The sequence below is a fragment of the Pyrus communis genome, chromosome 1 (genome assembly GCF_963583255.1).
Source record: "Pyrus communis chromosome 1, drPyrComm1.1, whole genome shotgun sequence".
Taxonomy (NCBI): domain Eukaryota; kingdom Viridiplantae; phylum Streptophyta; class Magnoliopsida; order Rosales; family Rosaceae; genus Pyrus; species Pyrus communis.
The window spans coordinates 18,744,364-18,816,088 of NC_084803.1; the positions used below are offsets into that span (position 1 = coordinate 18,744,364).

Sequence of the window (71,725 nt, forward strand, 5' to 3'; positions counted from 1 at the left end):
AGCAGCGTTCACACTTTTATACTAACTCCTTAGCGTCTTGATGCATGATAGGCTAGTAGTAGCCTGCGTTAAGATTATTTTATGCTAAGGATCGACCTCCGGAGTTATTTCCACAAACACTTCATGGATTGAACTTAGAACCTTTGGGTCATTGGGAAACGCTAAGCAGTGGAAATGTGGTCCAGTGTAGAATCTTTAAACGAGAATGTCGTTCTACATGTAGTAACGTGCTATCTTTGTTTGGAGCTTTCTAGACTCCAATATTTCCATATGGAGTGTGCCATTGACCAGGTAATCTATAATGGAATATTGCCAGTTTGGAGTTGTACTAACCTGTGACACCTCGACTACTTGCTCCACCTTTATGCTCGACTTGTCTAGATATGCCACTGGAATAAAGTGTTTGAATTGATGTTCGAGGGCGAAGCCTAGGCCGGTTAATGTGTCCGCATATGCATTTTCTGCCCGCGGAACTTGAGTGAGGGTGTAAGTCTAAAACGCCTCAAGTTGCTTTCATACCTTCTCTAGGTATTGCGCCATCTTCAGATGTTTTATCGTGTACTCACCAGTAGTCTGGTTGGTGATTAGCTGGGAATCATAATGAATTGCAAGCTTTTTCACCACCAAGTCTTTTGCCATTCTGAGGCCTGCTAGTAGAGTTTATTTGCTTCGTTGTTAGATGCTTTGAAGCTTAGAGTGATTGCCTGTTAGAACATCAAATCATCTGAGGTGACAAGGAGCACGCTTGCTCTCGAGCCTTGTGTAGTTGGATGCATCGTATACGTGCAAATGCTAGAAGTCTTCATCGAGTGAAATAGGCATGTTTAAGGCGTGCTCGGTTGCCTATAGGGCATTGTTGGGTCACTTTGTTGCATCGTCTTGGGCGTTCATCGTCATGCAGGGTCAGAAAACTAAGCCGTATTGGCCAAGTTCTAACGCCCATTTCATTACTCGTTGAGAAGCATTTAGACCATGTATGATTCATCGTAGAGGATATTGAGTCATGACGATGACTGTATGAGCTTGAAAATATGGTATAAGCTTCCGAACCTAAAAAACTAGCGCTAAAATTAATTTTTCGATCTTCAGATATCTAGTTTTTGTATCGATAAAAGCTTCAGAAGTGTAGAATACCAGCAGTTGGGCCCTTAGCTCTTCTCGTATGAGGGTAGAGCTCACAGCTACTTCTAAGACTACCAAGTAGATGTTCAGGCTCAGACGCGAGTCGATTATGGTAGTTTTATCTGGCTGCTGAGGATAAAAAATGATGTGCTCAGATTTCTGTTCGGGTTTTCATCCCGTGTCGTTAGCTACCGCGTTAATTTGGACACCATCTTCTTGATCCAATTGCTATAATTGCTATTTGGTAGCTTTATCGTCCCTTTGGATCTTAATAGCCTCTACGGGGTAAAGGCCTTCTTTTTTTACTCTTTCAATACTTGCACAGTGCATCATCGAGATGTGGCATGGTCAGACGTGATTTTTCTAATTCTTTCTCCCAAGATGGGGAATCAAATTTTTTGATACTTGACAAAGGTTACGGTGTCTAGCTTTATCAACCAAGGTTGCCTTAGAATCCCATTGTAGGAAAACAGGTTGCTTACTATTGTGAACATCTGCTTTGAGACAACTAGCGGTGTTTTCACATCAAGTGTAATGTTGCCGATAACAGTTGAGGTACGTTCGTTGAATCCAGTGAGTACTTCCGCTTGGCATATGATTGTGCTTTCCATGCTCATCTTCTGAATTACTAAGAGTCAAAGTGGGTTGACCGTACTTCCATCGTCAACCATTATTCTATCGATTATAACGTAAGCTAGTTGGATAGATACCATTAATGTGTCATCGTGTAGAAAGTCGACACCTTCGGCATATGATGGGTCCCGGTTGGTGTTGACTACCTGGACCTGTGAGACTGGTAGAGCCTGTTGGGTCTTCTTTTTCTTGAAGTTGTTGGTGGCCCCCAAGTGCATGGATTCGACGAAGATGCTAATGATTCAAATTGTCTAGGTCGACAGCTCTTTGTTGACGTCTACATTCCTTCTAGGATACGCAGCTAGCTTGTCCAAGTATTTGTCGACCTTGCCTTCTTTCACCAGCTTTTCTAGGTAGTTCCTCCAAGTGTAGCAATCATCAATTATGTGACCGGTACCTCGATGGAAGGCGCAGTACTTAGTGTGGTCCTTAGAGGTATCTTCCTTTAAATGCCTCGGCAACTTGAACCATGGCTCATTCTTGATGTATCAAAGGATTTGGTAGATCAAGATCGAGAACTTAGAGTAGTTCTTGGGTGTCGGGCCTTTTTAGTCAAGGATTGGTCCCTACGCTTAGCCCTCTACCTGCTACTGTTGTTGTACTGCTTACCGTCCTCATTTTTTGAGCTACTGCCGATTCTTTTCAAGGCTGCTCGGGTGCCTTGTCTGCTAGTCGAGCCTCATCCCAAAGTGTATGCTTCTCTACCAAAGCAAAAGAGTCTAGCAGAGTTAGTTTATTTTTCATGATTAATTATCTGAACAACGGGTGATCTGTTGGGAGTCCTTTTTGGAAGGCTGGACTAGCTATTGAGTCGTTGTATCCGACTATATTTGCCTTCTCTGCTTTAGACCTCTTCAAATAGTTGCAAATCGACTCCTTTGGGTTCTTCTTCACGTTGAACAAGTGGTCGGACTTCTTCTTGATCGAGCGGTAGGATGAATACTCCTTAGTGAAAACCAAAGAAAGCTTATTGAAACTACAGACGGATTATTGCGGTAAGATATGGAACCAATCTTGCGCCTTACCTTGTAAAATGGTGGTGAATATCTTGCACATGAGAGTGTCGTTGTTCCGATAGAGGATTATTACGGTTCGGCAGTGCTTTAAGTGTTTCTCAGGTTCTTCATCCCCTTTAAATGATGTGAAATGCGGCATGCTAAACTTGCATAAAGGTTTTACCTGCTCGATCTCATCCGTGAAGGGTGACTTACTTATGTTGGTCATATCTCATTCTCGTCAATGACCTTGTTACGTTGGAAATCGCACAATTACTCGATCAGGAGCCTTTCCACTTCTTCCTGAATTTGTCTTTGTTGAGGTAGCAGAGCTCTTGGCTGCCTTCGATCATGACCTACTAGTATAGGTTGCTCTTTCATGTGTTCGGCTTGTCTATGCCGTGGCTGCGGTGTATGTAGTATGCCTTAGTAGGCGAGTCAGTTTCTCGTAGGCTACCGATTGAACTTGAGTCGATTAAGTGACTGTTTCTCTCTGCCTGTTATGCTACCTACTCCAATGTGAGGTGAATGATGCTGCTTACAGGCCTAGTTGCGAATGAACTCTTCTCATGGAAGGTTGCTTATGTTGATTATCGAAGTATGGCCCTAACCATAAATGTATGCTCATCCGTGGGTGTAACTGAAAGTGCACACTCCTCCCCGTGGTAAAACGAGAGTATATGCTATCTCGGGGGCCTAGTCAAGAGTGTACACTGCCAAAATGCTAGGTTTGTGATTGGTCAAGTGGCTGTTTGCCAGGACGCTGTTGAAGAGGTCTGTCATCTGCCTTTGTCCTACTTTAGGACACCTCGTTTGGGGTACGCTGCATCTCGGTATGCTACAAGAGCTGATTCACCAAGGGTATTTGTTGCGCGAAGGTGCTTATCAACTCTATGACTTGTCGAGACACGTGTTGTTCGCCATGTGGGTTGGAAGAGCTTAGATGGTATGCATCTCCTTGAGTAGTGGAAGTGTAATAGACTTTGGGCGCTAGATTTGAGTTGGGATATGTCAAATCTGCAGATAAATGGGGTGAAAATACCCCCGGTTTAATCGTTGGTCTAGAAATCTGAAACCGAGACGGTTGACCCAACCTTGGACCTGTTTGAGCTAGTAGGAGGGCCAAGGGACTGAGCCAGACTTGGGTTGGACTATAAGAGTGGGTCGGGTCGCCAACATGAGTCAGACTGTAGGTGTGGCCTGGGCCACTGGAACACATAGACACTGGGCTCCTCTTGGTGCACCTCGGTCCTGCATTGTGCCTTGGGCTTGCAAGTATTGGGCTTGGCTTTGGAGCTCACTTGGCTCGCACTAACGTTGGGCCTATGAGTGCTGGGCTGCTCTAATTGCTGCAGCTATGTAGGCCTCAGCTGCTATTGCAACGTCGTGGGCTTACTAGATATGGGATGTTTCGCATTAAGCTAGCTGCCTTGTGGCACGGGCCTGGGTCTGCTGCTGCAAGGTGGTTTGCTCACAATGGGCAGTGGGTTCACCAAGGGTTGTTATGATGGTTGCTGCCATGGTGGATGCCACAGTGGTGCCATGTGAGGGTGGTGCCACTTCACTTGCCATTACGTTAAACCTCGTGGATCGTCGTAGTAGGGCTACGTCACGATCTCCTTCACTTGGTCCAAATTCTTGAACGTAGGAAGTTCCGTTTGTTATGGTTTCTGAATTTCTAGTCATTGTACTTTTCCTTTACATTTATTCAAAGAACTTTATAAATAAATAAATAAATAATCTAGGAATAAGAACATACGAAAAATCTACAAATGAACAAGAAATGAGAAACTTTGAATGTGAGAGTCTTCTTCGAGTGTGTGAATCAAGACTCTCAATGAAAGCACCAATTTGTGGATGCAAATTTCTGCCGTCTTCTACTTTGACGAAAATGTATCTGCAAAATAATAACACCTAAGATTAAGGCCAAAAGCTTCATGTGCCCACGATGAATGTGGGGACTTTGGCGAAGAATCTCTGATGCCAAAGTTAGAATTCTAAAAAGAATATGTTTAGGAGTTTGTGGGTAGCAAATGGCTTCGCTTTTTGGTGGGAAAATAGAGCTATTTATAGTGGAGGGACATGCCCTATTTAGAGAATAGTGGCTGACCATATATGGTATATTTGTGTGAATAATTGTAAGATATTATGTGAAATAATATCTTGCAATTAAGATGGCAATTGATTCTAAATTAAACAGAAAAATTGGAAGTTACTTTTTGAATAAGGATTTGATGAGAAACGATGAGAGGGATTTGAATAAATACCGTTTTAATCACCTGTGACTCTTCTTTGATTGAACCGTTATTGTCTGTTGCATGCGCGTGGGAATCCCGGTGTGTCTAGAAGGTAATTTTGTCATTTTTACCCAAAAGTTCATGTGTCACCTCTATAATTTTCTTGATTTTTTTTTTGTCTCCTCATGCGTGAGTTAGCATGATTAAATAGTAATGTAATTGTGTGTCCTAGTTTGGTTAGGATTCCTAGTTTTTAATGTTGCTTAGATTACAAGATATGGATGTACATTTATATTGACCTCCCAACAAGAGAAGAATATAAAAAAAGATGAATTGAACCTTAACGTTAAAATCGCAAAATTGTTGTCTCAATAGCATACGGCAAAGTGGTAAAAGTATGCATTGAACTGTGGCGGTTATCCTCCAGTATGAACAAAAATTGGGCTTGTCGAGTTTGGGGCCCAAATTGCAAATGGATAGTGGGCATGCATTGAAGACTATAGTAGATTAGGCATAAGCCCATGTTGTCTACCAGAAATGATCAACCCATTTGCTGAAGATTACATCAGATTGGGCAAGGGCCTGTGTTGTATACCAGAATGAAGCAACCAAAAATTGGACTCGAACCCAAATTTGTTGGACCTATAGCTCTCACTTTTAAATTTGATTATTTCCCAAGAGTAATTCGATGTTCTAGGTAACACAGGCAAAGCCTTAGTCACATCAGTTGATCTTGATACAGGCGATGCTTATCTATTCCCATACTTTCTAGTCATTTATCATTAGTGGGACATGTTAATGAGCAATTAGATTGTGTTGTGCAAATGCTTACGTCTTTCTATTTACTTCAAGATATATGGACTCAGGCGATCATTGGGCGTTGTACTAAGTGGAGAGGTTGTACTAGTTTGATGATGTTGCACAGGGCCGTGTTCATCAAGTTCAAGGTTATGTTAATCGAAAGTTGAAGACTGTTTAGTTGTGGCATCGTCAGCTTGTTCATGTATGTTTTCATTATTTACGGAAATTACTTTCAGCATTATTTAGTAATATTTTAGACTCTTCTCTAAAGTGTAATGTTTACACATTAGCTAAAAGTCATCAAGCTTTGTATTCTTTGAATTTTACTAAAATAATAGTTCATTTTGAGTTAATTTATTTGGATGTGGTGGGGCCATCTAAAGTTACTACTCAACATGGAATGCGTTGGTTTTTAACATTTGTTGATGGTTGCACAAGAATGACTTGGTTATATCTCATGAAAATAAAAGTGATGTGGATGGAATCTTCAAAATGTTTTATCGCATGGTCTGCACTCAATATTCACCTCCAGTTAAAGTACTTTGGTCCAAGAATGGTGCCGAATATCTTGGTCAACATCTTTCTTAGTCTTTTTAGAAAAAAGGTATCCTTCGCAAGACTACTTACTCTCAAACCCTGAACCAAAATGGAGTAGCTGGGCGGAAAAACTGACATATACTTAAGGTTACTCAGCTGTGCCCTTCTCATTGGTGATTGTGCACCCCATACATATTGGGTTGACGCGATGACCTATGCCATTTATCTAATGAATCGAATGTCATCGTTGGTTCTTTTGTTTCGTACTCGTTTGGTCATGCTTGTTGGCCATGTTTTGTTCTCTTCCACCCTTCATCTCAAACCATAGATTTTTAGGTGTGTGTGGCATATGTCCATCTTCAAAAAATCAATGAAGTAAACTTGAACTGTATGCGGTGCTGTGTGTTTTTATTGGGTTTAGTTCTCAACAAAAGGGTTATCGATGTTATCATCCTCTTACCTGACATACGTACATTATTATGGACGTTACCTTGTCTGAAGAAGAATTGTTTTTCCTTCCCAGCCATACTCCTCAAGGGAGACAACTTCAATTGACAACTATGGCTGGTTGGTTGATATGGCTACTATTGATTGCTCAAATAACCCAAATAGGGTTGGTTGCTTAAAGAGCCCAAATGGGGCTGACTACCAAAATAGCCCAAATGGGTCGTCTGATCACGTTGGCCTAAGTAGGAGCATTGACATGGCTGCTGACTGCCCAGATAGGCATGTGACTGATGTGGCTGACCACATGAATGTGACCAAAGACAATGGGCCTCAGGACTGCAGTAACAATGATGTTGATGTATGCCCAGGTGGACCAAATTTGAATATTAGTGGTGATGGCCCGAATGGGCTCTCCGAGTTCAGTGCTGCTCCAAATCTGAGCAACAACCCCAACTTCAATGAATTAAACAATGATAACCTTCCTCATACTCCTCAAGTACTTGTCCATGATCCAACATATATCCCCGAGGTAAGTACTCACTCATAAGTTATTAATTATGTGTTGCCTCCTAGACAGAATCGATAAACAGATACTCTCCAGAAGGGAAAAAAACGTTACTTCATCGCAAACTATGTCTCTATTCATTGACTCTTACTAAAATATTGTGCACTAGTTTAGCAGATGGAAACTATCAAAATACCAACCAAAATGGAAGAAGCTTTGAAAGATTCGAAATGGATAGAGGCAATACAAATTGAGATGGAGGCATCGTAAAAGAATAATACTTGCAGTGTGTTATACTTTCCGAGGGAAAAATTAGTGGGATAATGGGTGTTCACTATTAGACATAAGGCAGATAGAACAATTGATAGGTACAAGGTGAGGTTAGTGACCCAAGGGTTTACTCAGACCTTCGGGGTTGATTATTAGGAGACATTTGCCCTCATTGCGAAAATGAATACCATTAGAGTTCTGTTATCCCTTGTTGTTAATCTTGATTGGCCTTTGAGATAGTTTGATGTAAAAAATGCATTTCTGCATGGGGATTTAGAAGATGAGATGTATATGGATTTCCCACCTGGATATGGCATGGTGAACTTTAGCGGGTGAGTGTGTAGACTTCAAACGGCACTATATGGTCTCAGGCAATTACCTCGAGTGTGGTTTGGGCAATTCACTAAGGCCAAGAAGAAGTACGGATATCGACAAGGCAATTCTAATCATACTTTGTTTATCAAGTGTAAGGATGGTTAAATGACCTTGCTCATTAAATATGTGGATGATATGATTGTCACATGTGATGTTAGAAATTGAACGACTACAAGGGTATTTGGCCTTAGAGTTTGAGATGAAAGATCTTGGGGGACTCAAATACTTCCTAGGAATTGAAGTTTCTAGGCCTCGAGAAGGCATATACTTATTAGAACATAAAGTATGTGTTAGACTTAATACTAGAAATTAACCGGTAGGCTGGCGTGTAAACCGATAGACACCCCAATTGTGCAGAATTACCATCTTACGATCTATCAAGATTAAGTCCCAACAAATAAAGAGAGGTATCAAAGGTTAGTTGGAACATTGATTTACTTTTCACTTACACGTCCTAATATTCTTATAGGGTAAGTGTGGCAAGCCAAGTCATGCATGCACCTAGTGAAGATCACATGGCAGCAGTAATGCAAATTCTCAATTACTTGAAAATGGCTCATGGAAAAAGTTTAATGTACAAGAAGCATGGACACATGGAGGTGAAAGGATATACCGATGCAGATTGGGCTGAAAATATTACTAATTAGCAATCTACGTTAGGATACTTTACGTTTTTAGTTCGTAATATTGTGACTTGGAGAAGTAAGAACCAAAATGTGGTGGCAAGGTCTTTGGTCGAGGCTAAGTATAGAGGAATGGCACATGGTATTTTTGAGCTTCTGTGGTTTCAAATTCTACTCATTGAGGTTCGGCAGTGTTACCATGGTGGTGTGGCGATTGTGCCGATCCCAATTTGTTGTTTTTTTTTTCTTTGAATTTCTACGGTTAAAAACCTTAATTGCTTCTAAATTAATTTCGATACTTTGACTCACAAATTTCACATAGCATAATTACGTATTGCATGAAAAAGTATATATATTGACAAAATACATGGACATATCTACAATATATATAATTGAAAGGAAAATATAAATATAGGGGGTTCATGCATCATGGGGGATGTTTTCATGCTTGAAGGTTTTTTCAAATATCTTAATTTATTTTAGAAGAACATGATTGGCAGAAAATAATTGAAAGCCTTTGATGTTGTAGAAGAAAGCCTCATCCACGATCTTTCAATTCCTTAGCTTCTGGTAAAAGCATGCCGATAACATGTTGTAGGCTTATTTAACTGAACTATATTTAGAACAAAGACGGAGAGAGGCCAGCAGCAACAGCGAGAGAAGAGAGAGATGCAATTCAGAGATGTGTGTTGTATCACCCCATTGTGCCTTTAATTACAGTAGTAGGGAAGGTTAAATCCTTACCCTATTAGGATCACAACTCTAATAGGAATTAAACTATTAAAAGGAATATACAAGATACTCCTAGATACACTAAGATTTACACAATCACATTCTTAATCCAATAAGACTGCAACACTTCCCCTTGAATGTGTAAATACTCAAACAAAACATTGCATTAGATCTTCAGCAGATAAGGTAGAACAGTTGATGAAGTCATCGATATAACGAGTGAACGCGAGTCTCAAATTTAAAAATAAAATATGCATCGGTAGTAAAACTCACAAAACCTCACTACGTTAAAACTTGAGGTAGGTGAAAGCCCATAAACTAAAGAGAAAAGTGAGAAGTATGCTTCAGGATACTCCCCCTGAGTTAGACATAACTTCCTAATAAGAGAACTACAAGTAATTCAACTCAGATAATTTACGCATACTGATTCCTTAGACAAGTTTCTAAAAAGTAGACTTGGGCATTGACTTGATGAAGAGATCAGCCAGGTTGTCCTGGGAATAGATTTACTTGACTTCAACGTTCTGATGTTGTTGTTGCTGATGAGAATAAAAGAACTTCGACGCTATGTGCTTGGTGTTATCTCTCTTGATGGTATCCCTTCTTTAACTGCTCGATGTATGTTGCATTGTCTTCAAAGATCGTCGTAGGAAGGTTAACGATGGAAGAAAGACCACTAATGCTTCGAATATGTTCCATAACTGCTCTCAACTAAAAGCATTCACGCGATGCTTCATACAAGGCTAGAATCTCAACATAGTTCGAAGAAGTCACAACTAGCGTTTACTTGGTAGACTTTCAAGATATAGCGGTGTCTCCAATGGTAAAGACGTAGCCCATTTGAGAATGTACCCTATGTGGGTCAGACGAATAATCAGCATCTGCGTAACCAACGAGGCGAGAATCAACTCGAAGACCAAGGGAGACGATGGCTTCTCTCGAGGATTCATGGGTGTAGAACAAGCCCAAATCCATCGTACCCTTGAGGTAGCAGAAAATGTCTTTAACATTATTCCAGTTTCTATGTGTAGCCACATTGCTGTATCTAGCCAAAAGATTAACAGTGAAGGAGATGTCAAGTTTAGTACATTGAGCCAAGTACAATAAAACACCGATTACACTTAGGTATGGAACTTCCGGCTCCAAATCTCTTCCTCATCCTTTTTTGGATGGAAATGATATCGTTTAGCATCTAGAGTCTGAACAACCATAGGAGTACTCGAATGCTTCAATTTATCCTTATTAAAACGTCGCAACAGCTTTTCGGTGTAGTTTGATTGATGTACTAGGATTCCATCCGAACAATGCTCGATCTTCAGGTTGGGACAATATCGAGTTTTCCCAAGATCTTTTATCCCAAATTCTGATTTTAAGTGAACGGCAATTTCCTCAAACTCTGCGAGAGTTCCGATGAGGTTCATGTCGTCGACATAAACTGCAACGATCGCAAATTCGGAATGTGACTTCTTAATAAACACGCATGGGTATAATTCGTTGTTCACAGAACCGTAACTTGTCAAATATTCACTAAGACGGTTACACCACATCCACCCAGATTATTTCAATCCGTAGAGCGACCTCCTCAATCTAATCGAGAGAGTGTTCTGTGGTCTAGAACTATTTAAACCAATCAATGGAAGTCCTTCTGGAACTTACATGTAGATTTCCATATCTAGATGTTTATAGAGATACGCGATTACTATGTCCATAAGCTGCATATTCAGTTTTTCGAAAACTACCAAACTGATAAGGTAACGAAACGTTATGACGTCCATTACAGGAGAATATGTCTCTTCATAATTAATCTTAGGGTGTTAAGAGAAGCCTTGCGCTACGAGGTGTGCTTTGTATCACACTATTTCATTCGCCTCATTATGATTCTTCACGAAAACCCATTTGTAGCCCACGTGCTTTACATGTGGTGGAGTAGGAACTACAAGCCCACTTGTAGCCCACATGCCTCACATGTGGTGAAGTAGGAATTACAGGCCCAAACACCTTACTTTTCGAGAGCGAATCAAGTTCGACCTGGATTGCTTGTTTCCAGTTTGACCAATCCGTTCTACATCAACATTAATCAATGAAACGTGGTTTAATGTCATAGCTAAACATGATATCAGAAGCAACGGTATATGCAAATGCATCATAGACAATCATCTCATTCTAATTCCAAACCTCATCTAATACTGCATGATGGACCGAAATTTGACGATTCTCCGGAGGCCAATATGATTCATCTAAAACATCACCGTAATCTAGAATAACCTCATGCATTGGAACAAATGAGTAAGTAATGGTCGGATTAGACTAAGTCACTAGTTTGTGCCATTTTTCTCTTCTGGGGTTGTGAATCATTTGAACTAGGGGGCCTGCCTCACTTTAGGGTAGGAGCCAGTGATTGGCTAGCCATCAGTGTACCTTGTTGTGTAAGAGGTGTGACCGCCTAACCCTCGGGGACAGTTCGGCCTTCCAATGTGGTGTTACGGCATACGTTAAGTACACCCATCCTTGCAAGTGCATTTGCAGCAGGTATATGTGATCTCATCACCTTTGCTAGATTAGTAAAAGCATCTGGCATGTTTTGAGCAATGCTTTGAAGATCTAGAATACATCGCACTTTAGTTTCAGGCTGAGGTGTGCGGGGATCTAAATGAAGCATAGTGGGAGTAATCCACGACAATTCGCGGAGTTTTATAAGAACGTTAGTGATCTTATCTCCCCCTAATGATGGGAAGATTGTCTTATGAAAGTGACAATCCACAAAACGTGTGGTAAAAAGATCTCCTATCAAGGGCTCTAAGAAATGAATAATTGATGGCGAATCATCACTGACATAGACTCCCATTTTTCTCTGAGGATCCATTTTGGTATGTAGTGGCGGCGCTATTGGCACATAGATTGCGCATCCAAATACACATAGTTGCGTGCAATATTGCATGGCCCCGCAGATACCGGTAAATTGGTTTGCAAAACTAAAGTTTGAGCTATCATTTGAAGGCACTTTATGAAAGCTTCTGCCAGGTTGTTTTAGGTGTGAACATAGGGTACAAGATGTTCAACTTCAATCCTAACAGACATGCAATAATCGTCAAAGTTCTGTGACGTAAACTCACCAACATTATCCAGTAAAATCGACATAATCGGATAATCAGGGTGGTGAGCCCTAAGCTTAATAATTTGTGCTAGGAGTTTCACAAATGCAGCATTACGTGTGGACAATAAGCAGACATGTGACCATCGTATCGATGTATCAACTAACACTATAAAGTATCTAAATGGTTTGCATATTAGTTAGATAGGTCCAGAAATACCCCTTGAATCCTCTAAAGAAACTTGGGGGTCATGAATAATCTTTGTAAGTGAGGGTTGAATGTTTAACTTGCCCAGGGAGCATGCTTTGCAAAGTGGATGGGCAGGATAAGATTTCAAGTGATGCCCATATGATGTTTTGAGGATACGGCGCATCATATCTCATCTTGGGTGTTTCATTCGATCATGCCAAAGCAGCATAATGATTTGGAATTCGGCCATAGGGCCGGCCACGTGATGGGTCTTAATGGTGCAAATGATTGTTATGTACAACCCACTCAGGAGCCGTTCCAGCTTTTCGTGAATACGTTTTTGGCCATATTCGTAAAAAGTGATACAAAGAAATTCAGAACCATTCTCTTCAGTGGTTTCAACATGATATTGATTATCTTGAATATCTCTAAAACTCAGCAACTTTCTTCTGGAACGTGGAGAATAGAGTGCCTCTTTAATGGTTAATTTAGTACCATTGGACAACATAATATGGGCCTTTCTGTATCCTTCTATCAGGTTGGATTGGTTTGAGAAGGTTGTCAAAGGTGCATTTTTAGGTACGAAGTTAATAAAATAGTGTATCTCACGCAATATAGTGTGTGTGTGGTGGCACTATCAGCCAGACAACTAACTTCCTCACTATTCATACCTAGAAATAAATTAATTGAATCGGTCACATGCATAAATATAATTCCATTCATTCAATTAATCAACTCAAGAAATAATATCCATAAAATAATTGTCCATAGTTCAAAATAAACCAAACCAAACAAATAATTCCAAATACTTTAGAAAAATTGTCTAAAAATTAAACCACAAACCTAGAAATTTAGGGGGGGGGGGGAATTCGGCCATTCCTAGTCGATTCGACCACTAGGGGTGTAAAACACCCTAACATGTCTTAGAAAAATAAAACTTTATTCTTCCATAGGAGCAGATGCCTTCTGAAAATCTGAAACCTCTAGAGTTGTAGTAGTATCTTCGGGAAGTTCTACAAGCGCAAAGTTAGACTTATGATGGGAATGTTACTTGGCAATAGCCTCAAGGGTAGCTCGGCATACACTTGACCAATGAGCATTTGATCCACAGCGATAGCACATGTCCAGTTCAGTGGAAGCTGATTGAACGATAGTTTTTCCCTTGTTCTTGAAGTTTAGGGCCTTAAGGGCAAAGGGTTGGCGCTTTTGGGTTAAATTTCCTCCATTGGGTAGGCCTCTGTTTTGTTGACCTTGGGCCCGTGGTGAGGCTTACCGCCATTTTCCACGGCCACGACAGGATCTTCGTCGGTTATAGCTGCTATAATTAGTCACATGCGCTTCAGGCGCAGCGTTAGAGCCAGTAGGTCGAGCTTGATGATTTCTCATCAAAAGTTGGTTCTTAAAGGTTGAATAGGTATTTTCCAGGAGATCCTGTTCTGTTAAGTCCTAATTATAGAACTTAAGTAGTGATTGGATTCTACATACTTCAGAGTTGTATCCATTCACAGACTTAAAGTCTTAAAAGCGTAAATGCTGCCAGTTGTGTCTTGCTTTAGGTCAGTAAATGTCTTTCTAGTGATAAAAGCCATCGGCTAGAACGAGCTAGAGTGTACGTGGATCCTCCATTGAGAGGTACTCGGTCTGCAGTGTATCATGGATGTGTCTACAGATAAAGATCATAGCAGTAGCTTTCTGAGCTTCATCGACGAGTTCATTATTGGTAGGTTCCTCTATAATAGGTCTAAGACTCTTTGCAGTAAGATGGAGCTTCACGTCTTGAACCCACTTCAGGTAGTTTCTTCCAGAGACATCCAGAGCGATGAAATCGAGCTTGTTCAAGTTCGACATGTCCCTAAACAGAAGGTACAACAAAACGTAGTTAGTCATATGGAAAGCCATAGACATATATCGTAGAACATTCTGGTTCTATAAACATGTATTGGTTTAATTTAAGCACGAAAGGTACGGGTTTCATGTGGTAAGTTTTGAATGAAAACTTCGGGTTTCAAAGGCACTAAATTCAAAACTACAGGTTCAATTTAGTTATGAACATTTAGTTCATATATAGGAGTACCTGCAAGAACACAGAATACAATATACAATAAAGTGTAGTGGATTTGTGGATTGCTTCAGGAACCCAAGTATGAGTGCTTCGGGACTACGAAAGATAGTCAATGGTTCAAAGAAACAAAATAATATATTGAATAATTAATTGCCAAAAAGTGAGCTTCATGCTAATAATTTTGGATTAATTATCAAATTAATGGACTGCTAGTCACTTTAATTAATTCAATAGATCATCATCATTTAGGGTCGATTGTAGAAGCAAAAATAATAATAACATTCGGGTTAAAATTATATAGAATGCCAAAAGATAGCATTGGATTCGAAAACCATAGCCCAATTACAGTGGGCATAGGTTTCGTGAGTAGGGCAAAGCCCTAAAAGGCATATTGGGCCTCGGGTGGCTGCGGAGTGGCCCAAACATGGATGCAGGCCATGGGTTGTGTGTCTGGGATAAGCCCAACATCAAAACTGATGGCTTTTGGGCCAAAAATGGTGCGGGTGCATAGGCCCAGCACGGGCTGGCTTGGGATGTGGGTGCGAGTGAAGCCCAACAAAGCTGGCTTCGGTTTTTGGGCCGTAAGGACAAGCTCAACCGTCTGGCTAGCTTATAATGGTCACGGGCCAGGGCTAAGGCAAAGCCCAGCAAGCACAAAGGCTTGATGGCAGATTGGGCTGAGACAAAGGATAACCCAGCAGGCTTCAGGCAGGCTAGGGCTTCGGGCCCTCGCATGTGATCCAACCCAAGCCAAAGCATGGTTGCGATTTAGTGGCAGCAAGCCCAAAAGGCTGTTGCGATAGATCCAAGGTGTCAAAAATGACATCGTCTCAATGTTGTCTCCACGGAGATGGGCTGCATGCTAGCACGGTGGTCGGGCATTGTTGCCGCGGTGGTGAGGCAGCTGTGCCGCATAAATCCCAATTTGTTTTTTTTTTCTTTTCAAATTTCTAGGGTTAAAAACCCTATTTGATTAATTTCGATGTTTTGACTCACAAATTCCACATAGCATAATTGCGTATTGTATGAACAAGTGTGTGTGTGTGTGTGTGGGTTCATATATATTGACAAAATATATGAATATATATACAATATAAGTTATAACTATGTTGAATTATTCTTCATATTACCAAAGTCATTCTCAACACAATGTGGGCAATATGTGCACTTTCATCCTCTTACAAGTTAGGGTTTTATCGTTTGGTATCTAAGGTCCACATGAGTCAATGGTATGGTGCTGACCTTGTATATAATTCCTCTGTTGTGGAAACCAAAGGTTCACACCCCGTTCTGACGACATTGGTGGCGGAGCACGCACAAAATCGTACTAGTATTTGAGTCTCCTGGAAGCTTAGCAGTTCTGGCGACATTGATGCGGAGCACGCACGAAGTTGTAATAGTATTTGAGTTTCCTGAAGCTTAGCGTTACCCCGCCGCTTACCACCAAAGCACCGGCTCTTCACATTTCAATCAATTTTCCAAACAATTATTACGACAGAAGAAGGATGACGTTATATACAAAATGCAACCAATTCAATCATAACCACCAAACGTCACCTGAGAAAGTAGCCTTATTTACACTTTCTTATTTTGGGCTTAAGTGTGAGAGTTGACAAGGAACATCATTAGAGAAATATGAACTTGAATGTGTCCCCTTAATTATTTCTCGATAATAGTTGAGAATCACAGACATATAATCTCATAAATTATATTTATTTTAAAATATTTATTTCAAAAACAATAAAAAATCACACACTTAATAATTTATACGACGAAAATAATTCAATCCAAGACACCAAGCATGGCATCAGAAAATGGTCCTATTTATGCTTTCTTATTTTGGATTTAGGGGTTTGGTGTGAAAAGAAGGGAGGGATGGTTGTACTTTTGACTAGAAGTCTAGAACACTAGAGAAGTATGGGGCATCCCCACACTCATCTTTAAGCTGGACCCTACAATTTCCAGACCACTTGGAGATAGATTAGGACCTCTGCCAGCAAGAGCTTCTCTCCAAGCGTACTAGGTCCAGTCGATCCTGCTGCAAACTGGCTTCACAGTGTCTTCAAGCTCTTTCTTAAAGTAGTAGGCTGAGGAAATAAAAAGAATTATAACTTAATCATGATTAAGTAATTATGATCACATGATTATGTGGAGTCCAACTGATTAATATTTGACATTAATTGGCTAACAGAATCTGGGGGGGGTTAGATGGACGAAGGTCGATTTCTTGGGTCCAAGCACTCCGGTCTTGGACGTGCAATTGCCAGTAGGTTTGAGCCACCACGTCGGGATCCATTACTCCGTCAACCCCTAACGTCATCGTCATCCTCTGTGAAGTACTTGATGATGATTGGCTTCCTTCAGATGGGCCAATCATACCGTCAATAATCACATGCGCTATGTGTATCCCATGCGGTTGAAATTCCATTGACAAGCATTGTGATAGTGCTCTCAGTGCAAATTTTCCACAACCTAGTGATAATATCACATGTTGCCGTGACAGAAAAAAACTCTATTAATTTCACCTTTAGAAAGTGCCATAATAAACCAATGTTAAAAGTAGTTGTAAAGTGTACTTACATAGTTCAGAGTAGCCAGCAATCCCCTTGAGTGAACCTGAACATCCTGTAAACAAGATCGTTCCCCTTCCTCTTTCCACCATTGCCGGAAGTACCTTAAATTGATACCATGTTTAACATAAATATAAATTAGTACACCAAACACGCATTAAGACGCATATTGCTATGCAAAACATATTGTTAAACCGTTAATCTGAACAACTAATTAATCTTGTTCTTACCTCCAACTAATACCATGTTTAACATCCTATTAATTTATGTACTACAAACACATTAAGTATCCGTATTCCGTAGAATATCTATTGTCAAACTGTTAATCTGAACCGATACCTAAATTCAGGTGCATAATGGCAAATCACTTGTATCATAAAACTATGGATCTAGCTATTTAGGTTTTCAAACTATCAAAATATATTGTCCGACTTTGAATTTAGACCATTGATTAGCGTTCCTAGCTCTTACCTGTTGAGCACAGTGAAAAGCTCCGACAGAAGAAACGGCGAGGGACTTCTCAAACGAGTCGAGGCGGATGTCGGTGAAGTTGGTGGGGTGCCAATTGGGCGGCTGCTGGTACGCATTGTAGACCAGCACCTCTACAAAACCCAAAGACAAAACCCCTTCAAATGCCTCCCTAACGCTTCTAGACTCGGAGCAGTCTATTCTAATGGCGAAAACCTGCGCCTTCTCTTCCCTCGCAATCTCGTCCGCGAATTTGGAGAGCCTCCCGAGATTGCGGGCGAGAATAGCGACGGTGTAACCTTCATGGGCGAACTTTCGGGCTATGGAGCGGCCGAGCCTTGGCCCTACGCCCACGATGGCAGCTATACCGCGTTGAGGAGCTGAGCTTGCCATGCTCCTCATCTTTCACTGTGTAGGTGGTGAAATATGAGTAGGGGTTTTGGGTTGGCTGGGCTAGGATCTGCTACGGTGATACGTAAGTCCTTGCCTCCTTCGTGAGAGTCACAGCATCGTTCTTGCCTTTGCCCTTGTAGATGGAAGTGTCTGTCTGAAAGGGTTCTCGCTTCTGGGTTTTCGGATCTGTTATTTAAGAACCGCAGCCTTCCGCTTTTAGTTATGCTTCAGTGCCTAAGCTAATTATGTTTAGGATTATATCTGCAAAATATTTATATAAAAGTAGAAACGGTGACTTGTGCCAAAAATAATGATACATGTGCCACGAACAAGGATATTCAAATGTTAAAGGAGTTGTTGAGGCTTTAAAAATATCATATGCTATATATTGGAATGTAGTTTCACTCCAGCATTTATCAAAAAATACAAACAGTGACGAAGTTGGCTTAAAGAATCTAGGAAGAGGAATAGCAACACATTTGTTAACCATTTTCTAGTATATTTACATAGAAGTTCAGAACTTTGTAAGTCAAATACACCAAAATGACTCTAATCTAATAGAGTAAATTTTCTTTACACGACATTATATATTGCTGAAAAATCACAGTAATAGTGAATATGTGGATGCTGAAAGATCATAACAACCTCCCAAATTTATATGTAGCTCCTTTCTTGAATCGAATATAATAAATGAAGAGGGTTGAAAATCATTTTGCATCAAAATTTTCGGAGTCTCAATTATGGTTACCAAATGTTTAGACAACGAATATAGAAATTTTATATGACCTTTGCTTATCTTGTAGCGTAGGCATCATTTATTGGAATGTCAAGGGTTTTTAGCGTTGGCATGTATGCCACCTTTATAATAGTTTTAGCTGTATAAAGCTTGCTTCCACTTCTCATCCGGTGTCAGGTCGGCAGCTGTTTTGAAACATCTGTCCCTTTTACTTATAGGTCATTCAATTGATACACAAACGATTTACAACCATAGAAAAAATTGATATAATTAAAAATAATAATAATAATTAGTATTTGATCCTTAGTTACTAATGTTTATTGACAGAAAATTTATTAGTTTTCAAATTTTAATCCAAGTCTCTAGTATTAATGTAATAATGAATTTACATGTTAGTTACATAATTTTTTTTAAATAAAAATTAATAATTGATTTAGAATTTTAATACTCACACCTTTATTAAACTCCTAACTAATTTTTAATTCAAAATATTTCCAAAATAAATAAATAAAATTAGAATAGGTTTGTACCCGTTAGCTTTTTTAAAACAAGTTTTCAATTTTTTAATCTTATATGTACCCATTCATGTAATTTTTTCAAATTTTTAATCTTAAAATGTACTCATTCTTAAATATACCAATTTGTTACATGTAAAATGTACCTTTTTTTTTTATATATAATCTATTCAATTTCTTTTCTAATCCATTTTTAAACTTATATGGGTACATTCTTTTTTCTATGATTTGAGAATGTATCATTGACAAGTTTAATCAAAGAAATTTACTAATGTTATTAAGCTTAATATCTTTTTTCTTTTCTTCTTTTTTTTTTTTTTGGTGATTTTGAAGAATGTTCCCATGTTTTGGTACAATAATTTTTTGGTTAATTTTGATAAATGTACCCATGTTTACACACACACACACACGCAATAGTGTATTTATATTTTAATATTTTTAATTCCACAAATTATGGTTTTTTATTTAAAATCTCATTAATATAAACAACTATAAATTTTAATTTTTAATTTAAAAAATATCGTAACATACATAGAAATAAATTATCGCATTAATTTCAAGGACTTCGATCAAAAATTGAAAACCAACAAGGTTTCAATCAAATAATATTCATAGTTAGGGACTGCATCCAAAGTCTCCCTAAAAATAATAATAAAAAAAGCCCAAAGCCTTCTTCGGTTAGGATAAGTTGAGTTTTGTGGAGACATAAATTAATAATTTAATAAGAGAATGATATTGGACTATAAGCTCTTTATGACGAGTTTACTTTTGACGTCATAAGCAGATTCACGGAGTACTTAAGGGATGTGGCATCTACCTACCTCATGGGTACAAGGCCTTCAGGTCGCCTTGGAGCCCTTCAGGCCCATGGTATCCTACCATCGAGCCATACTCGGCCTAAGGTGGTAGGAAGCCGACTCTTCAGAGTCTTTTTCTTAGGTGTTCAGTGTGAATGCATATTTCCGCCACTGGGCAATCAACTCGTTTGAGTCTTATAACCTGCTTGCCTGAGACTTGCAGACTTGGAACACAAAGTTGGAGTTAAGGGGAACAATGGTGTGATGTCTGTCAAAGAGGCTCCAGTGCCTAAATTAGTAATGTTTATTGACTAAATCAACACTTAAGTGCAAATAATAGCATGGAAATGTCTAGTAGAACGGGGGTGAAAACTAAACCTTCTTTCTTCGACTTAAATTGAAGGGCTCAGCTTACATGTGAAACACTTTGCCTAGGGAGTACGGTTTGGCATAAGTTCGAGATTACCATTCTTTGAGCCATAAGTGGCTACTTATAAAGGATGGCTGAATGTGATCTGCAAAGTAGTTGAAAATGACACGTGGCATACGTTGAGCCTTTTTAAGAAGCACTTCCCATAAGTGGAGGAAATAATGAAGGTCCATGATAGTGTGTGCCTTAAGAATAGGCATCATGTGCCATGTTTGTAGGTACTGAGTAAGCCCATTTCTTTGCTGGCGTCATCGCGTTTTGGTAGTACCTTGCAAATTTTAGCCTTTTAGCTAGGTCAGGGGAAGTCCAGCTGATCACTTATCCTCAACGAAAGTTCAACGTGCTCAATAGGCTTTAGCAGTGCTCTTGCTTGGCGAGGCTTTCTTGGCCTCGTAATGAGCCAGGCGCTAACCTTCTTGTTATGAGCTAGGTCTTAGCCCTTAGAGTGTGTTTGTTACACCGAACTATCTTGGACTGGACTAGCTCTAAGGACTAAGCTGGATTGGCTTGGCTTGGACTAAGTTGGATAAGAATTATGAAGCATTTGGTGCACCACCAGACTAAGAAGCAGGACAATAAAAATGTTCATTTTATTTATTATTAAATTATTATTTTGTAGTAATTTCAATAGTCTAAACACCTAATTAATTCTAAAAAATATTGTTTGACCATTTATTAATTTACTTTTGTCCTTAGAAAAACTAAAAAGTAAGAAAAATAAATTAATTAACATCAGTCATCAACCCTTCTTCCTCACAGAGAGATACAAAATCATGTCCATCAAGCAAGACCGTTGTTTCTTTCTCAAAGCTGTTCTTTTTCTTCGGGAAGCAAAACCCATGAAAATATTTGATTACTATGAAACAAATGGGAGAGAACCAAGAAATTAATCAAACCCAAAGTCATAAATTCAATTGAACAACATGAAGAACCTAGCCAAACCCATAAAATTTCTTGTCATAGAACACAAGATATAACGTTTTCGTCATTATGTAGTATTTGATTGATGGGTTTCAGAGTCAATAACGGGATAGAAAAAAGTAGATGGTTGATGGGTTTCAAATCTGGGGTGTAAACGACTCTCAGTCTGACCTGGTTCTGCAAGAGATTATAAAAGAGTCAGAAATGTCGGAGTCAGCAACAAATGACTACGACGAAAGCTGCTATATGCGAAAGCATGAAGTTGTAAGCGATGATGGCCCTAGCTAATACCAAGCATTCACTCCGGATTATCTAACACAACTTAGTGAGGCATTTAATCGGCACGAGTCGGACTTAGCGTCATTTATGCTAGTCTCATCTTACGCCAAACATGGGATTGCTGTCCCAGCTAAGCCAATCCCTTTTAAGGAGGCCTAATAAACGGGGCCTTAGTTTATTCATAGTGGTTTTGACCACTTGCTCGTGGGTTGCTGCACAAGTTTCAATGTATTATGCTTCTTACATAGATTCCACTTAAGACCCAATGTCTTGGATTTCATGTGGTTAATTTGGTGAATACATCAGACCCCTTGTCGCATCCCAGCCCGGGCCCCCACCACATCCCGGGTTCGACTCCACCGTAGCACGGTATTGTCCACTTTGGGCCCCGACCACGCTCTCATGGTTTTGTTTCTGGGAACTCACACGAGAATTTCCCAGGGGATCACCCATCCTGGGAATGCTCTAGTGTGAACTTGCTTAACTTTGGAGTTCCTATGGAATGCAAAGCAAGTGAGCTCCCAAAAGGCCTTGTGATAGGTAAGGATAAAAATATACATATAAGGATCACTCCTCTGGGCGATGTGGGATCTTACAATCCACTCCCCTTAGGGGCCTAATGTCCTCGTTGGTACACCACGACCAAGGTTAGGCTCTGATACCAAATTGTTACATCCCGGCCCAGGGTCCACCACATCCCAGGCCCGCTCCACCACCGTAACACGATATTGTTTGCTTTGAGCCCGACCACACCCTCACGGTTTTGTTTCTGGGAACTCACACAAGAACTTCCTAATGGGTCACCCATCATGGGAGTGCTCTCGCGCACTACTCGCTTAAGTTCGAAGTTCCCATGGAACCCGAAGCCAATGAGCTCCCAAAAGGCCTCGTGCTAGGTAGAGATGGGAATATACATATAAGGCATACATGATTCACTCCCCTGGGTGATGTGGGATGTTACAATCTACCCCTCTTAGGGGGCTGATGTCCTCGTCAGCACACTTCCGGGCAGGGATTGGCTCTGATACCAAATTGTCACATCCTAACCCGGCAGGGATGTAACAATTTGGTATCAGAGCCTAACCTTGGCCGTAGTGTACCGACGAGGACATCGGGCCCTAAGGGGGGGTGAATTGTAATATCCCACATCGCCCAAGGGAGTGATCCTTATATGTATATTCACATCCCTACCTATCACGAGGCTTTTTGGGAGCTCACTGGCTTCAGGTTCCATAAGAACTCCGAAGTTAAGCAAGTTCGCGCTAGAGCATTCCCAGGATGGGTGACCCCTTGGGAAGTTCTCGTGTGAGTTCCTAGAAACAAAATCGTGAGGGCATGGTCGGAGCCCAAAGCGAACAATATCATGTTACGGTAGAGTCGAGCCTGGGATGTGGCGGGGGCCTGGCCAGGGATATAACACCCCTTGTAGGTATTTTTGTCTTTCTATCCACGCATGATCAGCATAAATATGACTTTTGGGCTGAGTTCATTTATGGTTTCATATGTGTGCCTTTTGTGCTTCTACCAACCAAAGACCTCGAGGATTGATTTTGAGCTACCTTCAAAGATTGGGATGCACCATCACTAGCAAAACGTAGAGGTTTGCATAACATGGCCTACAACCTCATCTCCTAATTGCTTGCAAGGGTTCAGTTATATAAATAGCCAGGTCACATAGGGAAATTGATAATCTCTCTTATTATTTAGAATTCTCTATGTTCTAGTTTCTCTCAAACTATCTCTCTAACTTAGGCATTGAATGCCCTTTCATGAACACCTTCTCCTATTTATCAAGTGTTTGCCAATTATGCTAACAGTGTTTCTTATTTTGCAAGTGTGACATCGTCAATCTAACCTTGTTCATCAGACACTGTGAGTTTGATTCGTATTACATTATTGGTATTATGGATTTTATATATTAAATATGGATCTATCTACTTTTTCTTTTTCTCTATTTGTGATTAGTTACCAATTTTATCTCTCTTATAATTTATTGTATAAGAATCACTCTCATTACACTCAAATTTTTTAGCTCACTATATAAGTTTGATTCCTATATCATTGGGATTGCACTCAATTTTTCGACCCACTATCGAAGTCCTAAGTTCAAAAAAAACATTAAACTCAATTATTAAAGCAATTCAAGCTTAAGAATGAGACCAAAAAACAAAGAAAGTTGAGCTTAAGACCTCTGTAATGGTAGGACGAAGTTAAGGTGGATAATTACTAAATTCAACATACGTTGAATGAAGAAATTGATGTCAATCAAATCCTTTGATACTTAACTAGATTTTAGTTGCTCAACTCATAACAAATTGTGTGAGTAATTTCATAATATAGTACTTGTACAACTAAGACCACTTATTTTGAGCCAACCATAACTTGTTCCAACTTAAAACCAAGTCAAGTAAATTGAGGTAAGCTAAGTTCATGCTTGATAAAACATAAACATTGGGGGATGTTTACTTACATTTTTTAAGGTGGTAATGTCATGAGATAATGTGAAAATGATATTTAAATTGTTCATGTACAAGATAAATATGGACCTCCTTAGTAATGTTATCTTTCTGAATTTGGTAATGGAACCTGTGAAAATGTAAATTAACCACATTCAATAGGAGAACGACATGTGGATTTTAGCCCAATATGACGATTTTACCCTTGACGTCGTGAGTAGACCACACCAAAACTCAAAGGGATAAGCATCTGCATGCCCTATAGGTCTTAGGCATTCAAGCCCACACATATATCAAGGTGCCTTTCGAGTCCAAGATATCCCACTCTTGCCAGCACGCATTTTCCGACTCAAGGAGTAAAGGGTCGATTCTTTGAAGTTTCCCTTGAGTTTCACGCTCCAGCATCACTACCTACCAGAGGCCTCCAGAGACTTCCTATAGCTACCTGCAGAGACTGGTCTGCATTGCACTAACAGAACATAGCAATCTGCTTAGTACGGCTTGAGGCCTCACATCTTAGTTGTCTGTGAGGAATCTCTCCTATAAATACCCAAGTCTAACTTTCCAAAATTATTAATTTGTCATCTCACCCTAACTCCATTAAGTTTTTCGTTCAAAATAAGTCATGTGACTTGCACATGACTGTGTTTAGGGTTATTTCGGACACCTCAACAAAAAAAATATCATCCAACTTTACTATAGATTGGAAGGTCCCGAATGACTATATTTTTAAGCCATCTTCACTTTGAAACACTTAGAAGTAAATGCAGGTCGTTTTCCTTTTTTCGAACGTCAAACCTTATATCATCGTTTAGATCAACCCTTTTTTTGTATTTTTTTTTTTTTTTTTTTTTTAGAAACCTAGAATTGTTTTGTCAAAGTGAACTTATTAGAAGGGGTGTTGAAATGTTCAAAATTACCTTGAACACAACTTATTTTGGATGAAAAAACTTAACGAAGTAAGGATAAGATGACAAATTAATAATTTCTGAAAGTTGGTATGATAATCGCTTAAAGTTTTAGTTCATATGACAAATTGAAAAAAAAAAAAAAAGTGTATATATTCATAAATGACATTTTAAAAAACTTGCACATCAATATACCATCTTAAATTCAATCATGAACTAAGGGCACCGTACGAGGGAATTCGAACTTGATTACACTTTTAAATTGTATGAAGAAGAATTTGAACTTGGGTGATGCACATTGCTTTGAACCTCCAATCAACTTCACTGAGCTCATATATGTTTTTTATCTTTTTTTCAGCTGAGTACCAAGTTTAGAGATCTTTCAAGGATATATATGATATGAACTCCAAGTCTAAAATTAATCTGGCAGAAAAAGCTCATCCAATTAGCTTCTTTATACCAATTACATCTAACATCAATGTCAATCTTGTTATGTTATTATGGTTTATCCCTTTATGGGTATAAATTAATGGTCAAAAAGCAGGCAAACTTAAAGAGAAACAATTTTAAATAGTTTAGCTTCCATGGATAAACTAACCTAACCCTTAACCCTTAACCCTAATTCTAACCTTAACCCTAACACTAAGACTGCCTCTGCATTGGCACCCCTTCACGCTTAGGTTGGATTCCTAGACTACTAACACTGCATCACTGTGTTAGCAATTTATTAGCATGAAGCAAATTAGCATCAAGATATATATGCAGAGAAATTGTCATTTTCATAATCCATAGGGCAATAATTACAAACAAAATAATATCAGTGTATGTATTGTCATTTTCTTTACATTCTATCAAGTATCAATATTCTCATTGGAGAATATATAAATGAAGACAAAGCAGAGTTTTAATAAATATAGCCCTAATTTCAAGTTTGCATATCGATATTTGTGAGAATGTGAGGACAAAGTCCTACATTGGTTAGGGACCAACTCATGCAATGGCTTATAAGAGGTTAAGCTACTCCTCATATGCCCATTGGTTTTATGGTGGAACCTCAACTTCTTCATGGTAGCAAGATGTCCCACGTGTGAAGCTCGATGACCCCATGCGCTCCACATCACCCAATTTGTGTGGCCCACGTGTTAGGCTTGAAAATTGACCACGTATGAGGGGGCGTGTGAGAATGTGAGGACAAAGTCCCACATTGGTGAGAGACCAAATCATGCAAAGGCTTATAAGAGGTTGGGCTACTTTCCATATGCCAATTAATTCTATGATAAAATCTCAACTTCTTCAATATTTTTACCGATTCCGATATTTTAATAGAAAAAACAATATAAATAGTTTGAACTACCATAGTTTTAGAGTCTTCAATCAAACTACCCTTTTCTGCCATACTCTAGCTCCTCTTATTCACTCCCTCGACTTATTAACCATCACTCTAATATCACAACTTGAGTTCTTATTGGGTCGTAGCAAAATAAGGACAATGAAGAATAAAACTAATTCAACGGACCAAGATAAAAAGACCAGAAAATAGAACTTTGCATTTCTCTTGTATTCGAGAAGGATGAGCATTTGTGTCATTTCATCTTCTTTTTAGAAACATTGGGAGCCTCATATTAGATTTAGATTTATGTAAATCTTGAAGAAGTGTTGGATCTATGTCGATCCATCACGACCCCATCAAATCCTTTTCTCATTCATGAGAGCTTTTTTCTTTATGCGTTTTCTCCGTCTATTCGTCCAATTAAGGACCACTTTGCGTGTTTTTGGAATATATATATGGAGACAAAAGCATTGATTGGGAAAGTGGTAGATTAAAATCCAAACATGGAAGATAACTATATGGCTAGGAATCAAATGGCCACTGTTTGTACAATCTACTGTAGTCTACCATTATATTTCTGCTAGATACTGTGTTTTTCTAATTCCGAACATGGGATCTCTTCCAATGCCACTAAACTAAGACCTTGTTATCATTTATGACCGCACCCTCCTCAACAAGTTATATTTAAAAGTAAGTGTGGATGCAAATTTCATCCAAGGTTGAATTGACAAACTCCACCTATAAAACAAGAAACATTGTGAGCCTAATTGATGAACACACGAGAAAAGTGGGGAGTGTGTTCGCCAAAAGGGTATCCGATGTCTAAGTCAAAGAGACAGTTTAAGAGAAACTATGGCACAATGCATGTTGAGTAGTAAATGACGATTATTGATTTCTCTGTTGAACTTGGTTATCTATAGGAGTGAACCCTCGCAGGCACCTAGGAGGGTAGGCCACAAGCCATACTAGGCATACCACTACGTGCTACTAGTGTGATGCAGACCAATCTCCGCATGCAGCTTATGAGTGGTCCTAGAGGCCTCTAATTGATAACTTTGCAGTAGCATGGACACTCAAGGGAAGAATCTACAGAGCAAGGTTCCTTCCACTTTGGACCGTGTATGAAATAGTGACATGACATATCATGGACCCAAAGAACACCTTGATACATAATTGACTCAAAGGCCTAGTACCCAAAGGGAAGGCATATGCCACATCCCAAAGGACACAGTTCAATTAGGGGTTGTTTCTGACTACTTCAACAAGTGTTAAAATAACTTTTTGACAATCATAAGCGCCAGACTATGTTTAGAAAAAGAAAAGAAAACTTAGGGGGATTATAGAAGCTGTGAGAAGCAGTTTTTCAAAATATTTCACATGTTTTCAATAAAAACACTTATTTTATTTTATTTTTGAACAAGCGATATTACTACACTAAAGGGGAAAGGGGTATCGCTTCACGATGGGTTAGCAATAATTTGGTTAAGGGAAGGGGGCTTAGCCTCACAATGAGTTCGCAATAATTTGGTTCAAATTCCCCCTTGCAAGAATGGAACCTAAGACCTCTCACTTACAAGTGAAGATGAATACCACTAGACTGTAGTACTAAATAACCAATAAAAACACTTATAAGCAGAATTTCTTCTTAAGTAATCAAACGGACCTTTAGTTATAACAAATAGTTCGGTCCATGACAATTGCAAAAAAGTTAGAAGGCCCAAACAAAATTGAACATTGGGGTCTTGGCCCATAATAATTAGGCCTTGAGATTCGGCTAATGCAAAAGCCCGCTCGCTGTCTCTCTCTCCCCTCTCTGTTGCTGTGTTCCCTGTCTGGACTTTTCCCATTTCATCAGCCCAGTCGTCGATCTTCTTCTTCTTCTTCCTCGTCAAATCAATGAACTCCCATTTCAGTTGATTCTCTGAATCTCCGATTGATCTGGTAGTTGAAGTAAGATCCAACTCCTCTCTCTCTCTCTCTCTCTATATTCGCTCTACATCGATCGAATCGTTTCATCACAATTACCAAATTCGGAACAAAAATTGAGATTTCTGGAGCACTATATTCTTTCTTATATACATATATATGTGTGTGTATGTATAGGTTTTTGATGCTGGAGTTGCAGGTGAAACTCTAAGATGGAGTGGACAACGGTGCAGCATCTGGATCTACGACATGTGGGACGCAGTTCAAAGCAGTTGCAGCCTCATGCTGCTGCCTTTCATCCCCATCAGGCCCTTGTCGCCGTTGCCATTGGAAACTACATCATTGGTAAAACACTACCCCACTTCCTCTTTTTTGTTTGTGATTATACCAGCTGTGATTTTCTACTTTGAATATGTTATATATCTCTCTGTGTGTGTATCTTTCTAGTTAGCGACATCGTTTGGAATTAGAATCTCTACTTTTATTTTTGGCCTTCTTTTGGAAAACTGTATCACTCGAGCTCGGGTTTGGGCGTGCGAGTGTGCCATGGGAGTAGTAAAGTGCTTTGATGTGTTGTAACTAGTGCATTTAACATACTTAAGTCAATTATCAGTGTAAAGTTATAATCTTCGATAAGTACTGAGGTTTTATTGATGTTCTTGATGCTGATTTATCTTTCTTATGAAACTTTTAGTTTCTTATAAATTTTTAGGAATGACGACATGGATATACTCAGTGACTCCATGAAATCCAAATACCGCATAAAAATTTCTAGATTGAATGTGCTCTCGTGCATATGCCATACAAACATGTTTGTCCTTAATATGTTTTTTGCTCCATCTGCACATCCGGTTCTTTTTAATTTTTAATGTCTTTGTTTGCACAGAAATGGATGCATTGACAGGAAGCAAGATTTCATCTATTGATATTGGTACCCCCGTTGTCCGCATGTCCTATAGCCCCACAAGTGGGCATTCAGTGGTAGCGATTGTTGAGGTTGGTTGCCTATAAGCCCTTCTCTCTTTGGATGGTTTCAGATATAGATATTGGATCTCTTCTTATTGTTAATATCCGAGTTTTAGTTTCGAATATCTCTACTATTATTAAGAGAACCCTCTTTGTCAACCAAAGAGGGTGAAATTTCAAATTTTAATAATTGCTTTTTAAACTGAGGGCATTAAGGTAGCTCCAATTCAAGCGCGCTCACATGCTCTCGTAATTTTTTTCTTTTCTACAGAAACTCCCTATAACTTATCTGACATGCATATGCATCTGTAAGGTGCTAGTGCTTATGACTAATTGTTGCTTCATATTCTAACAGCAAGTATTTGCGAAATAAAGTGAAATGAACATAATTTATTTATTTATCATTGTATCATAGGAAGACATCTTAGTTCTTGGGTACAAATCCTTGTCACTACAACCCTCTGGTTTATGTTGAATTCCATGTTTTTGTTCTAGTGATTGTAGGTTCGTCTCATAGTAGCTTAAGTTATTGAGAACAAACCAACAAACTTTTCTAGAAGAGTCCCTTTTTATTTTTTTTTATTTTTATTTTTTTTGTAACATTATAACTGCCAAAACTTGGCACACTTTTAGAAGAGTCTTTAATGACAGACTTTTAGAAGCTTTTAAGTATGTGTGTCCTATTCTTTTTGTAAAGTGTGACTACATCTTTTGGTCACTGTAATAGATTGTGCTTATTGATTGCGAGACAGATAGAAGATATGTAATTTACTGAGGGGCCAAATATTACGCTTATGCATGTTGTTGTTGGAGTATTCACTTGGTCACTCTTCAGATTGCATTAGAATGGTTATTAGTTAAAAGATGTGTGCTTTAGCATGAACCAGTGCAATTTCATTTTCTCTAAATATACAAGTCTTGAAGAGATTAATCAAAGCACAGAATATAATACGAGTAAATTTGTAGTCTCCTTCATTGGTTAATATATTTTGTAGGTTTTCTTTGTACTTCATTTATTTTGTGTTAATCTTTTGTTGCTTTATGTTGTATTACATTTTATTTGGTGTTATCTTTATCTTCCTCCGCCCTTCATTTTGTAGGACTGTACCATTCGCTCCTGTGATTTTGATGCTGAGCAAACATGCGTCTTGCATTCACCTGAGAAGAAGACAGAACAAATTTCTTCTGATACAGAAGTCCATCTCGCTTTGACGCCTCTCCAGCCTGTAGTGTTTTTCGGTTTCCACAAGAAAATGAGTGTCACAGGTTTTCTTCATTTTTTTCATTTTCTTTCAGTGGTTATCTGCCCCCAACAAACGCACACACAAAAAATGCAGTGACATGACAGTGTAGTAGTATTACATGTTCATTCATGCTGACTGTTTATCTCTAATTCTTGATACTGCTTCAATGTGCATGAAGTTGTTGGAACTGTTGAAGGAGGAAGAGTGCCTACAAAAATAAAGACAGATTTGAAGAAACCTATTGTCAATCTTGCATGCCATCCTCGCCACCCTGTCCTGGTATATGGTTGTTTGGTTGAATTTTGTACTTTTGTCCTTGTAGTCAGAGTACATTTGTGGCTTTTGGATAAACGTCTAATATGCGTAGTCCTTTTATTCTGTGATATTGCAATCATTTTCTTTTTGCGCATTTCAGTATGTAGCTTATGCTGATGGTTTGATTCGAGCCTACAACATTCACACCTATGCTGTTCATTACACCTTACAAAGTAAGATGAGAGCGTTTTTTTTTTAATAAAAAAAATCTTGAGCAAACAGTGAGTCTGATTCTTTCTTGTTGAGTGTTTGAGACTCGAGTAATAAATAATAATTTAGTCTTCTTTAAGTGGTTCATGTGTTTCTTCATCTTTTGTTTTTGTTATACAGTTGATAACACCATAAAGCTCATTGGTGCTGGTGCATTTGGTTTTCACCCAACATTGGAGTGGATCTTTGTTGGTGATCGACGGGGTACTCTGCTCGCATGGGATGTGTCAACTGAGAGACCTAGTATGATTGGAATGTAAGTCATTTATGGTAGTTATACTAGAAAAATTATAAAATGGAACACATAAAGTTCCATAAAGGCCAAAAAAGTTTAAAACTAAAGAATTGGAAAAAATAAAAACGTTGTTGTGCACAAGCCAATAGCGATTAGAAATTTATTCCTCTATTAATGCCTCATGTTCGTTTCTCGACTGATTCATTAATGCTCTTGTTTTGTTTTCTTGAGTTTAGTTTACTGAAAATTATTTATTTATCTTAAAGAAAATGGGCTTAAGTTTGTAGCAAATTTTGTGAATTGCTTACCGGACAATCTTATCACAGGCAGCCAGCTGTCATAAAAATTACAATATATGCCTTAAAACTTCTGTAGGGCCAGTTGACCTAATATATCTGGAAGCTCCTCCATAAAGCTAAGAGGATGGATATCATTAACTTAATCACTTAGACAAATGATAAAGGATTTAGAAGCTTCTTAGGTTTCCAGGCCATCAAAGAAGCCTCTTTTGATCATGAAAGTGGTAGTTTTTGATACTTCATTGGCATGTTTAATTCATTGCTAGTGCATACTTTTCCATAATCATTTTCATTGTTGACTAGGACTGCATGCTTCGTTTGTGATACTTCAAGTTCGAGTGGCTATAATGGCTAATAGATTCTCATTTGGTAGAATAGATTGCTTCAAAAAGATTGTTTTCATTATCTTCAGTTACAAGAGGCATGCCTAATTTGCTGCCAATATGATTTAACAGACATGTCATACTATATGAGCCACTCCTATTTAAAAATCTGCTTGTTTTGTCAATCTCTAGCTGGCTCTAATCAACATTTTTAAGTTTGACCATTTGCTGCAATTCAGTACACAAGTGGGTTCCCAACCAATAGCTTCAGTTTCGTGGCTCCCCTTGTTGCGGTTACTTGTGACTGTTTCCAAGGATGGAACTCTTCAAGTGTGGAAAACACGGGTTATAATTAATTCGAATAGACCTCCAATGCAAGCAAATTTCTTTGAGCCTGCTGGTTAGTTATTATTATTGTTTACTCTTTTCCCTTACCATGAGAAGAATATATTTCTTTTGAACATGTTGACTTCCTTTCGTTTTCTTTCTGGCATTTATTTATTTAGTAGTGTTAAAAAAAAAACCACTGCAAGGAAACTAGCAATATGTATATGATGTTTGCTTATAATATAAAGTAGTATTTATAAATTCTTGTATGTGGCATGTGTGCTTGCAATTGCATAGACGCTAATGGGGCCATCTTTTTTTTGGCCATCACTTGATATATTCCTAGCTTGTAGTGACTTCAGTGTTTTCCTTTTTCTTTTTTTCGCAGCAATTGAATCACTTGATATCCCTCGCATCCTCTCTCAGCAGGGTGGAGAAGCAGCTTACCCTTTACCGCAAATTAAAACTCTAGAAGTTCACCCAAAATTAAATTTAGCAGCACTTCTGTTTGCAGTTAAGCACAACCATTTACATAACACACATTTTACTATACCCATATCCAAAAGTGCATATTTTTAATATTATAGTTTTGTTGTAGAATATGACAGGGGGAGACAATGTGAAAAATAGGGCAGCGTACACTAGGGAAGGAAGGAAACAGCTGTTTGCAGTTTTGCAAGGTGCAAGAGGGTCTTCAGGTAAAAATAAGATTTGCACAATATTGTGTATTTATTTGTTCTGTTTTGTTTGAGTTGTGACCTTTTTCAATGCTTTATTATTGGCCTTGTCCACCCGAGTTTTTCCCGGTTTAACACCACATCATCCTGAGGAAAATGCTACTTATTATTTGGTCTAAAGAAAATGCTTTATTATTGGTCTTTGTTCAAGGAATCTAACTAATAGTTTGGTCTAAAGATAATTATAGCAAATGTACATGCTATCTAAGTTTTCTCATGATTAAGTAGAATGTTTTCAGTAGTTTCCACAAAGAAATGAGTTCATTAAAGTTCTGGTGGTAGATAATACACTTTATGTTGGAGGTTATTGTGATCATATGTATTAGCAGGTGATCTTCAATTACTTTGAAGAAGTTATCAAGATGTGACTATTTTCTTTTTTTCTACTGCTTCTTGTTATGGTTTTATTTAAATTGGAATGGACTGTATACTTGTCTTGGCATTGCCTGAGAGTGGAACAAGGCAAGCAAAAGATTCAGATCCATCTGGGAGTGGAAGGTTTACTAATTAAGTGCTTGTTGAGAAGATCAATGAGTTCATTAATCATTAGTGGCACCTCACTTTCTGCTGCATGCTTAAATAGTTTTGCCCCTTTTTTTTGTCTTTTCTCTTCTTTAGTGCCATTCATAAATCTGACAAGGACTTAATGGGGAGAAGAAAAATCTTTAGCTGTCATACTTATTATGTACTTCTTAGGATACAAAGTTGAAAATTATTTCCGTTTATATGCCAATGATTGAGCATTTTCTTGATCAATCTGTAGACATCTTTAGGGTGTAAGCTTGCTAATCTTTGAGTTTTACAGGTACGCGTTCTGTAATTATATGTATCGTTTGTGTCTGTTATGAGAAACATAATTGAAGTAGCATTTCATGATTTGTGTTCTCCTGAATAATTTTGTTAGTTTCACATTAATATCGTGCCTTTCCCCCCCTTTGATATTTTGGTTTTTAAGATAGCAAATTTTTTTATAAACTTTTAATGTTATGAATAGAACCTTTATAGAGTTATTTCTATTGCTGCTGTGCTTATTGACCAGATATGCTAATGGTACTGGTATTTGCAGCATCTGTTTTGAAGGAAAAGCTTTCAGCTTTGGGTTCATCTGGAATATTAGCTGAACATCAACTTCAAGCTCAACTGCAAGAACATCATCTGAAAGGGTGAGATCAGAGTTTTTGTAAACCAGATTTGTTGTCCCGGTTATCAGCGGAAGTTTGATTTTAACTTTAGAGAACTTAAAAACCACCATGTGATTTTTCCAACAATTTTGTTAGGTTGTATTCAGCACCTTTTGTCAGCTATCTTGACCTCGGATGCTTTACATCTGTAAAGAGTTTCCTCATCTACCATTTTCACTTATTGTTCATTGAAAAAAGAGGGTGGTGCTATCCACACACCCCTTTTTACCTTCTACACACCCCTCTCAATTTCTGGCCATCCGATCGAATGAATTGAAAAGGGTAAGGACAGAAGTTAACAGGGGTTGTGGAAGGTAAAAGGGGATGTGTGGATAGGACCAATAAACTAACAGATGTCAAAATTGAGATGGCTTAGTTGTATTTTTTGTTTTGGACATTACTGGTGGAATAAGTTCTCTTTTAACCCTTTTCTTCTTTTGGGTTACTACTTATGGCATAGGCTGTAGTTGTTGACTTAATTTTACTGCTTTTCTTCAAGTCTTAGCCTTTCAATCAGTTTCGATAAAAAAGAATAAGGACTTTCACTCATAAAGTTTCAGTGGTATTAAAGGCTTTGTCAATTTAAATTATATTTTGTGTACATGTGTGTATGTGTCATATTACTGCTTTTCTTGGTTCAAATTTGGGCTTGCACTCTTAAATTAGTCACTAAAGGCTTTGTCGGGTTAAATACGTTGGATTTGTTTGCGGCTTTATATTAATAATGTGATGAAGTTTATTAGTATTGTATATTGTCTAATAATTTTTCTTTTATTGCAGCCACAGTCAGCCGACAATATCAGACATTGCCCGGAAGGCTTTTCTCCACAGCGTATGTCACTTTTATCGTAAAGATGTGATGTAAAATTATTTTATTATTGACTTGTACTGTTATGAGGATGGATCATGGATAGGTTTTTATGTGACTCTAAGGGGATTGATTGTAGCTTAGGCAAAATTCAAAAACCATAGTCCAGCTTATTTTTTCCCGTCCCACTCCTTTATATTAAAACACTTATTGGGGACTTCCAGTCTGATCTAATCTGACTTCTCAAGTTACTTGTTATGATTCAGTCTATTGTTGATTCATTCATTGCATTATTGTTATAGCATTTTATGGAAGGTCATGCCAAAAGTGCCCCAATATCTCGGCTGCCCCTCATTACTATTGTAGACACTAAGCATCATCTGAAGGATGTTCCTGTATTTCAGGTAAGTTTTCTCAGCTATAGATTGATTGTGTCTTGTGTTACTTTTCCTTAATTTGTATATGAAAACTTTGGTTCATCTGCAGCCTTTTCACCTGGAGTTAAATTTCTTCAATAAAGAGAATCGGGTTCTTCATTATCCTGTCAGGGCCTTTTTTGTTGATGGATTACACCTTGTGGCATATAACATTTGTTCTGGAGCGGACAGTATCTACAAAAAACTTTACACGACGGTAGTGTTTTGACATGATATGCTATGATTTGAATTAGTCTGATGTCTTTGTAATTTTCCCTTTAGCTTTTATGAGGATTCCCACTTGGTGGTGCTAATGGTAGTGAAATCCTTTTCTCCTCTCTTTCATAGGTTCCTGGAAATGTGGAATATCATCCAAAGTACATGGCCTACGGTAAAAAGCAGGGCCTATTTCTTGTTGTCTATGAGTTTAGTGGTGCTACAAATGAAGTGGTGCTTTATTTTGAAAATACCGATTCTCAGGCAGCAAACAGCAAATGTACCACTATAAAAGGTTTGTCTGCCTATTGGATGCCTATATTCCCCAGAAATGTCTACATATGCATGCAGGAGATCTAGTAATTATTCACAAATTTCATCTTTGAGTTTTGTAGGTCGTGATGCAGCATTTATTGGACCCAATGAAAATCAGTTTGCAATTCTTGATGATGATAAGACTGGACTGGTTTTGTATATTCTGCCTAAAAAGGCTTCTCCTGAAGCTAATGAGAAGATTCTATTGGCTGAAGAACGCCAACCTGTGGATACTGACACTGGTCCCAAGGGTCCAATGCAATTTATGTTTGAAATTGAAGTTGATCGAATTTTTTCGACTCCAATAGGTACTGGAGGGAAGAATTTATCATGTTTAGTTTGTAAAAAAGTTTTCATCCATAGTATGTGCTAATCATAGTATTCTGTGATTGTAGAGTCAACATTGATGTTTGCTTCTCATGGGAATCAGATTGGCTTGGCAAAGTTGATTCAAGGATCCCGGCTTTCTAATTCTGATGGTCATTATATAGCAACAAAGGGTGAAGGGAAAAAGTCAATTAAGTTGAAACTAAATGAGATTGTACTTCAGGTGATCATATAACCATTATGGTTTAAAATTTATTGTTCAACAATTGAAAGTAATTAGGGCGTGCTGCTGAGTGCCAAAACCTTTCTTCCCCTTTACACTTCCTCAGTTGAAACTTGAAACTACCCAAGCAAGGGTAAAAATTTTCCACTCCTGTTTGCCTCTCTCACATTGCCTCAGAAAGTTTCTGGTTCAAGCTTAAGGACATCTCAAGTTTGTGTATTTTATCAGCAGACTAATTTTCCTGTGAAAAAAAAAAAATAGAGCAAATTTTCTTTATTATCCTAATATAGAGAGAATTTGATTGTTGCTCACTATGCTTGCATCCGATGCATAGGTCAAAATTTCTTCTATATGTATCGACTGCTAATTAAAATAGAGACATCATTTACACACGTCACAAGACGTGCAACTATATTCTTCTGGAATTGTATTCTTCTTAAACTACGCTGTTGTATACCTAATTTTTTGAATGTGCAAAGCATTTTTAATCTGCCCCTTTCAAAGATCCAGCTGCTGTACTTTGACAGGTTCACTGGCAAGAAACTCTTAGGGGCTATGTAGCTGGAATATTAACGACGCAAAGGGTGCTTATAGTTTCGGCAGATCTAGATATACTCGCAGGCAGTTCCGCCAAATTTGATAGAGGACTTCCTTCAATATCCTTTACAACATTTTGGTGTATAAGTTTTTACGTTTTTTTTGTTTGGTAATCATTCATTTAACTCAATTATTGAGGCTTTTACAACTTGTTTGAGCACTTGACCTCTATTCACTTTAGATCTCTATTATGGGTTGGACCTGCACTTCTCTTTTCTACTACCACTGCAATTAGCGTTCTTGGCTGGGACGGTAGAGTAAGGACTATTCTCTCTATCAGTATGCCTTATGCAGGTGTGTAACTTTATTGGCTGCTGATGTTGACGCGGGTATGTATCTCTCTGCTGTTATCCTTGTGACTCATTATGATGTATTTCTGTGCAGTTTTGGTTGGTGCGCTGAATGATCGGTTGTTGCTTGCAACCCCAACAGAAATAAACCCCAGACAAAAGAAGGGAGTTGAGATTAAGAGCTGTCTTGTTGGGCTTCTTGAACCTCTTCTTATTGGATTTGCCACAATGCAAGAGAGATTTGAGCAGAAGCTTGACCTTCCAGAGATATTATATCAGATAACATCAAGGTTTTTCTTTTTCCAGTGATCTTATACACATGCTGTCTGTTTTGAAAATTATTTTTGTGCTTCTTACATCATAAAGCAGTATAACAGTATGGGTTGTACTGTCATTTTCTTCTTTTCCAAACCTTGATAAATATTGGTTCTTGAATAATTACTGATGGCGCTTTCTAAATGAAGGTTTGACAGCCTGCGTATTACTCCAAGGTCTCTTGATATTCTTGCTAGAGGCTCTCCTGTTTGTGGAGATCTTTCTGTGTCGCTATCTCAAGCAGGACCACAGTTCACTCAGGTAAGAAAAAGTGGTTTTTAACAAATTTTGGTAGTTGTCTGTTTTGTTTACTGAACTTTTGAAATAACTTAGGTGTTGAGGGGTGTCTATGCTATCAAAGCTCTCCGGTTTACAACTGCTTTGTCTGTATTAAAAGACGAATTTCTGCGCTCTAGAGATTATCCAAGATGTCCTCCAACCTCTCATTTGTTCCACCGGTTCCGCCAGTTGGGTTACGCATGTATCAAGTATGCAGATAAGACAAAGTGTTCTTTTTTATTTTTATCCCGCAAATTTCAGTTTCTATAAATTTCTTACAGCTTTTTTTCAGCGAACTTATTCCATATCTTTTTCTTTAATGACTGCAGTTCAATTTTAAATTTTATGATATCATACTCTGACATATCTAATATTATGTAAGACATGCTTTGGGAGGTACTTGGGTAGTTGGGTTGCAGTTTGGGAAGTACTTGAATAAAACATTTGGAACTAAAAATCTATACAGAGAAATCACCCTCAGACCTTTCTAACCTAGAGTTTTTATAATTTAAAAATTGTCCTAATATTAATGAGTAAAGGGTGTCTAATAGTGGTATCAGAAAATTTAAAATTAACTTTTGAGTCTTCTAAACTTTGCATGTTGTACAAGATTATGAAAGGAATATGTGGAACAGAGCAGGAGATAAATAATAAAAAGAAACTTGGTAGGGGATTGACTCTGATGTAGTGGTTAAAATAGGAATCCATAGTTTCTTTACCTTGTGCATGAAGGATTATAGGTCTGCCTATGCTTGGAGGAATTATTCAATCTATGATAATGCTTGCTTGACAAAAGTTGTTCTGGTGGATCAAATTCTTTTTCAAGTGCATGCTTATGTACTTGAATTTATATTGAGCTTATATTTGACATCCCTTTTCAGGAGTTATACTTGTCAAGCCGCATTGAAGGTTTTTCTTTTCTGTTGTTTATTTAGATTGCTCCATCCAGGGTTCCAGCTCATTGCTGAAGAACTGATGGATTGGTGGTTGTCATGTTACTTTCTGTAAAAAAAATAGTTCTCATGTTACTTTGTCTTCATTGAAGCAACTTTTGTTTTATAACGTAAGATAAAATTGCAGGTTTGGGCAGTTTGATAGTGCAAAAGAAACCTTTGAAGTTATAGCTGATTATGAAAGTATGCTCGACCTCTTGATATGCCACCTTAACCCCAGTGCCATGCGGCGTCTTGCTCAAAAACTAGAAGAAGATGGCACAGATTCAGAATTAAGACGATACTGTGAAAGGATTTTAAGAGTCCGTTCTACTGGATGGACTCAAGGAATTTTCGCTAACTTTGCTGCTGAGAGTATGGTCCCTAAAGGTCCGGAATGGGGTGGTGGGAACTGGGAGATCAAAACACCAACAAACATGAAGGCTGTTCCTCAGTGGGAACTGGCTGCAGAGGTGATGCCGTACATGAAGACTGATGATGGCACCATCCCATCCATTATCGCTGATCATATTGGTGTTTACTTGGGATCAATCAAAGGACGAGGCAACATTGTAGAAGTAAGGGAAGATAGCTTGGTCAAAGCTTTTATATCTGCAGGTGGTGACAACAAGCTAAATGGTCTTCCGTTGTCTAAATCCACATCTAATGTGTCCAGGGGAGTGCCTGGTGGTGGTTCGTTGATGGGTCTGGAAACACTCAACAAACAATTTGCCAGTTCCTCTGCAGCAGATGAACAGGCTAAAGCTGAAGAAGAATTCAAGAAAACAATGTACGGTGCAGCTGATGGCAGCAGCAGTGATGAAGAGGGAACTTCAAAAGCTAAAAAGTTACACATTCGAATAAGAGACAAGCCCATTGCTTCTACTGCTGTGGATGTGGATAAAATCAAAGAAGCCACGAAGCAGCTCAAACTTGGTGAAGGGTTGGGTCCACCTATGACCAGGACCAAATCATTGACCATGGGATCCCAGGACCTTAGCCAGATGTTATCCCAACCACCTCCTCCAGTTAACAGTGGGTCAATGGCTCCTCGTGTAGGCTCTGCCCCTGGTGATCTATTTGGTATGGACTCGTTTACACAACCTGCAACAGTATCACATCAAGCTCCTACCTCAACAGTTAAGGGGGTTGGAGCTGTACCTATTCCAGAGGACTTTTTCCAGAATACGATACCATCCCTTCAGGTTGCAGCCACACTGCCCCCTCCTGGGACCTATCTTTCAAAAATGGATCAAGCTTCTCAAGGGTTTGAAAGCAACAAGAAAGCATTTAACCAGACCAATGCATCCAGTGCCAATGTCCGTCTTCCTGATGCTGGTGTTCCCCCTCAAGCTAGTCAACTGGCTGCTCCATTCGAGCCCGTTGGACTTCCTGATGGTGGTGTCCCACCATCCTTAGGCCAGGTTGCTGCGCAGCAACAATCTCATATTCAATCAACTCAGTTCCCAGTTTCTACTCGACCTCTTGATCTTAGTGTCCTTGGGGTTCCAAATTCTACTGACTCTGGAAAACCTTCAGTGCAGCCTCCTTCTCCACCATCTTCTGTGCGTCCTGGACAGGTAGTACTTACATGTACGTGGACACAAGCTTCGAATTCCCACCATTTAATCCACTTTTATTTCCTGGTTTTCCTCATAACAGGTACCCCGTGGTGCTGCAGCTTCTGTATGTTTTAAAACTGGAGTTGCCCACCTTGAGCAGAATCAACTTTCAGATGCGTTGTCTTGCTTTGACGAAGCTTTTCTTGCATTGGCTAAGGATCAGTCTCGTGGAGCTGATATTAAAGCGCAAGGGACCATCTGTGCGCAATACAAGATAGCAGTCACTCTTCTTCGGGTAGTTTTAATCATTATTCAAGTGTTAAAATAAACAGATGAAATGTGCTCTTTAGGCTAAGTGACTTATGGATTATAGTACAACCCTTTTGCCTATATATTGACAATAAGGAACTAAAAACACCTGTGGGGGTTGGAATATCATATTCCATATTTGATTATTTCTATTGGTTGTAAGATCCCATAAAAACTGATCTGAAATCTTGTGTTTCAAAATAATGGCAGATAACTCACCTCTAATTTGGTTTTCATCCACAGGAAATTGGGCGGCTGCAAAGAGTTCAAGGTCCTAGTGCAATCAGTGCAAAAGATGAGATGGCAAGACTTTCACGCCACCTGGGTTCGTTGCCTCTTCTGGCAAAGCACAGGATAAATTGTATCCGAACTGCGATTAAGCGGAACATGGAGGTGCAGAATTATGCTTATTCAAAGCAGATGCTTGAACTCCTGCTATCCAAAGCACCTCCAAGTAAGCAGGAAGAGTTGAGGAGCTTAGTTGATATGTGTGTGCAAAGGGGTCTGACCAACAAGTCCATTGATCCACTTGAGGATCCTTCCCAGTTCTGTGCCGCCACACTTAGTCGTCTGTCAACTATTGGATATGACGTTTGTGATCTTTGTGGGGCCAAATTTTCAGCTCTCTCAGCACCCGGTTGCATTATTTGCGGTATGGGAAGCATTAAAAGATCAGATGCTCTCACAGGGCCAGGGCCTGTTCCTTCACCGTTTGGTTGAGGTCTAAATTTCCGCAACATGCTCGCGTACGGGCCCAACTTTGATGGAATTAGCCCCAAACGTTGTAACATATCTTTAACCTCAAATGTAGTTGCTATATGGTTCGGAGGAGGCTTTACCCACACCGGAGAGATCATACCACTTCCCGTTAGGTATATAATGTATCATGTTTATCTGTTTGTGTTTGAGTTTGAGTTTGAGTTTATTGTCATGCCCTTATTATTGTCTTTTCTCTTGTGTGTTTACCCCCACCCCACCCATTTTTTATTGTCATTATCCAATTCAGTGATGTTCCCAGTTTTGTGATTACTTTCCCTTACTTTGTAAAGAACTGGATCCTATGATATCTAAAATTTAGTTGAGCAGTGTTTTCTCATTGTTGCTCTCTGTGAATCGTGATGCTTTCATCATTTAGAACTAAAATTTGCATGCGATGTGGATACGCCTCTCTGTTTCCCTCTCCTCACCTGACACATGAAAAAGCAGCGTATGTCCCGTGCGTCTCTCTCCTTGCGTGGAGAGAGAGACAAGGGGTTATTCACCACGTTGCATGCAAGTTTTTCTTCTCATTTAAGCATTTAGTATCTTGTCCTGTTCATCCATCTTTGTACGTTTTGGTTCAAAGTAAAGTAAAATAATTGAAGTTACAAAAGCTAACAAGAGGGGCCTCTTCCCTTGGTGCATCTCAGAGCAATTTTTCAGTGTTTCTAGATTTTTTTTTTTTTTTTTCCTTTAGCAAAGCAAGGTACAAAGTTAGATTCCAACTGTTTCACTTTGCCTGCTTCATAATTTGGCAAGTGGGAAATTGGGAATCCCTTTTTGCAGCACTACTACTTGCAATCCAATTGTTCCGAGGTGTAAATCCGACAACCGGAACAGTTTTTAGGTTCTCTTTCATTATTCGTTTAGAAATTGGCAACGACAGTAATTATCAAATTTTCATTTCAGTTGTATCTAACAAACAGTGTTTTTGTTGTTACTCGTCTTAGATGACAAAACGGTTTAATGAAGATCTAAAATTTAAACGGTTGAGTTAGGCCATCTCCAACCATGGAGGGCTAATAAAGCCCTGCACACAGTTTTAGCTACAAGTGCTATATTTCGGCTTATAGAGCTTCTTTTTAGCCCTATACTAAAGCAAAGCTCTATCCCCCCTATGCCTATGCCTCAAGTAAATAAATAAGCTAATAGCAACGTTTGATCGGTAGAATATTTAGAACTTTGGAAGATGCTCAAGGTAGCTTGCTTCTAAGTCATTGCACTAAATGCGCATGTAGTCGTAGTAGTCGGCCACCCAATCTTGGTACATTTATATTAGGCTTACGACACGCTTGAAATAAAAGCAAGAAGAGCAGGTACTGAACGAAAGAAGCTAGGTCAGCTCATTTTAGCTAGCGGGGGCAGGCTTTCCTATGGCAATCCCACTGCGGCTTTTGACAGTCTAGTAGTATTTATTTTCACTGGTAAATGAGAGACCATAGGTTCGATTCTTGCCAAAAGAAATATAAACCACATCATTGCTAGCCCACTCGTCCATCCCTTAGTATAAATAATTTTGTTCAAAAAAAAAAATACATATATATTAGCCAGATACGCTCGTTAGAGATGGCCTTACATTATAGGGTAGCCCTTTAGTTGATTGGCCAAATTTGTTACCCTACGGCTCAAAAGCCCAAAAGGAAATCCAAAAGCAGCCCTCTGTCCACTTCTCTTTATTTCTTCTTCGGAAGCTAAATCGTACTGCCAGTTTGTCACGCAAGGACATTTTTGTTTCCTCAACCAAAAGGCTGTAACCCTAGAGGTCCCTTTTCCAGTGGATTGAATTATTTTGTTTACTCGATGGTTTTTGTCTGCTGGGGATTAATTTTCACCCACAAATTGCATTTAGAGGTGCAAATTATTGTACCAAAGATCAAACAAAAAGACACGACTTGGTCATGTGGGGTTGTTTAGCTTATTATTAAATGAAAAAAGTTTGCCACTTTTTACATGCTAGGAGTTATTCATCCTTTCTAACAAATCAAAATTTGACATGTTTGCAAAAACACAAGTGACACGTTCTTGTTTCCGCATTCATGCGTTAATTCATAGTTCGATTCATTATCTTGAAAAGATACACAAAAAATGACTCCAAAAAAATTGCGCTCTTCCCCATACCCAACTTTATATGCACTTTTCATACCTTGTTTACTATACCAATATACAAACCCAAGAAAAACTAGTGTTACAGCAACTCTTAGAAAAGCACGGGACCTCCTTTATTTTGGTCACACTCGACCAACGTACTGGTTCCATCCGATGTGAGAGCTGTCGGACGCCCACCAAGTTTCCCTCAACAAACCCACCACCATAACCAATGTTCACAAAGACCATGCATACTATAGAATTGGACCAAATTTTTTTTTTGAAACAAAATGCGTCTGTCATCGCTGTAAGAGCAGCCTGAAGCTGAAATTGTATGGCATTATTTGCACCATCTGTGAAAAGGGCTCCTCCCTTCCCCTCCCTTCAAGGCATTGAACTACCTCATTTCTCAGTTCATTTGGTAGCTGCATGCAAACCCAATCAACCAATGACTCCAAATCCTTTGCGAAATCGAGTAAATACCAATCCAAAAGTTTGGGGATGATCAGTTTGTTTATCTTTGAAATGCCAACTGCTGCCTGTATGTATTCCCTTTTTGCTGCTTCCAACTCTTCTTCTACATGGGCTGCTGAGTACACTCTCACCTTTTGTTTCACAAGAATTTTTGCATATCAGAATGAACCGAATAGGTTTATACAGATGATTTCACATAAGGAAAGTGATTTTCAGGCTCCCCTTTTCTTCTCATGCACCCCCTCCCTCTTTTTCTAGCCTTAGGTTTGAGTAAACGAAAGGGGAGTGAGAGAATACAAAGGAGGAGAAGGAGAAACCGGGAGTGTGAGTATCACAAGATTCACCATTTAATTGGGAAGCTTTGCCTTAATTTAGAATGAAAAAATAAATTTTAGATTAGCTTACAGTGGGGGAGGACCAGCTTCCACACGAAAGTGCAAACGTAACCAAGGGTTCGGACCACTCCAATCCGAAAACGCTGCGAGCTTTCATCTCATCATTTTTCGCAGCTTTTGGACATGTCTGTTGTAAGAGTAGAAACAATGTGAAACTTAATTTGCATTTCATATGCATGAGATGACGCAAACTCAGTCACTCAGAAGTCAGTAATTCTAGCCTAAAAGCACTAGGGGGAATATACTTACAAATTTTAAGTGATAGGGCAGTCTTAAAATGAAATGCTCGATTGTAATTGCATTTAGCGAGTGTCCCCCGACACCTATTGTTGCCTGACGCAAAGACAGCCAAAATCAGCTTACGAAAAATGATTATATGACAGTTGATATCAACAGAAACAGAACATTACATGATGGAGTACTGTGCATGATGGCATTGGGGTATACAAAGTTAAAGAATCCAATCCTTGTTTGTGCGTGTGTTTGTTTGTGTTCAATGGAATTGGTTGACATGAAGGATGAATTGATCTTACCTTTTGCATTAGACCTACAACCATTTCAGGAGTCTCGGGTATCCCATGCTCTAAAAATGCCTGCAACAGTGGTAATACAAACAGTTTTGAGTGTGTTGTTTTTGTTTTAGATATACCAGGTAAAAGAAAAGGTGTTTTCCAAAGGTACAATGTCCAATGTCTTTGAAAAAAAAAAGAATTGATCAAACTTGCAGTTGGGACACAATAAATCTTCGATTTTCGGTTTCTTGATAGAGATGCGGCATCACCTTCATCATGCAGGAATTATAAGTGTTGATCCAAAATGCAAGCTTCTGCTGATGGTTTAGACCCTCCAGATTCACAGTGGCAAGCTTTCCAAGTAGGAACCTGGTGATTTTTCAAAAGAGAAATTAATTAAACACAATCCAAAGCACTATGATTAACTGAGGACCAAGATTAGACAAACCAAAAGCTCACTTTAATCTGTGCATCAGAATTAATGTGCTTGTTGTTCTGTTGAGATCAACTGAACCAATATCAATCGAATGGAGATGTTTATAGGGGCCAACGTCTATGTTTCTGAATTCCAAACAAATACCATAAGGATCTTGAAATCCCATCTCTCCATTTGCTGCATGAGCAGATAATGTTGATCTAGAACTTCGCACTTCCTCTCCCTTGTCCTTCAAACTGCTCATCCTCACAAAAATGCTGGACAAACACTTCACAATATCCTCGGACAATTTATTAGGAGTGACATCAGCATCCGGATCCCTATCATCCGAAGAACTAGATGAACTCTCATGTGCTCTTTCCTGGTCTACTAATCTGCATTCTAGCTGAACAATCAAATTTGCAATTAAATAACCACAATGTGTTAATGATTGAATCTAATAATTAGAAACTTTCATCAGAGCTTGCTTACCTCTAACTTCAACACGTCCGAACACTTTGCCACGGATTCATGTTTTGGAGGTGTTTTCTTTACTGGGGTTACAATTTTAGCAGTTTTCTTGTCAGGAGATTGCTTATCCTTCACCGCATTAGAGCATAACCGATTCTCTTTTCCTCTACCATCTTCTGCAATTGGTGTTATGGAATTGGGTTTCCTGGGAGTTTGTTTTCCATTGACTTGCCTACTAGAACAATTCCCTATTCGATCAGAGACGATATGATGAGTGGACATCATCCTTCTGCTCGAAGCGCATCGAGCAAGCGAAGGTGGAATCCTGCTGGCTGATGCGGCTGACATGAACTCATTATGTGACATAGATTTTGACCTCTGATGTTTAGAGACTCGAACCGGGGTCTGCTCAATCGAATCATTCGAAGTTTCGACACTCCTGTTGGAGGACAGATACACAGCTTGCTGATAGAGACCTTGTCTAAAATTCACAACCTGCTCTTCGAGCCGAACAACCTCCTCTTCTAAAACAGCTACTTCAGCTAGAAGTTCTAAAGTCTGAAACAAAAAACATCACACATTGTATCAATTCAAATGAAGTGCATTCTTCTTCAATTTCTAATCTTGGAAAAGCGGTCTTCTGGGTTTTGAGAGAGAGAGAGAGAGAGAGAGAGAGGATTGTGCTAACATGTGAAGGGAGATAAGGAGGAAGACGAGGCAGAGCTCCCAATGGTCTTGTAAAAGCCCTCTCCAATGCTCTGTGGACGTTCTCTTCATGTCTGAGCTTCTTCTTCAGCTTATCAACCTGCAAATTACAAACCAAACCAATAAGTCAACGACAACAACAACATTAAAAGAACAGTTCTTTTGCAGAAATTAAGAAACCCAATTAAAATGTTGGAAGATTACATCTTGCTGCAATGCCATTTTTCTTTCACGGTTCGATTTGCGCCGATTGATTGCCGTTCTCTCAGTGCCCATTGCTCTGCTCTTCTGAGAATCCATCTTCTTCTTTACAAATTCAACACCATAATTATATCAATGTCATAAGCAAGAAAATGGGATCAGTGTGTCTGAGAAAAAGGACACCAAAGGGAGAAACAAAAATTATTCTTTTCTTCGTTAACATGGAAGAAGAAAAACAAACACTACGTAACAAAAGAAACCCAAATTTGGATTTGGATTTAGGATCAAAAGTGCCTCGCTTTTCACAGCTCAGTGGGAGATTACACAAAATTGGAAGGAAAGATTTTGGAAGTAAAAAATATTTAATGTCTCAATAGTTATGAAATTACATGCAAAAAATGGACAAGTAAATTAAAAGCCTTTTCTTTTTCAAGTAAATTTGAGAACCCAATTTAGATGCCTATTGCCCATATCCAAAAACTCCATTTTCAGAAAGGTTAAGGTCTAGAAGACCAGAAGAAGAGAACCCAGAAATACTTTTCTCGAGAAACAAACACACTGACCTCGAAATTTGTTACTGATATGACCTCTCAGCTTTAATGAAAGAAGAAGAATTACAACCCAAAAAAGAAAAAAAATAAAGAAAAAAAGAAAAGCAACTTACTTTATTAGTATCATGATTTATAGCAGGAGCAGCTTTCATGGTCTGAAAATTAGTGCGTACTCTGTTATTCATCTTCTTTTTCTTTTCTGGAGAATGAGAGAAACTATGATGCAAATTTAATGCATCCTGAAAAGATGAACAGAGGGATGACAACTTAATCTCTCATAATTTCATAACTGTAAATAAAGAACTAGAGAGAGAGGAGGAGGAGAGAGAGATTATATTTCATATATGATTAAGAGAGCGGGAAAGTTGAAGTGGGGAAGGCCCAGAAAGAGAATGGCTGCATTTGCATTTGGTGTTGGTTGTTTGTAGCTTCTCTCTCTCCCTCTCTCTCTCTCCCTCCTCAATCAGAGTGAAGTGAGAAAGCAGCAAAAGAACAGAGCTGACAGAGCTCTGAAGGAAATAGCAGAAAACGACGAGGTTTTAGACCTTTGAATTTGGTTAATCGTCGTCCAAGAAAAGCGTAACAGAGGGACAACAAGCCTGCTGCTATTATTATATTATTTTACAAACAAAAATCGAAGCCATTAGCCAAGGTTCATTAGATTCTTGACATCACATTTAACTATCCACGATGATTTTCACAATTTTTTTTTTATGTTTTCACACTCCTTTTTTAATTATTGATCATTGAATTAAATAAATCAAATCAAAATTACAAAAAAAAGTATATAAAAAGTTAAAAGGGTGTATTTATCATTTTTCTTAACTATCTCTTGTTCTAAAGTTTGAAATGTCAAATGAGATTTTTAGAGTATTAATAATAATTCACAATTTAAATTGTAAACAATGTTTATAATATTAGGTGTAAGATGTAGGGTTTTTCTTCTTTCTTTAACATAAAATTAAGAAACATGAAAGTTAGAGAGGGATAGAGACAAGCACTAAAAGCATACACTCCCTCCCTCTGGAACCGGATCCACCAAAACTGAACTCATTAATCAATGAATCTAGACCGTTGAAATTTGATCAAACGGTTACAAACAATAAACTCCCCTAAAAGTTATAATAATTGTAACCGTTTAATCAAATTTCAACAAACCAAATTTATTTATTAGTGTGCTCAATTTTAAAGGATCCGGAGGATCCGGTTCCCCTCCCTCTCAAAATTTTGAGCGCTGCTTCTTATTCTTGTGGAGAGAGAGAGAGAGAGAGAGAGAGAGACCTGGCAAGAGGAACAAGAAAGTGATGGAGTGGTGCTACTTGCAACTTTTAGCTTTTTTGTGTGACAACCCAATCTATCATCATCATGGATTAACATGGACAAATCACTCTCCCCCTCTTATCTTTTTTTTTTTTCATTCCTACTACTACTTATCACAATTCATGACCAACCATTATTTCCTTCTCTTTACCTTTTTCATCTTCTCTCTTTGGATTCCTTTCATGAACTCAATTCTTTAGAGATAATACTTGCATTCCCCTTGAGGAATGCGCTCATTCTCCCATGCAAATAATGTAATTTATTGAACAAATTTCATTATCGAAATTGTTTAATTTCTTAAACTTCATTTAAAGATCAATCCTACAAAAATCATTTGAATCGTAAATTATTCAGTCATTGAAATGTATAGAACAAATCAACAATGTAGGTACCAAGTAACATATTCATGATGAACCGTTCATTTATTTGTTATGTTTGGATGATTAAACAATTTTTTATTCGAATAATTTTTTGTATGAGTGATCTTTGAATGATGATTAATAAATTGAAGGGTTCCAATCGTAGAGTTTATATGTTCAATATACGTTATTCACAAATAGAGGGGTGTGTGCATCCCCTCGTTGAGTTTATATTAGACTTGGCATTCGTGTTGTGTTTCTCATATTCGTGTCGTTTTTGTGTCATACCGAATAGCTTAACGGGTCGGGTCGTGTCGTGTAATACCCGTTAAAGTAAACGGGTAATATGACCCAACCCGAAATCAACCCGTTAATATTATCAGGTAATATGACCCAAACCGTTACCTGTTAAGAAAAATATATTTTAAGTCAATAAAAATGAAAAACATAATTTGACCCAAAAAAATGCAAAACATAATACTGAATTAGTATATATACTAAATTTCGGAGTTGACCCCTTCATGAAAGTTGTAAAGTTTTTCATTACGAGTGATTACATTTTTCACATTTCTAAAATAATTATTATTAATTTTATTAATTTTGCACTCAAATAAAAAACATTGTTCATGAGGTTTGGAGGGTTTTAAAAATCTAAACGACCATGTATCCAGCGTCTAAGCGTTGAGGATGCAATTATGAACGTTTATTATGCCTTCACATCTTTCAGACTTATACATTAATGATTATGAATTTTGTTTATTTTGAACTCCCTTAAAAATACTATTCATGAGAGTTTGTATGGTTTTAAAAATTCAAATGATCGTATACCCATCCTCAAAGCATAGAGGATGCGACTAAGAGCGTTTGCATATTTTTTCATATTTTTGGCACATGTAAATTAATAATTATAATTTTTTTAATGTGTTTGGTATTTTTAAAATGCTATAAAAATAAATAAAACTTAAATTTTAAAATTTATATAGAATAATAATTAATAAACAATATATACATATTCATTATATCTATTGTATTTTATCGTAAGTTTTTTTTAGTAGTTTGAAAAATTAAAATCATTAAAATAACTTTTTTCTTATCGTGTCGAAATAGGTTACCTGTGTGTCATTCTCGTGTAAACCTGTTAAGGACCCATTATTATCGTGTGACCCGATTAGTTATCATATTGACCAGAAACTCGTTATTTTCGTGTCATGTTAACGGGTCGTGTAAGAAATTATCAAGTCTAGTTTATATGCTTAAGACACGTTATTCACAACTAGACCAACTTTGAAGTGTGTGGTGAACATACTTTAAAGTTAACAACCGGGTTGGTGTGAACAGAATAACCGCATGTTCAACAATTGTAGGAAAAATCTTGCTGCTCTTCTTTAATTGATCACTAATATGATCTGATGTCGGTTGTGTACTTTACATGTTAAGCCCTCAACCTTTAGCATGACGGTCCTCCATAATTGAAATGTTGCTGCTCCTTAGGGTCTAGGCTTTCTTATCGTCTTCCCCTGCGTGGGTTAGGCTTTGTTTTGGGGTTGTTTCCCCTTTTGTTGGTGCTTTGAGAGTTTCTTTTACTTGTTCCATGTTCTCTTTGGGCTTTGCCCTGTTAATATTGCTCTTTATTTAACCAAAAATAAAAAATAAAAAATAAAAAAAAGTTAACAACCGGCTTTCTCCATCATTAATTAGCACGTTGGCTTTTCCTTGTTTAAAAAGGCATTTAGTTAACCAACAGATTCTTTCTAGATGATATACGATGAGCAGATATAATTCACGAATTTTCGAGATCCTCACAAAGAGAATCCGACGAGAATTCAGATTCTTTAGTTAAAGCCCATTTATTATGGAATCAATAAATCTTGGGGTGTGCTATCCACACCCTTTGTTTGTTTTTTTCTCACACACCTCTTATTAATTTTTATCCCTTGATTTTCTTCAATCCATCCGATCTAACAGCCGAAATTTAGAAGAGTATGTGAGAAGTAAGAAAAAGTGTATGGATATCATACCCCTAAATCTTTCGGTACATAAAGCAAAACAATTAATCAATAAATCTCTCTGAAAGATATGATACAGCACTAAACATGGGCCAAGTGCATCAACAACTTAATTATTACCTTTTGATCCCCATAGCTGCTGGTAACTTGGCTCTTACGCTTGCAGATCTTTAGTACGTTGTAGTTTTTTGAAAGTAGGAAATTAAATGAAACACAAAAGCCCCTTGGGCAACCATTACAACAATTATCAAAGCTTAAGGCATTCCTTGAACTACTAGGGATAAAATCAATCCAAACGCAATCTCAGGACATAGAGTGCTCTATAACAGCTAATTTATCAGCTACAAAGTTGGCTTCGCGATAAACATAAACAAAACTAATAATCTCGTAATTATAGAAAAGTTTATGAATGTCTCCAAGTAGCAAACGAATTTTTCATGGAATTCAGCAAGCACCATTCACGTTGTAGTTGTCATCACAATGTAGACAACTCCTCAATAATTATCTGTTTAAGATTTAGACGTAAAATTATTGTGTGATACTAAAATATAGTTGCAGTATAAAAAATTTATTTATGTTATGACATGTGAATAGATTATTAATATTATACTATAAGATATAAACTTGTCGTCTATTCATAATTTAACATGTAAGTTGATAACGACTATATTCTAATATAACATATACCATAATTTTATGGTTATCATTACTAACTAATGAACCCTACAAAATAGTAAATATGCATCGTTATATCTTACAAGTGTTTGCCATATCCTACCTCCCAATTGTAAGTGCCTTTTTAATATCCATAATTATTTTCAAATGATCATGGTTAGTGGAAAAATATTATTCATGCATGAATTATCCCAGTAGAACACGTGTCTTAAAAAGACAATTTGTTGCCAATTTAGATGGATTTGTATTAGAATTTTGGATTTTAGATCTGGGATATTTGCTCTCAACTGCTTCATCTGCACTATTGCATCTTTGTCAAAGATGATTATGAGAAATTTGAACTTTGGTGCGAAGTGATAGGGAGAATGCCTAAAATCAACTTACCTAATCAAAATATTCTACATCTTGACACTTTATTGTTCAGAAAATTTCATTTAGATTTTTATTTTCTTTCTGAATTTTTTTATTTTAGTCAAATAATCGTAGATTATTAATTAAAATATTTGAGAGCAGAGCTTGGGCGTAAATATAGTCACCTTTATAACTTGCATTTTCACATCCATGGACTTTTCTCCCCCAAAAATAGTTATATATACATAAACACAAAATATATAAATCGATCCAATGTGATTAAATATCGGAATGGTTGTTAGAGGCATCGGGAACATATAGACAAGGGATCAAACATAACCATCAACGTACTCCACAAACTGCGGGTGAATGATAAATTTATAGTTAATTAAGGTGCTAACGTCAAGTAGAAATGCGTAATTTACCCGCCATGTCTGATTATTTCAGGACAAATTTGGACGATTTATTAGACGCCAGTCCAAATATTGTTATGAATTTCATCTTGCTTCAAAGTCAAGTAACTCATTGTGTGAGGATACGATTGGGATACAAGAAAATGGTTGGTCTCTTGGACCCTTGGTTATAGAAGAAAATGACATATCAACTTAGAATGTGTGACTATAATTTTAACCAATTAGTCTTTCTTTCTTTTCATACATAACTCCTTAATAATGTTATATTTTAGAAGACGAAAAAAAAACACTTCCAGGTCCAATACTTTAGAGAAACACTATATTAATTTTTTAGTAAATTAAAAGCACTAAAGTAATTCAACTAAAAATACAGCATCCACTTGTCTTATTTCAAATCATATATCTATTTGCTACAGTTGATTAACTAAATGACCGTTTTCGTTGACTTTTTACAAAAATAATCTTTACAAAGTTCTGTCAATCCTTTAGTAGCCAAGTATTGTTCGCATGCATGTCATATATGTAGTACTATATATCCCATTGTGCTAGTGCTTGTGGTAGTCGTGTAGGAATTTTACTTTCTATGTTTGCTCTGGAACTTATCTCTATATCAATATATCACTTGAAAAGATGTACAAATGTGACACCTTATGTAATTATTCTTGTTCATTAATAGAGTATATCATTATCGCTTCTTGTAAAAAATAAATAAAAATATCCGTCGTTTCACAACATTGTATCAACGCATTTACCTATAATTGCATGAGATAAAACCACTTCCATTAACTTTATAAATAATAAACATGCATGACATGATTAAAAAGAACAACATTAGGTACATGGTCTTAATGATTTATTTGCATTTGCATTTTCCTTTTTTTTTTTTTTCTTTCTTTTTTTGCAGAAACACGTGAGCGTTCACTTCATCCATTCATATAATATATCATGTGTACATTTATACATGTGCATGCGTGCATGGTTGATCTGTGGAAGCAAAGCATGCCCTCACTCAGTGAGTCTCTCTCAGTCAGTACTCAGTATCATGCGCTACCTCCAATCGATCGATCTTCCAATTACTAATTCAACATGATCATTCCTTAACTCTTTGGTCGGGAAAAAAGCAAAAGCTCTCTCTCATAAAATTTATCCTAACTTAATCATCAAATCATTTTCTTAATTGAAGCATCAATATTGCACATTTAACTGCATGTTATTTTTACTTTACTTTTCGTGCATGTAATCAGCATTTTATAACTTACATAACAGATCAACTTTATGTCTAATTAAATTGGAAACTTTTTTTGTGTCTTAACTGAATGAATTGCAACAACATATGTGATGTCACGGATGTATCAAATTTTTTTGTAATAATAAGTTGAAGAAGTGATGAGTCCTTAACGTGGAACATGTTGAATGGTATGTCAAGCATGTCAAGGCTATGAACAACTAAAGCTTAATCTTTTTGCTAATATGCAACGAATACATATCCCAAAAGAAAAACCCTAAATTGCCCCATGAGCTAGGGTAGCCCTATATATTCCCAATTTTTGGTAATACAGGTCGTAGTGCCTGAGATTATCTTGTATATATTATTTAGCAAGAGAATTCAGACATATCATTTAGGTATTGGCATTAGTTGAGCCAACTTTAGCATCTGGTGGCATGTAACCATGCATGTTCAATTAAAAAGGGAATGTCTAAAACATCTGCCAAATCATTCATTAAAACGCCATGATCCATGACTGCTCCATGTTTAATATCTGCACCTGGTTAAAATTAGAGTCTACCAAAGCTAGTAGGTACTTCTATATTCCTTTCATGCTAAGAGTTTAAATAAAAATGGGGAAATATTACTATAGAAGGAACAGGAAAATAAACTGAAAAGGGGGGTCTAAATTAAACATGTAGTAGGGGTTTCCATATGGTTACTTAGGGTTTGTAAACACGCGACAGTACATTGATCGACACTGTAGAAATATTGAATTGAATTGGTTGATTTCCATTCATAGGGTAACCCTCTTTTAGATATACATCACAAGTCTTAGGCTACAAGGATTCTCCACTAAATTAATCTAAACTAAGAAAAGATAAATTCAAACTAGAGTGAAATATGAACCCATGCACTCTTGAAACCAATTTGACCAAGTCTTGCAGGGGCAGATCCACACAGGGACCAGGTAGTCCCAGATTCCCCGGACCACCTGGGAGCCGGAAAAACGCCCATGAAGATCTCCAAGGACTCTCCAAATGTTTCGGCAGGGGAAGAGATCTACTCCTAGGACTATATAGGCCATGCCAAAGCAATTATTTTGTCAAATGATATAAAGTTATAGTCCAATCAAAACCTGGTGCATCCATGGAAGAGGCGTGAAGGAGTTGCAGGCTGCAGTAGCCCTCTTGCGAGGTAGATGAAAAACGCTGAATATCAAGGTATGAGAAGAAGGGATTAGTATTTAGATTTTTATGTTATTTTCCTTTAATGTGTTTTTGGATGTTTTAAACTGGGACCATCCGATGTTAGAATCATGGATCCGCCACTAGCCTCTTGCAACTGCAAAAGACTTCTTGCAATTGGACATTTGTACAATTCTTACTCCAAAGTCTAAACTCTAAACCGGCATTAAATTTCACGAGATGGTCCTATATATGTAATGAGGCCCTTCTTTTGTATTTGAGGTGGATATGAGGAGCTAGCTAGTGGTCCCAAATTCATACAGGGAGAAGGGTAGCCGAGACACCCACCATAAAATTTTGAGCTCATCGGTATGTAGTAGTAGTGTGGCTGTGAAAATGGGAGGTGAGATCGATAGCAAAAACAAAAAAGAAGGAAGTGGAACATTGCTGATGAAGATATTGATGCAGACAGAGAAAAAAAAAAAGCCAAAAGCATGCAGCACATGCAAATAAACTCTCTCTAATCCCTTCTCCTCCATTCAGTACTGAGTGGTGAGATTCAGTTCTACATTTGGTCTACGGACTCATTGACTGTGAGGATATATAGGGTTAGAACTCGAGTGCATACGCTTTTGACACTATTTTGTAGAGCTCATTTTGTAATGTATTTTAATGATTCAAACCATCTATATTTTAGTACTTCATTCATAGATTTTCCTTACAAAAAATTAAAAAATCCAAAACCGTTGAGGCATTCATTTGTGGTGAAGAAAACGAACGAATATGGTTCTACAAAGAGACCAAATTTAATCCAATGTTTTCGGATTTAAGTGATTTTTGGTAGATATTATATTTGAGGTGAGACATAAAAGATATACGGTTGGATCATTAAAATACATTACGAACTGGACTTCACAAACTGTGTATCAAAATATGTGTTTTCATATCCTAGCCATGCATATATATGTAGACAACTCATAAAAGAAAAGAAAATGAAATAACCCAAATGAGAAGGGCCACATTACATATACCCAGTGGCGGAGCTAGAATTTCGGGTTAGGAGGGGCCTCTTACAAATCTAAAGAAAACGCTACAACACCATCAACAATGCCAGCCCTGCAACAACCCTTTAACACGCTCGCGAATCCGTCTCTCATGCTCATGAAACCCTCTCTCCCACTCATGAATCCATCTCTTAGCCATCTTCGCATCCATCATTTGGTCATCGTCTCAGCCATTACTTTGCTGCTCTAGATTTTTAGTCTAATTCTGATGTTTGTTTGCTCTATGATGATGGTGTTGATTTTTGAAGTCCACTCCATTTCATTAGTAGGTTCTGACCAGTAAGGAGCTGTGTTAATTGGAGGAAAAAAAAAAAGTAACCTAATACAAAGGGCTAACAAGAACTTGAAAATTGCACATGGAAAGCATAATTCAAGCTTGTGAACAACCACTAGCACTATGTGAAAAGGCTTAAATTCTAGGAGAACCAGCTCTATCGCCTAGTTTCTCTCTCCCTCTGGTTTGGGCCATAATCCCCTAAAAACTTTTTGGAACATCAGAAGGATAACTCTAAGTTTTTCCTTGTAAAAAAAATATCAAGGTAGACCCGAAACCATTCTGGTCCTTTCATGGCTCCGCCCCTGCGTATACCAATTAAGGACACCATCTCATTTGAGCTCAGTGGCTCAACCACCTTCTAGTGGGACGACGGCAATCACAGCAGTTTTCACATCTCTTGCTGTACATTTTCCAACTTTTTAATGTTCTGGTTGAATATTATATCTTATAATCCCACGGCGTTCACCATTGAATTTTTTAATGGTTGGTTTTAGAAGGGGGCTAAGTGTAGTGAAATACCACTTCAAGAAATAAATAATAATTTGACTGAAACAAAATTTACTATATATGTTTCTCTGTCTGTAAAGTATATGATTTTGAAGTGATTCGCCCTACACTTTTGGGTGTTTGTTATAAAAATAAAAAATAAAAAACAAAAGAAGTTCCTTATTCTCGCTTCATTTTATTTCAAATTCTGGTTTCATTTTATTCTAAATAATATTTTGTTTCAAACGATTTCTGGCACACACATTTTGACTTAAGATAAATTCAAAAACGTTTTTGGCTATCAAAACTCATAAGCTGCTGCTTTTAGCCCTTTTAAAAGCAATCGCAAACAAGTGCTCTTTTATTGGACAACTGTCATAAGATGAATTAAGGATTGCCCAATCACTTACAAACCACGCATGTCAAGTAAACTTGAGTGGTTTTACGCCCATCCTAACCTTACCGCCGGGCATGTTGAAGATTTGGTTGGCTTAGCAACTGATCAGCAAGGTCACTGTTAAGGTGCAACGTGTAGCTATGGCAGCTCTCATTGTAAATATGCTACTACTACTACGATGCCAGCCCTGCGACCAAAATGGTCCCCAAGAAGTCCTTTTCCATGGATCAGTTTCTGCAAACAGATCGATTGTGTGGCTTTATCTTCGTTGCTGGCAGGCACGCACGAGCTACCGCTCGATTGGAAGTCCGTCTTACCAGTATCCATCCTCTAATTTTAATAACGATGTAGGAACAGTAGTTGCATGCACTGCCCTGATTAGGCAGCCACTATAATGTGAAAATTACAGCAGTCGTTGCAGGAGACGCGTAGGAACAGCACGTAGTAGCATGTACTGAAAACTGTGAATGTAAAGTTGCAATCTTCATACCGAAATGTCTGCTAAAGCAACTACATGCCTGTGCCTGTGTATGGGGCATGCATGGACAAGTGACTAGACTGTTCGATCGAGGACATCCACGGGAAAATGCAAACACCAGAGTGAATATTACAGAAGGTAAAAACCTGTTTGTCAATGTCACAATAATAGCAGGAGAGGACAGAAGAAAAAGGAATTTGCTAGTAGGATTTTATGGGTGTGCTAAACGAACGAAAAATCAGGAGCATATTTGATATATCACTCCAACCACCGAGACATCATCTTCCACACTGCCAAGTACTAATTCTCAAACTATCAAGGAGATGGGCCAAAAGTTCACTTTTAACAAAAGTGATATTGTCTCCAACTTGTTAATTATCAACTGCACAATCTAACAGGCATTTATTTTTATCACAAAAACCCTTGATATTAGTTATAGTGAGGTTATGATATTTAAACTCTTCTTTTTCTGTTTTTACCCGAAGTGGGATATTTCAACACATTCCTAAACATGAAACCCATTTAGTGAGTCACGTCGGAGATCCACACATTGACAACCACGTGAGTTACCCAACATGCAAGGCCAAGGGACCCACCCTTCATGTGGTAGTACAAACCCCTTCCCTAACTCCAATACCACATCAAATTATCAGAGAGACGGATCAAAGACTCACTTCTAATAACACTAATATTATCCCCAACTTGTTAATTACAACCTACACAGTCTGGTGGCCTCGGTTAAAGTGGGGTTAGATTTATTTATTTATTTTTTTTTTTTTTTAAAGTCAGGTAAGATATCTTCCATTACATTAAAAACTAGTACAATACCCAAAAAGAACCGCATAAACAACTACAATTAAAGTAAAAGGTCCAAGCAAAATGAGAGCAACAACTCAAGATACAACTAGAGACTCGCACAAGCGTTAAGACACGAAGGCTGCAAAAACAAACAACAAAAAACCTAATCTCCAGTAGCAAAAACCACACCGCTACCACTATCACATCCTCAAAGAAAGCCAAACTTCGAATCGAGAAAGTAGACACCAGATCCAAATCCCCTTCACGAACCCTTGCAAATATATACAAAGTATCTTGTGGGTGTAGAGTGAGGCTAGGGGTATATAAAATACCCAAACACAACACTTGGCCTCAATGGGGGTTCCGCATGCCAATTGGGGGAGGGAAAGTGAGGGAGAGAAGTGGATCTGATATCCAATTTTTGATCGGAACCCGCCAATCCAAGCACATGATGGGACGAGGATGAACTATCACAGCTAGGGAGGAAGGAAAATTGAAAGACAGAAAGCAGTAAAAGCAAGCGAAAAACGTAGGATAAGGGGCATTAAACCCAAATCTGAGACAAGCACAATGGAGTTAGGATATTTAAACTATTATTTTTCTTTGTCTCTGCCGGATGTGGTGGATGTTTCAACACCCAGTACTAATCTTTGTTGCAATATCAGAGCAAAGATGAAATCATATTTTGGCCTGGGCATTCTGTTTAATAGTATAGAATCCAAGCCCAACATCACAGAATAGAGATATTTCCACCCTATAGAAATATTTATTCAACGGGCTTCTCTTCACCTAAAACATGTTTACTTCAGTGAAGTAAAGCCCGTTAGATAAGTATTTGTGACACACATATATGTAAGAATATGATCTGAGATACATATGGATGACAACTATTCTATTCTCTCACTCCTCAAAGGCTCAAAATGTTGCTGTATATCCAGGTAATTGAATATTTCACAAATCGTCTATCGAAAAAGGTACTAATTTGAGTAATTTCACGAACTGATACACCGCAGAAGTTCACATTCTTCTTGCATCAATCTTTCTGAATATTACAATCAAGCTCATATAAACAAGTAGTCATTTAGCAAACTGTTAACAGAGTAACATATTCAAGAGTAGTACTCGAGAAAGTTTTTGCAAACCCATGCCTGTGTGTCATTAATAGTGAGAGACTCGAAAACGTTTACATATCCTACTAGCAAATTCCTGTTTCCTAAAAACAAACTTGATTTAAGTTTCTGCAACACATCCTTTGGATACTGTACATGTTACTTAAAGCTTATTGCTCAGAGTGATCCGTTGATCCCTTTTCATATTTTTACCTCATTAGTAGTGTTGAATGTATATTTTCATCTTTACTTTTTCTACATTGTGATAAGTTCAGTGTATTACAGCTAAACGGCGGTCGTTGTAAAAGCTATTCATTGTTTACAGCATAGGCTACTTTTTTCAGTTTCATATTAACGTATGACAACAGGGCGGACTCCTGTGTTGCTTATGAATGAAGAAAACTACAGACAAGCAGACCTATAGAGAGATCCGAAAGCAGAGAAACAGGATAACTTATTTTGATTTTTTTTTTTTTTTTTTTTTTTTTTTTTGTTGTCATTAACCATCTTGATGGAAAAAACTTACAGATCTCGGTGGAGACTTTGCCATGAGGGTTTGTGGACCCTTTACAAAGAAGCTGTTGGAGTCGCTTTCTGTAGTGCTGGAGGTCATAGAACTGACATCCTTTGACCTACCCGTCAACTTTAGCCTCGGAAAATGATCACCCCAGATATCATATGTATATTCATCCCCAAGCCGAGCCTTTTCTTCTTCAGCACTTTTCTGATCACAGAGTTTGGACCCAGGGGCTCTAACATGCGGAGAAATACGTGATGTTGAGGCCAGAGAAGAGGTTGAGCATACCAAATTAGGTGCAGGCCTACTGGAACCAGGAAAGGTGGCAGAAGGCAACAGAACAGTTCTGGCCGCAGGTTTTCTTGGTGCTGGTGGCTGCACTTGAGAAGCAAAAGTTGGGTGGTTATTGCAATATTTTGTAGAAACCTCCGGCTGTGATAAGTTTGCCTTAGAAGCAGATTTAAAAACATGACTCTTCCGGAAGTGTTGTTGAGCCACTTGAGTAAATGGATTTCTGGCCTCAACAGCTTGGCCCACATCAGGAGATAGCGGCCACATCTGTTTTGGTATTACAGATGTGACTGGAGACAAGGGTGATGAAGGTGTAGAATTTCCACTTTGACTACTTGAAACTTCAAGAAGTCCTGTGAATTTAGCACCGGCACCCTTTCTCTTCTTACGCCTTCTACCCTTTTCCTGTCCAGTTTTGACTGTGAGGTTACCAGGTTGGGATGCTTCTAGTTCATCGGGATTCTCAACTGACACAGATTTAGAAGTCAATGAGAAAGCCGTGGCTTTGTTCTTTGTCATATCTGACAAATAATTAGTTTGTTCATGACCCTGTAGCATTTGATCTGCATGTTGAGCAAATTTTTCCCGCTCTGAGGCCCCAGCCTGGTCATCGGGATATCTACCAACAGATGATGCCTGCATTGAGGTTTTATCTTCCCGAACTGATCTTAGCAAACCATTTATCTCACCAGACACAGAAAATCTACCATCTCTATAATTATGCGCATGAGATGATTTTCCTGAACTACTTTTAGAAGTAACGAAGGAACTTTTTCTGCTCGTGCACAAACAATCATCAGAGCAAAAGCCAGGCAGCTGGGGCAATATATACCAAAATACTAGAAACATCAAGGAGACAACAAGAAATACTGCTGAAGAGTATTTTTTAACGCGCATCCAGACCACTGATTTCTTGCATATATTGATCATATGCAAGGGAATGCTTGCCTTCATGGGTATCACCAGAATACCAGAATTCACGGCCAGCTCAAGATCCCGTTGTACCAAGGCTGCAGAAAAATCAGTCTGGTACGATATCAGAAGTTTTGCTGATTCTCCAGGTTCAAGAGCAAAACCTTTGCAAGTTTGTACCATAAACCCATCCATCCCACACTCTTTTCCAGAAACCGTGATTCTTCTAATCTCCAGAGGCAAGTCTCCTGTATTCTTAGCATAGAGCTGCCTTGATAATGGCTGTAAACAAGAATGAGTGAAGTCTTCCATGCGAAACATGTCTGGAGGAGAAAAGTCAAGAGGAATTTGTAAGCTGAGGTTGAATTCTACACTCTGAACAGGCTCAGACTCTTCAAGAAGAAGCAAGGATAGCGACCCTCCAGATCCCCTCAGAGATAACCACTCCACACCAGATAGATTGTTTCTTATCAGGGCCGAACTTCTCCACTCACATCGATTTGAAGGGTGAAACAATACTGGTCCAAGAGATGCTCTACCATTGGGTTGAACATAAGCCTCTGTTTGTGCATTTTCTGCTATTGAGAACCCATACCTACTTGGAGAAGTGGATTCGTTACAAACCACACTAACCGATGAAGAAGGCTGTGTAAGACCATCCGCACTCTTACATCGGTCAATAATCTCCCCTGAGTTCAGTATAAGCTGCATCACTACTGGCGCTTGGCTAGGATTCTTTACAGTGATCCATTTAGAGTTATGACTTCCTACCTGAAGCATTGGGAAGAATACCTCATGATCAATGAGCACAGACATGCCATTTCTGGTATCTTGAGATTTCCATTTTCGTAGCACCAACTCATCTGCCTCTGCTGTCTCCATTGCCTTCATGTATAGGTTCACAATAACATTTTGGTTACTATGGATGTTCATGTTTGTGGGTTAAAAAAAAAAGACACGTTACATAATTGGTTATGGATAGTTCATGTCTAAATAATCTCGAACAACACAAAAAAGAGTTCATCGGTTATGGATAGTTCATGGCTAAATAACCTCGAACACCACAAAAAAGAGTTAAACTGATTCAGAAATATACGGCACAATAACAGCCATAGTAACAAGCATGCTCTACCTTAATAGTCAATAAAATTGTAGAGACATGCATGCAATCTTTTATAACTCTTTTAAAGCGATTTGATCAGTGGAGTGGACACCTGCTGACTCCAGTGCCTTGAAGATGAGGAACCTTGAAAGAATGATACTTTTTACAAATAACTAAAGAGCATGCATGTTTCATACTAATAAATGAAAGGGAACGTTCTTGATCACTTAGTCAAAAGACAAAGAGACAACAAATAAAGGCACGGCAAGCCGTATACAGCAATCAAACTTCGAAAGCTAATCCAGTTTCAAACAAAAATGAGAATACACACACAAACATACATAGAGAGAGGTAAAATCTGCCTACCATGATCGGTAATGGCAACTGCATGCCACTTTCAGAGAACTCTGTCTGCATATCACCCAATTCACTCCTTTCAGACTGATGTTCAATGGTGGAATCATTCCAATGTCTTGTACAAATATGAATAAAATCCTGGCAAGGAATTTCAATCTGAGAGCTACTTGAGTCATTTGTCTGTATAAGTAACTTACATTGTCCATCTAATTTGACAAGTGGCTCAGTACAAGCAACAACAGCAACATATGTGTCGCTGCCAGGGAAAAGTAGTAAGCCTTCAGTGTACTTAATCTGCAAGGTTCTACCATCCGCAACTTCAGTAATCTCAAGAAGTCTCAACAGGTAAGGAGCAGAATTCTTCAGAGATATAGCAACAGCAGTCTCATTGACGGAATAGGGGACCAAAACCTCAAGAGATGCCGAGATAGGTACTTCAAGATCATCATTCATTGCTGTTCCATCCACTTCAGCCTCAAAAGGAAGCATAAAAGTATCAGACTTGTACTCAGAAGGCCTTAGCAACTGCATACAAATTGCACCATAAATTCTTCCTTTCGATTCAGTTGAGAAGTCTATTTCTATGATAGTTTCAGTGCTGTGTGGACCAATCTCCCAGTTCATAAGGGGCCTCATGGCCAGAAGAGGCGAACCAACTTGTCCAGTACTCACAACCAGACGTTCTTTAACACTCAGCAACCCAAGTTCATCAGAACCTTGAAGTTTCTCAGTACTACATATTGCCTCTGCATGATGGGAAGTATGCTCCAGAGACACTGATATCCATGCTGTAACTTCCCTCACGTTGAAAATTTGATCAAAGGAGTTAAACAACGACAAATTCTTACTCCACCTTCCCCTGGAAGAAACATCCATGTCCAATAAAGGATGAATCCCATAAGGAGACTCTATGGCAAAACCTTTCGCCTGAACCAAGAAACCACCTGAGCTTGTCTGCAAAATTAGACGAGCAGAGGACAAGCCCAACCATCTAGGTAAAAATACAAAACAAATTGAAGCTGTTTCACCAGGTCCTAACTTAATATCGCTAAAGTTGCATGGATAGAACTGCATGTCAGTACTGAATGGCTCATAAACATGTAAAATGGTGTCATTACATGTATTTGCCAAAGTTAAGAAAGCTAACGATGGAAAATTCATATGCTTTTGTCCCCAATCCAATACTGCAGGGCTAATTTCTACATGGGGTGAGGGGGAACCAGTGAAAGAACTAAATTTGGTCATCTCAGTGTTCTTGTTTACCCTAAAATTTGTGCTCTTCTGATAAAGTAAAGGTCCGCTACAAGAAGAAAGATCGTTTTGATTAGAGCTATCAGCTTGAATGGATGACAACTCATTAGTAGCCTCCTTGGAGTTCAAAGAACAAGAAACAATCCCTCCATTAAGTAACTTAAACACGCCATTGTCTGATGACCTACTTTTGTTATTTGCCACCTTGCTATCTTCAGTTGATCCTATAGATGATATATCATCAGACTGATCCCCTGAAACTCCAAAATCAGCCACTTTGAGTTTATGCTCCAAGAAACCAGGTAATGTTGACGGAAAGCAGAACAAACGGGAGCTAGTACAAATCTTATCAAGATTGAAGTGGGTTCTTGGAACTCCACAGCCCAAACTGGTGTCACCAAGAAAATTATCCACAAAATCCACATTCAAATTATCTCCATATGATCCACAAGAATCATATTCCGATATTATCTCACCATTCCCAGAGCATTGCCCAAATGTAGTGAGGTAAAAGAGGGTGCATGCTAAAACCATAAGTAAACGGAATGCTTCGGTTGCATGCGACAATCCCCTGAACATTGAGCAGCACAGATAACATCACAAAATTACAATTTAACATGTATGAAAAATATTTACAGAACTTGATAACTTTGTATGCAACGAGGCCCTTAACTGCTAAAATTTTCCATCGCAAATAATAAAACAGAGATAACCGAACCACTAAGACAATTACGAAATGTAGGTGGCCAAGCAAATCATCATTTACTTTAAGTTTTTAACATTTGATTACCTACATTTTCTCAGCAGCCAAACGGAGTCAAAGTTATACAAACATGTTTTCTGAGCAGCCAAACGGAGTCAAAAGTCATACAAACGTGCTGAGGCCAAATTTCTTTCTGTGTTTTTTAAACAAATTACAAACCAAGCAGAGAAAAATATGAGAACAAAATAGAAAGTAGGTCCCGTATTTAATTTAAGTTAATAAAACCAAAAATCCATCCTTTTACAAGAAGTTTGAAAATTTCTAAACTTCACCATCCTTTTAAAGCTCCAAATAATTATTACCCATTTATGTACACAGAAGCAAAGGGGGCACTCACTTCATTTTGCAGAAAACTTAATAAGCTCCAACAAGTTTGGAAATTTCTAAACTTCACCATTAATAGCTAAAGCTTTCCAAATTAACAACGAAACACAGGCGATAATCGAAATCCCGAAAACCCGCCATCGCTCTAATACCACTTAAGAGAAAAAATTTAATCCGATAAACTCATCGAAACTACGACCGAGCTCAAAATATAAAAGATTAAAAATTATTTATCAGACTATACGAAACCAAGACTCAGACGGAACAGGAAAGAAGAAAAAAGCAAAACAATCGGAACCAAACGACGTCGGAAATGCAAACCAGAGAGTCATTTATCAGACTATCGGAGTTCCAAAAACGCCAAAAAGGTGTAAATTTTTCAACAATCCAGAATCCGAGAAGGAAAAGACAGGCGATGACGAGAAAGTAAAGCAGAAGATTCAAAACGTTAAATAAAAATTAGATTGTTTTTCTGAAAACACGCTTATTGTAAACATCGAAAGCGAAAAGAAAAGGTGGAAGAGTGTTTTTACCGGAGGTTGACGACGGCGAGCTGGGGGCCTTGAGCCGTGACTGTTAGGGTTTTGGACTCCATGGCTGAGCAGGAGAGCGGAAGAAGAACATGTAAAGGTTTGTCAGCAGGATTTTTTATTGGGGGTTTTGGTTGTTCAGAGGAGAGTATGTGTATGGTTAGAGCAGGAGCAGCGGCCAAGACCACCTGATATGAGCGATGACTGGCCACAGAGTCCACTGAGGACCAACGAAACCACAGATATCCGGCGCTGGACCGGATGGATTTACCAAAGTGCCCACGTGGGTCCACTCTGAAGTTTTTCTTTGACGGAAAATTACTCGGCTCCTATTATTTTTCGTTGCAGGCAAATTACAATATAACACGTCCATGTACAAATTATTTATAAATTTCCAGTAAGCGTGCACTTTTTATTGGATATTACTATCCATACGCTCATTTTGTTTTTCACGTTTTTTTTTTTTTTTAATTTTTGGTCATAGGATAGGATAAATTGAAGAAAAACAATGAATAAAATGTAACAATAGTGTAAGAGGTAAAAATAAGTATGCTAATAATACTTTCCCTTTTTCAGCTTATTACATTCTCGGTCTTGTTTTATTTTAGTAGTTAGATTGAATGGTCCTTTTTAACCATTTCATTTTTAGTTTTTGTTTTCATTTTATTTAAAACTTGTAAACTAAAAATTTATTACAAGTGATGGATTGTCTTAGTATATACGGTTTTCTTCTTTTCCTCTATTTTGAGTTCAAACTCTCTTCGGTTTCTACAATTATATGAAATTACTATAAATTATTCAAAGCTGGTCCAAAAAAAAGTTATTATGTTTAGTTTTCAAAGCTAAGACTACTTTTTGAAATAGTTATTAAACGGATTTTTAATTTTGTTTTAAAAGAAATGAAAACGAAAATATAAAAACAGAAATTGAAATAACCATCAATTGAGTCGTAAACTATACGCTAAGAGGGTATTAATGGAAACTCAATATATGAGTTGAATGGAAGTTGGAACTGTAGTTGTGGTGAACTTCAAAGTTCAAAACAGGGGTTGTTGGTGCTCCCCAACCCCAAGTCTTTAATTTAGGTGGTGAAACGTTTGCGCCCTTGACACGGTTTACGTGGTCCTGGGAAATATCTTCCAGCTAGAATTTGAGGGCACGAAAAGGCAGTAGCTTGGCGCGTTGTGGTCCGAGCCTTACCGCACCGCCGGCTCGCCCTTTTAGGACTTCGAGGCTGCACGCACTCCACCTTGTCCTCGTGTGCGGCAATTTGTACTTTTGCTTTTATTATATAACCCTGACAAAATGGTAATTTTAGTTATTATAATGAAAAGATTGTAAAGAATAGGGTGTGAATTGTAATTTTCGCTTATATGTTAACTATTTCGTTATAATATATGTTGTGCTGTTAGACGGTTAGTTTCACGGTTATATAAGTTTGTATATTTTATTTAAATTGACAATCGTATAATATTTGCCTTGTAGAGAGAACTTTATTTGATAATCATGTGAATTGTGCATAACACCTTCGATATTTTGTAGACTTATAGAGATAGGTTCAAAATTTATGAATAAAATGGCAATTACCCTAACTTACTTGATTGTAACTTATTTATATGGCCTTGCCCTATTCTATGGCACTTTGATTATCTTAGTACAAAGATGCATCTAGTTTTAGTTTTCACAATATTGGATATCGAATTTCAAGTTTTTACATTATAGTTGACATTGCATAAGTATTATGTGTCTAGATTTAGATTTCCCCCACTGCATATGTATAACGTGTCTATATTTAGATTTTCACTAATGCATGTGCATAACGTGTCTAGATTTTCACTATTGCATGTGTATAACGTGTCAATGTGTACCTAGCATTAAATTGTTGTTACGTGAAAAGAAATTGCATTCAACGACTATGTATAACAATTATTCAAAGCATTTAATCTCATTGTACTAATCACGTGATCCGTGGTAAAAATGAGAGTTATATGTAAGTAATATATAAACACTCTCGCTTTTTACTTATAAGTGAAGAAAAATGTTACTGAATTTAAATCTCGTAGACAAAGAATTCGATATAATAGTTTAAAAAAAGTCTCATGTTTTCTCAAATATATCTTTTTTGTTTATCAAATTTTTACTTCACAATTTAAAGGATAATGCTTGCATTCTTAATTGGAGAATGATCTAATTTCTCCTTGCAAATAACCTATCTTCATCGTTAAAATTTTAAAATTAGAATCATTAAATCTTTTAATCTTTATTTAAAGATTATTTATACAAAAAAATCATTCGAATCGAAAATTGTTTAGTCATCCAAATGTAACAAACAAATCAAAAGTTCATCATAAATATACTATTTAGTACCATACGGTTGATTCATTTTGATACATTTGAATGACTAAACGGTTGTTAATTTCGAATAATACCAGGGGTCTTGACGTGGGGATATATTGACGGTAATGAGGCGCAATATTCGGAATATGGTAGGTGGCTTTATAGCAATTACCCTAACCTGCTTGATTTTAACTTATTTATATGGCCTTGCCCCATTCTATTGCACTTTGATTATCTTAGTACACAAGATGCATCTAGTTTTAGTGTTGACAATATTGCATGTGCGTTACGTGTGCAGTATTAGTATATCAGATTTCAGGTTTCTAAATTATAGTCGATACGGCATGAGCATTACGTGTCTAGATTTAGATTTTCACCATTGCATGTGTATAATGTGTTTAGATTTATATTTTTACTAATGCATGTGTATAACGTGTCAAGGTGTACCTAGCATTAAATTGTTGTTATGTGAAAAGAAATTGCATTCAACGACTATATATGACAATTATTCAAAGCGTTTAATCTCATTGCATTAATCACGTGATATGTGGTAAAAAGGAGAGTTATATGTAAGTACTATATAAACCAATGTTCTAAAAAACGGCCTAGGTGCTAGGCGGTGGTGACCCGAGGCGTTTTCTTGTAAATCGGTTGGAAAGATTGGATGGGCCCTAGGCGGGCGAGGCGGCCCTAGGCGGCTCTAGGCGGCTAGGAGGTTAGGAGGTTTTTTTTTTTTTTTAAGGTAAAAAAAAAAAAATCCTATCTACATTACTATATTTCCTTATTTTCCTCCTATTTTGCATTTTGTGTGGTTTAAAATTGGGAACTTATTGTACATGTGTCATCCTACAATACTCCTCACTATGGTTCTATGACATATATGCTTAATGTGTTTTTAAATTTTGAACTTGTTGGATACTCTTTTTGCATTTTATTATTCTTTTATTATCTTATCCATGGATTTCATACAAGTTTAATTTTTTGTAAGTGTCAATATGCACTTATTTACAAGATATACAAGAAATTTACCTAAATTTGCCTAGCCCCGCCTAGCCGCCTAGGCGCTAAGTGCCAGCCCGCTGCCCGACAAACGCCTAGCATTTTTTAGAACCTTGATAAACACTCTCGTTTTTTACTTATAAGTGAAGAAAAATGTTACTTAATTTGAATCTCGTAGATGAAGAATTCGATATAATTGTTTAAAAAAAGGTCTTGTGTTTTCTCAAATATATCTTCTTTTTTTATCAAATTTTTACTTCACAATTTGAAGGATAATGCTCTAATTCCCCCTTGCAAATAACTTATCTTCATCGTTAAAATTTTAGAAAAACTAATGAAAATAATTTGAAAACTTTGAGTTTTAATCAAAATGACAAAAAAAATGTTGTAAGTGAATAGTACACAGGAGTGACTTTTCAGAGGAAAAATGTCATTTTCGTTAAAAGTGAACAATACCGGGAGTGTTTCGTTAAAACTTCCTAAAATTTTAAAATTAGAACTGTTAAATCTTTTAATCTTCATTTAAAGATCATTTATACAAAAAATCATTCGAATCGAAAATTGTTTAGTCATCCAAATGTAACAAACAAACCAAAGGTTCATCATGAATATACTAATTTGTACCTATACCGTTGATTCATTTTGATACATTTGAATGACTAAACGACCATTAATTTCGAATACTTTTTAGTAAAGATAATCTTTAAATGAAATTTTGAGTGATTCCAAATAGGAATTTTTATGATGAAGATCTTAGAAGTTCCAAATCAACTACGCTAGCTTTTAAGGCAGTTTCTTATTTACTAGTTATCTATCTTTGATTTTTTTTTTTTTTTTTTTTTTTTTTTTTTAAGTCAAGTGTTTTCTATACATGACTAAACCACATCGTCTCGAACACATGAAAAATTAAAAAGAATCCAATTTTCCACTAATATTTGCTTTAAAATCTTATTTGTTTTTTTCTTATTTTTTTAATAGCTTTCCCGAGCTTTCCCGATTCGTGTGCCCCACTCTCTAAGACCACTGACTTCTTATGCGCGTGGGCAAGTATAAACTTCCAAATAGTGATGGTAGACAGTCGCGCCTACCCGTACTACCTGTGAGGACGTCGTCTAGCACAAAAGACCAAAGCAACACGCGACAGCTTTGCGGCGGTGTCACACTCACCTCATATTCCCCTTAATTGTTGTCAAATATGCGCCGTCGTTTCAACATTGGCGTTCTGTAGCCGTTGGATCCACGTATAAGGGGGTCCCAATGGGTTTTGTCATGGCACGGACATACCAATGGTCTTGACGTGGGGATATGGGGATATATTGACGGTACAGAATGAGGCGCTAGATTGGAAATATGGTCGGTGGCTTTGTGGCCATGACTTGAGTGGGACCAATTGGTTGCAGCTGCCTTTTAATATGATAGCTCGCTTAAATGACCGTATACATTTTTAAACGATTGAATGTTTTTTTAGATACAATTTTTTTGGATTTAATTTTTAGTAAAAATGTAAATTTATTTTGAAAAAAATATTTGAAGTGTCTATTCTTGCAAAAACTTTAAGTACTTTTAAAACTTAAAATTTTTATCTCTAATAACGTTTTAATCATTTAAAAACATTCCCTAAACGAGTCTGGTGTTTTTGATGAAGGTAGTTTTGTTTTGCTTTGGTATCGTCATCGCACACTTCATTCGATGCTTTAGAGAAGGACTTATAAAACATTGGCATATGTGATATTTTGTGCCAATAAAATAAAAACATATGTAGTTATGCTAGTTACGGTTATTCGTTCTACGTTTGAATTGCATTTTCCACAACATTTTAGATTTGCAAGCTCATCTCAAGCGGCCACGGGTCATAACACACTCTTCGCATACAAATCCACTTTGAAGTTGACTTATTCGCTCGGCCAATCGTCGGAATGTATACGAGATGCGATAAGCTCAATATCTCAACAGCACCTTTGTATAAAGTATCGATTAAGACTTCATATTTGAAAAGCAGAAATGATCTGTCACTCGATTCACTTTAATTTGATTGTCTTTCTTGATTCCAATTACAACATATATATTTTTGTTTAAATATTTTTGTTTCATTGACACAAGACGCTTTGTGGTGATGTCGTACCATGTAATTTGTTATTCTAAGATTAACCAATGTAATTATAAACATTAATTAATTTACTCAAAATAAAAAACCAAATGAGTGCTTCGTTTGCTAAACAAATTTAGTTTGTAATCATGTTGTATGGAAGCTTTTTGGAGGCAACGCAATAGTCACGATTTATTTCAAGTGTTTGTAATTCATGTGATTTAAAATGTGTCATTTATTCATTTCAAGATAAGCTAGTAGTTTATTTTATTTTATTTTTTGTCAAAAGATGAATTTACTATAATCTTATTGAAATGTTTGCATTCTCTACAAGAATATTAAATAAAAACTTAGGGCATGTACGATCCCAACTATGAGTGCCACCCTTTTTGAAAAAGAGAAAAAAGATGCAACTGCATGTGCTGCCTTACCTTCACGAGGTTTGTAGGCTACCTTAGCAGATTCCAAAGACAGAAGAAGGCGCCAAATATCATGGAAGACACTATCCATGCATACAACGGCATCCTCCACCTTGTTCATCATCTGGAATACATCCCTTGCATCCGTCTCCACTATTCACTCTTTCAATACCCATGTGAACACACCGTCAAATCTTTCAATCACATCCGTTCATCTAACATCGTACGATCAGAAATTATTAGAAATTTTTTATTTAAAATTGAATATAAACAGTATCTGATAAAAACTGACTGCACAATGTACGATAAACGGATGTGATTGGAGGATCCCCAAGATCCTCACAAAGAGGATTTGATGAGGATCCTC

At 37.7% G+C, this 71,725-nt stretch overlaps 4 protein-coding genes across 6 annotated transcripts; 1 reads left to right on the plus strand and 3 right to left on the minus strand.

Annotated features, from left to right (window-relative positions):
- Positions 1-16,280: 16,280 nt before the first annotated feature.
- Positions 16,281-18,276, minus strand: LOC137746182 (uncharacterized). Its single transcript, XM_068486555.1, has 3 exons — positions 17,662-18,276; positions 17,201-17,294; positions 16,281-17,092 (listed from the first exon to the last, which is right to left on the minus strand). The coding sequence occupies exons 1-3, from the start codon at positions 18,058-18,060 to the stop codon at positions 16,797-16,799; spliced, it is 789 nt and encodes a 262-aa protein (XP_068342656.1). The 5' UTR covers positions 18,061-18,276; the 3' UTR covers positions 16,281-16,796.
- A 9,952-nt stretch (positions 18,277-28,228) lies between these two features.
- On the plus strand, positions 28,229-41,871 carry LOC137732834 (uncharacterized). 3 transcript variants are annotated; one of them, XM_068472096.1, is made up of 25 exons: positions 28,229-28,373; positions 28,527-28,694; positions 29,236-29,345; positions 30,416-30,581; positions 30,738-30,838; positions 30,975-31,047; positions 31,205-31,340; positions 32,181-32,341; positions 32,657-32,781; positions 32,867-32,966; positions 34,072-34,168; positions 34,967-35,018; positions 35,297-35,398; positions 35,481-35,627; positions 35,759-35,921; positions 36,022-36,249; positions 36,337-36,491; positions 37,019-37,147; positions 37,265-37,382; positions 37,473-37,668; positions 37,843-37,954; positions 38,027-38,181; positions 39,053-40,484; positions 40,567-40,761; positions 41,019-41,871. In XM_068472096.1, the coding sequence occupies exons 2-25, from the start codon at positions 28,562-28,564 to the stop codon at positions 41,493-41,495; spliced, it is 4,863 nt and encodes a 1,620-aa protein (XP_068328197.1). In that variant the 5' UTR covers positions 28,229-28,373; positions 28,527-28,561; the 3' UTR covers positions 41,496-41,871. The 3 variants fall into 3 exon arrangements, with proteins under 3 accessions (XP_068328197.1, XP_068328204.1, XP_068328210.1); XM_068472103.1 differs by having other exon boundaries at positions 28,232-28,373; positions 28,549-28,694; XM_068472109.1 differs by having other exon boundaries at positions 28,273-28,364; positions 28,549-28,694.
- Positions 41,872-43,561: 1,690 nt separating this feature from the next.
- Positions 43,562-47,035, minus strand: LOC137715819 (uncharacterized). Its single transcript, XM_068455169.1, has 9 exons — positions 46,796-47,035; positions 46,575-46,691; positions 45,908-46,444; positions 45,460-45,821; positions 45,270-45,369; positions 45,022-45,081; positions 44,738-44,821; positions 44,499-44,615; positions 43,562-44,224 (listed from the first exon to the last, which is right to left on the minus strand). Exons 1-9 carry the CDS (start codon positions 46,889-46,891, stop codon positions 43,919-43,921), a joined length of 1,779 nt encoding a protein of 592 aa, XP_068311270.1. The 5' UTR covers positions 46,892-47,035; the 3' UTR covers positions 43,562-43,918.
- Positions 47,036-59,924: 12,889 nt separating this feature from the next.
- Positions 59,925-65,716, minus strand: LOC137717935 (uncharacterized). Its single transcript, XM_068457448.1, has 3 exons — positions 65,521-65,716; positions 62,659-64,471; positions 59,925-62,075 (listed from the first exon to the last, which is right to left on the minus strand). Exons 1-3 carry the CDS (start codon positions 65,580-65,582, stop codon positions 59,970-59,972), a joined length of 3,981 nt encoding a protein of 1,326 aa, XP_068313549.1. The 5' UTR covers positions 65,583-65,716; the 3' UTR covers positions 59,925-59,969.
- Positions 65,717-71,725: the final 6,009 nt, after the last annotated feature.

Bases quoted from the DNA above. Each gene is read 5' to 3' on its own strand.
- LOC137732834 (XM_068472096.1), top strand. From the start codon at position 28,562: ATGGAGTGGACAACGGTGCAGCATCTGGATCTACGACATGTGGGACGC. The intron at 32,342-32,656 runs GTTAGTTATTAT...TTTTTTTCGCAG, and splicing joins AAATTTCTTTGAGCCTGCTG to CAATTGAATCACTTGATATC. The intron at 35,019-35,296 runs GTATGTCACTTT...TTATTGTTATAG, and splicing joins GGAAGGCTTTTCTCCACAGC to CATTTTATGGAAGGTCATGC.
- LOC137717935 (XM_068457448.1), bottom strand. From the start codon at position 65,582: ATGGAGTCCAAAACCCTAACAGTCACGGCTCAAGGCCCCCAGCTCGCC. The intron at 64,472-65,520 runs GTAAAAACACTC...CTCAATGTTCAG, and splicing joins CTCGCCGTCGTCAACCTCCG to GGGATTGTCGCATGCAACCG. The intron at 62,076-62,658 runs GTAGGCAGATTT...CTATACATGAAG, and splicing joins AGTTGCCATTACCGATCATG to GCAATGGAGACAGCAGAGGC.
- LOC137746182 (XM_068486555.1), bottom strand. From the start codon at position 18,060: ATGAGGAGCATGGCAAGCTCAGCTCCTCAACGCGGTATAGCTGCCATC. The intron at 17,295-17,661 runs GTAAGAGCTAGG...TATCAATTTAAG, and splicing joins CTTTTCACTGTGCTCAACAG to GTACTTCCGGCAATGGTGGA. The intron at 17,093-17,200 runs GTAAGTACACTT...TATTATCACTAG, and splicing joins TGCTGGCTACTCTGAACTAT to GTTGTGGAAAATTTGCACTG.
- LOC137715819 (XM_068455169.1), bottom strand. From the start codon at position 46,891: ATGGATTCTCAGAAGAGCAGAGCAATGGGCACTGAGAGAACGGCAATC. The intron at 46,692-46,795 runs GTAATCTTCCAA...TGTAATTTGCAG, and splicing joins AAATGGCATTGCAGCAAGAT to GTTGATAAGCTGAAGAAGAA. The intron at 45,370-45,459 runs GTGAGCTTTTGG...AAAAATCACCAG, and splicing joins ATTCTGATGCACAGATTAAA to GTTCCTACTTGGAAAGCTTG.